The sequence below is a fragment of the Seriola aureovittata genome, chromosome 1, assembly GCF_021018895.1.
Source record: "Seriola aureovittata isolate HTS-2021-v1 ecotype China chromosome 1, ASM2101889v1, whole genome shotgun sequence".
NCBI classification, from domain to species: Eukaryota; Metazoa; Chordata; class Actinopteri; order Carangiformes; family Carangidae; genus Seriola; species Seriola aureovittata.
Window position 1 is genome coordinate 10,969,249 of NC_079364.1, and position 61,225 is coordinate 11,030,473.

At 39.3% G+C, this 61,225-nt stretch overlaps 2 protein-coding genes across 3 annotated transcripts; one reads left to right on the top strand and one right to left on the bottom strand.

The window, feature by feature from the left end:
• Positions 1 to 24,051: 24,051 nt before the first annotated feature.
• Positions 24,052 to 28,658, top strand: LOC130170550 (protocadherin-20). Its single transcript, XM_056377971.1, has 2 exons — positions 24,052 to 24,190; positions 24,582 to 28,658. The coding sequence occupies exons 1-2, from the start codon at positions 24,143 to 24,145 to the stop codon at positions 27,201 to 27,203; spliced, it is 2,670 nt and encodes an 889-aa protein (XP_056233946.1). The 5' UTR covers positions 24,052 to 24,142; the 3' UTR covers positions 27,204 to 28,658.
• Positions 28,659 to 48,195: 19,537 nt separating this feature from the next.
• Positions 48,196 to 60,246, bottom strand: tdrd3 (tudor domain containing 3). 2 transcript variants are annotated; one of them, XM_056381947.1, is made up of 14 exons: positions 60,050 to 60,246; positions 59,010 to 59,094; positions 58,009 to 58,074; positions 57,228 to 57,388; positions 55,954 to 56,095; positions 55,705 to 55,776; positions 53,665 to 53,814; positions 52,980 to 53,132; positions 52,209 to 52,383; positions 51,403 to 51,528; positions 49,893 to 50,845; positions 49,271 to 49,396; positions 48,934 to 49,073; positions 48,196 to 48,464 (listed from the first exon to the last, which is right to left on the bottom strand). In XM_056381947.1, the coding sequence occupies exons 1-13, from the start codon at positions 60,085 to 60,087 to the stop codon at positions 48,957 to 48,959; spliced, it is 2,364 nt and encodes a 787-aa protein (XP_056237922.1). In that variant the 5' UTR covers positions 60,088 to 60,246; the 3' UTR covers positions 48,196 to 48,464; positions 48,934 to 48,956. The 2 variants fall into 2 exon arrangements, with proteins under 2 accessions (XP_056237922.1, XP_056237930.1); XM_056381955.1 differs by lacking the exon at positions 48,196 to 48,464 and having other exon boundaries at positions 48,939 to 49,107.
• Between the last annotated feature and the right edge of the window lie 979 nt (positions 60,247 to 61,225).

Consider the following 61,225-nt stretch of genomic DNA (forward strand, 5'->3'; position numbering starts at 1 on the left):
CACCCACGCTCCTGCTGTTTTTCAGACTCTGGTCAATTATGTACCCCATGGCATGCTGAATAAGTTTGTCTTTGTTTATCTGGACGACATTCTCATCTTCTTTAAAACTAAGCAGGAGCAGACTCAGCATGTGCAAACTGTTCTCCAGAGGCTACTAGAGAAGCAACTCTTTTTAAAAGCTGAGAAGTGTGGGTTTCACACTGTGTCCTTTTTGGGGTTTGTCATCATCCCTGCAACCTGCGTCGAAGCAGTCACCTGGGGAATCGAGCAGCAGGTAATAGCCTTTCACACTAATTACCCTGTTTCCAGGCCGATAAATTAAAGACTATAGACTCCGGAGCTGTATCAGGGAGAAATGTCACAAATTAGCACATAAATGAAGGTAATTGTATATGAGAACTGTGCATTTATTAGGTCTATATGATAAATAAAGCTGTATTATTACTGCTACTACATAATGTCAAACCCTACAAAATGGAGCTAGAAGTGTGATTTGTCATGCTATCAAGTTACATCTGCAACTAGTTGCAAAGTGACAGAAATTATTTGTTCCTGCACTGCACTTCAGGGTTTAGAGCTGAGTGTAACAGGTGCATATTAGAACCTCCGTATTCAATTGTCCCATTGAAACTTAATAAACATATAACTAAAACATATATATACATATGTATATATATATATATATATATATATATATATATATCATAATCATAATGAGAAATAATGAAACAGAATCATTAAAGAAAATCTCAGCATTGAAGCAAGAATATAAAAATAGTCACAAGATCCGTTTTTTTTTTTTTTTTTACTTAATAAAGATTTGTTATTCTAAGCAGTAAAGATTTATTTATGAAGTTGGTGAACGTTTGACAGGTGGGGCAGCTGGAATGAGCTGGAACAAAATGAGAGGAACCTGCAGGAGAGGACATGAAGTGGAGAGATGATATGAGCAGTGAGCTTGAAGGTGTGGTGACAGTGGACTTGATGAAGGCAGCTGCCAGACTGAGAGACAGATACACAAAAATATAAAGAGAGAGAAGAGAAACTGCAAAGGAGGAGGAGGGAGAACACTTTAAATCCATCTGCTGTCTGCCAGCTTGTCATTTCTAACCAGCCAACCAGTACCATAGGTGGCTTACGGAGGAGTGTTACGTTTTAGCATTCACCAGGCAGCGTCCCTAACCATTACCCAGCACACACACACACACACACACACACACACACACACACACACACATACACAAACACGAACATGCATGCATACACAATAATTTAATCAGTATGTAACAACTTAAAAGCATTATTTCAATTAACTTTGCAATATGCCCTGATGCAAATTGCACCAGATGGAAAGTCGTTTCCTGGCATAATCATGCATTAGAAAGACAACTTCAAAAAAATCTGCAGGACAAAATGAAAAGATTTGCATCATATTTTGAAAACTGGCATGGCATAAATGTCTTGTGAAATAACCACTGTGTCATTGCAACAAATTACTCCATCTACTAGCCCCTCAAACATCTTCATTACACACAGATTTAAACAGAACATTAACATCTGTCATAAGTGGCCTCAAGTCCTTTGTAAACCTCATAAATATCAGGAGATACTCAGCAGTCATGTTGCTTATGGTTTCAGTATCTTGCTACTTGCCCTACTTGCATTGAATGCATGTGAAACACAGTGGCCATGTGAACAGTCTATTAACCAGATTCTCCTGGTCCCAAAATTTCACTTATGCCCACATGCCCAAGTCTCCTATATCTGTTGATATAATCTATTACCGTACAGTAAATATATCCAAGTCAGCACAATGGTGCCGGCCAGACATTAGTGGAAATTATAGCCTGTTTTATTTGTATGCTACTCATTACAAAAAAAAAAAAAAAAAGGCACATCTTGCACATCTAGAAGTTACAACGATGTCATCAATATCCAAACTGTGATGGCAAACCATTTATCTAGTGGCCGTTTTCACTGAAATCCCATGTTTTAGTAAGAAGTGGGAGAGAGAGAGCTTCCTGCCATGTCTCAGTAGGGGCGAAATAACCACCAATCATGTCCTCAATTATAACAGCAGAGTACACCAGAAAAATAAGAGGGAGGGATGCCAATGGTCTGGTGATGGTTTGAAGTCACTTCATTTGGAGCAGTCTGGAGACATGGTTAGCCCCTTGTGCCATCAGGACGTCAGAAAAATTAGAGCAAGATGTGGTCTGGCTGCATGGGTGCACCCGGGCCTGGTTGTGGATTGGTCCCCAAGCAAAAGATACACTGGATAAAATTTAGCTCCTTTCTCATCCTATCACTGAAAATACTAAATTAGGTTTGCTACTGTGTTGCTGAAGAGGGATGTGAACATGAACAAGATCCTCATATCCCTGTCTCCCTGGGATGATTATGCTTAGTACTCAGCTGTTTTGTGGCAACAGTTGCTAAGAACAGGTTGTAATAGTAGGGTAAAGCAGTATCTAAGGGAGTTCGCTGTCCAGCTATGTGCTAGGGCATCTGAACCTCCCTGGGGAAAACAAACATTTTATCATAGGTACTCAAAGCCATAGCAACGGTGATAGCAGCATTGTACTCATACTGCTTCCAGTGCCGGATAAGGAGAGGTGCCAGGAGTTCTCAACCTTATACCTCTTGGGAACTAGTAGGATTTAGCAAGGGTTAGGGGGGGTGGGGGGGGGGGGGGTATCAGCAAGCTGGGAATACCATAATTAACTCAATGCCAGCCACTAATTAAAGGTAGGCCTGTACTCTTAACATCGACTGAAATAGCTTCTTTCATGGTGTCGCTATTCTAAATTAAAACAAGGGAAACAATTTCATGTCAACAATTAAGCCCCTAAATGATGGCAGATTTAGTTCATTGATTGACACATAGGGAAAAGGACAAGTGACGTAAAGGTAAACATGGAGGAATATATGACTTTGAAAATGCAAACTCAGAGGTAAATAAAGCTGAATCTAATCAAGATTTAAAATGATGTAGTTGATTCAAGTTCAAAATTACTGGCAAAGCATAAAGACACCACAAAGGCATCTTGATTCAGCTGCATTAGTTAACACCTGTTAACAGGATATGACATTTGCAACATCATATTCATGGGTTCAGTTAGAGGAGGTTCGATGTGAAGATAAGTACTGGCCATCTGTGAGGGTGAAGAGGAGCATGTCCTCTAAAGTGTTCTGAGCTTAAGCTGTAAGATACAGGGAGGAGGTAGCAGGGTGATGTGAGCAGCAGAACCTTGGTGCCCTGACCAACTGGCCAACACAGCTTGAATGCCGGCTTGTCAAGGCCACAGACCTTCTCCATTTGACCTTTAAACTGGTGGCCTATGAGTTGAACGTCCATTATAAGAGTGATCTGAAACCAAAAACATTACAAATATGCCATAAACAATAACATATTAACAACAAAGGAAACCACATTGCGTACACAGGAAAAATGTGGATATTCAGATGGAGGTCGACATCCCAATACACAGTGTTTTTAGATCGTCTTTTACTAGTCCCTCAGCAGTGGTGGAAATTTGCAGTGTTACAGCAGCAAAGTGGACATTACAAAAGAAATGAAAATATCAAATACTAAAACTTTACCAAAGATAAATACTAGATAAATAATATAGTATAGCAATGTAGTATGTACAAAAAAATATGTCATAAATGTCAAAATGTTCATTTTGAATAATAGAGGCAACCTGTTACAAAGATATAATGGACAATTCGTCAAGGAGCCATCACCAAAAGATCCAAGAAGTAAATTAATCAAATTAATGTCTGTGTATGTGTTTATGTTGTGTCATGCAAAAGGTGACACACAGCCGCCGGTGATAATAATGTACACCACACTGAAACACAGCACATAAAAAAAAAAAAAACAAGCAAATTGCCTTTACTAGAGATGACCTACCTTCACATACCAGATTGTGACATTAAATAAAAGAATAAAATAGAGTGGAAAAAGAGACATGACGAGAAAGCACGGGGGCACAGTGATAATAGGCTGCATTAGCCACATCTGCTGGGAATAGGCCTGCAGAGAGGCTACTTGCTCAGTGAAGGGTAATCTTCAGTGGCCTGGCCCCTGTGACAGCCAGCATAGTGAGTGGTTTGGGTGCGGCCAGTGGGGCCTTACACAAAGCAATGAGTTTCACTATGGCAGGTAGGGGATACAAATAACACACATACAGCATAAACACAGGGGGAGGGCATCAGACCATGTAGGAGCCCAGCATGAAAGGTAGATCAGCGGTGATATAGAGAGAAAACTAGATGTTGGAAAGGGGACTGTGGGGAAATTGGCTGGAGGGCGTGAAGGGATGAGAGAGAGAAGATAGAAACTAGGCAGCGATGGTAAATAGAACAGAGCTGTAGATGTGGAGATGCAATGGGAGGAAAAGGGTGGATGGAATGATAAAGAGGATAACTATAGAATAAAGAGGGAGAGCTGAAAGGATAAAATAAGATACAAGGACAAAGAGGGGGTGTAAAAGGAATAGATAAAAACAGAGAGAAGCTGAAAAATGATCACATGCGCTCAAGGGGAATGCGTAGAGTAACCTGGTCGAGAAGTACCAAACGATACACTTGTAAATGGGTAAACCACAGACTTGTCTTTATGACAAGTGGTGCCTTTGTTGAACTTTTATTGACTTTTAGTGCCTGAAATGTATTTCATTCATCTCAGTGAGAAGAAATGAAAAAAAGTACATTCTTGTACGTATAAAGGAATTCTGGTATAATAAACGTAGCAGGGGTCAACAATCAGGTTCAACTCTTGGTCGTTTTTTTCAGTGTTGTTCATTGGAGGGCCAACTTAGTTTTAGTGGCACTGTGGAGATGGAGGCTGAGCAAATTCATCATCACATACATCAATCATGTGACCCTAATGTCCATTGAAGAGATGAAAAGGTGGCAGACAAAAACAGAGCTGCATGGAGTGATGAGGAGACTACATACTTCCTCATATTAAGACATGAACCCCACAGAAACGCCACAATTCCATCATAATTTCTTATTTTTTCACCATTTTGTCATCTTGTTGGTTTAATGGCACCGACTAGAAAATTGGCACCGCCAATTGTTTATCTTGATGAACCAACTTCTAATATTTGCATAACAGCAGTAGATGGAAACAAGCATTAATTAGTTTTTTTTTTTTCTCAGAATTTGGTTAAAATTTATGCTATTATTGGAAGGAACCCCACTTTCTGGTGGCAGATGTAATTTTCTCATCATTAATTTGACACATTATAAAGTTAAAGCTAAAATTAATCATTTGCAAAAAATTTGGCAAAAAAAAGTCTCATGCGTGGTGTGCAATGTAATTGACTTGTTATCCACATATGATAAATAGCAACTTGCTTCATTTATTTATTATTCATTTAACAACGTACTGTTGTTGTTGCTGTAAAAAAACAAACAATTTCTCACGCACAACCTATTTCTTTGAGACAAATCAGTGATAATTATTTGCTGTTATTGGGGCATATGTGTTGTGCTGTACATGGCCCTTGCATTTACAGAAGTTTTATGAAAAATCATGCAGTTGTTTTAAGTTTTAATTTTAGTTTTAATGCAAACTTGGGTGTCAAATATTTTTGTTGAAGGGTCTGATTTGGCCCACAGCCTGTTACCCGTCTATCACTGGTCTATGGTCGGCCTATATGGCTGTATAAAGGTGTTTGCCCCTTGACTTCAGGTATATTATAATGCAGAATTCTATCATAATGAGCACCTGCTTTATGAAACTTTATCTTAACACAGTGTCAGATTTGTTGATTTTTCAAATTTTTTTAAAAGATGTTGTATATTATACAATATACAATAGCTTACTGTATATTAGAGACACCTTTCAATAGGAACAATCACACCTCAAATCAAAATTATTTACCATAGGGCCATTATACTCTCTTCCTTTCCATTGCATTGTTTTTTTTTTTCCTGGAAACTCAGTGCACTTTCTTCTGAGGCTTCAACAATAATGGCCCTGAAAAGAAAATTGTCACCCTTTACCTGTGCGTACAAACACGCACACACACAAACCTGTAAGCACAAATGCACAATCAAATCACAAATATGCATGACCAACTGAGCCAACCATCCATCCATGCCCATTATGCCACCATGCATCTATTTTAGTTGATGGCAGTCATGGCTGAATCCACTTGACCAATTGGCTTCACCGTTGTATCGCTTGTCCTTCAGGTTGTGATTGGGCTGTTTACGAGTTGGAGGTACGACTTCATCCCCTCTGTTTCCACCCCCCTCCATCTTTACGGCCCTGTTGGTGCCTGACCTTTAAGAAAGTGTCTGGTGAACGAAACAGGGAGAGGAATAGAGGGAGACTCAGGAGATGTGCGTACCCCCCAGGGAGATGGACAGACTCGTAGACATGGGAAGTGGTGGCACTTGAAAGCAAATGGGAATCAGGATGGAAATAGAGGCACATCAGCAACTGTTGGCTGCAGGGTAGAGAGAAGTTGTTTGGTGTGCACCACTGAGGTGGAAATGTGTGGATGGCCTGGCATGGTGGGTGGGCAATAGCTTTTTTTAAAGGAAAAAATGAGAAGCATTTTATGGGTATGGAGATTTTTCTGCCATACCTTGACAGAACTGTCCGTTTTTCATTTCATTAGAAGCATGGTGTGATCAGGAAATGAAATAGTATGCAGTAATTAGCTCTGAAAAAGAGGCATGAGCTATATCTGAAGTGGGACTGTTTTTGCCCTGCATACACTATATGCTTATCTAATACTCATTTGTAGAATAGCAGAATGTTCAAATATTTTGATGGATGTCCTACCTGCCAGTCATAATTGTATTTAATCTAATTTGATTTAATTAATTTAAATGTCACTGGATGTCTGTGCGATTGTCATGTTTGTAAAACTCCTATCATATATGCTGCTGTGAAATGTCTTTCTCACATCAAATACTAATAACAATACTGCAAAATAAATGTAAGTTTAAAATGTGACTTTTCATTCAAGGGATGTGCTGTAATACCCAATTATATCAGTGTCAAACAGCACACCCGATATATTAAAGAATCGTGGGGCAGTGCACATCTAAAGAGTGGTTTCGTTTGGAAATTAGGTAATGTGCTCTCCCAAGCTTGTACAGCAATTTTCAGCCTTAACTGGAAAAGACATGGTTGTAAACATCTGATTAACACTGTTTGGCCCCCCACACAAACAACATTAGAGACATATTTGCAAACACAAACATATCACGTGAACAAGAAACAGTCCTTTACAAAGATGGCTGAGCACAAACAGTAACAATTGTACTAGGTAATAGAGTGTGCAGAGTGACAGCGGGAAAAAAGCCCTCTAAATATACACTAGGCCACATATCCAGCAGAGAGGTGTGTACATCCACATCAGCAAGTGACACACACATTAATAGAAACCTACATTCACTGTTTTTCACATTGTCATACAGTGTAGTGCAGTATATATTTCTACCCATCACAGAGGTATACACTTTTACAAGTACATAACAACAAAAGGTGATGACAGTGGACTTTGAGTAAATGGGACTTTTTTTTTTTCCTTGTTGAGTAAATTCGAAGTTGTCATTATTAAATTCTAATTTCAGCACCGTCTGTTTCCATCAGCAACATTACCCCTCGTCTCCAAAGGGGTTATTGATTTGGGTCCTAATCTACAAATAAATATATTGTCTGAGTTTATTTTTTCTATGCTGTCAGCAATGTTAAAAGGACACAGCTCATCTGGCTGATGGATGGGAGCAAATGTAGCCCAGGGCCTTAGGGTGGACTGCAAGAGAAATGTACCTTATAACACACACACAAACACACACACAAACATACACACATAAACATCCCCTCCAGATGGGTCCCCCCTTGTGAGCAGTGTGTAGGATCCAATTATGTCTGTGTGTGTGTGTGTGTGCACCCGCACGTGTGTGTGTGTGTGTGTGTGTGTGTGTGTGATGGGGGGTAGAACATAGAACAATGTGAATCTTAACACTTTGGAGTGCTGCCTTTTACAGCTTTTTTCCAATTGCTTTGTTCTAATTTTCACTATCATTGTAAAACAAAAACAAAAATAAATCTCTTCATGTAAAACTCGGTTGCCAGGTTTTTACCTTCAGACATAAACCACTTTAAATTGCAACTCAGCGTTGAGGATTGTAGCATCTCTATGCTTATTCAAATGTTTATGACAAGATGTACAGACTACAAATCACTTGTCAACCGGCATCACATAGACTATATGGCTTATTGTAACAGTATAGAGCAGCCAAAGCAAGTGTAGGTTGAGTAGAATAGTGTGTTCAGTGTGGGTCAAGGCTGTGGGTTATTGTTACCATAAAATAGCCTAATGTACAGTACAGTCTCGGCATACAACATTACGGCTATTTTATGTTGTAAATTGGTCTTGTAGTTTGCAGGTCTTACATGTAAACAAAAGCTTTCTGGTGAGGTGGATGAGGAGGAGAGAATGAGATGGTTGGCGCTGTAAATTAGTGCCATAAAGCACAATCACTGAATATGTCACCCCCTTTATCTGCAGAGCTTTTAGTGTCTTTCTCACATTACAGAGGACACTGCTGCATTCATGTGGCCTTGCTAATGTGAGCTGCTGGTTCGCACCGTTTTGCTGTGAACCATTTTAGCTTCTAAAGCAAAAGCTTGTAGTTCAGAAGCAATATCTTTGGTCTGTTTGGGTGTACGGAGCTGCGTGACCACAGAATCAGGAGAGTAGCAGGGCTTTTAGAGCCTTGGCTTTGTGTTTGAGAGTGCAGAGATGATTAATATCAACAAGAAACCAATTATTTTGAAAAATATACAGGATTTGAGCTTTAAATTAAATAAGTAAAGAGTCGATTCTTTAGCAAACATTCATAACTCATAATTGTATGCTAGAGCAGCTTCATTAAATTATGAAGAACTTTTGCTCTGACCATGTTGAGCCCTTTCACTGTCCCTCTTCCAGCCACCTGATAGCCAGGAAGCACAAAGAGGTCAAAGCTGAACAGAAGTCCCTGTGGGAGCTCTCTTGCCCTTCAACCTTTAGGTGCTCATCCCTGATGTTCATTCCCTAGAGGTGTCAGATGAAGACAAACCAAGAGGTGCTGTATGCAAAGGCGAGAAAGGAAGTGTGGGAAGAGAGGGACAAGAAACTTGAGAAGGTGAAAGAGGACAGAAAGTGCTTTGAATGAGTGTGGTAAAAGAGAGAGTCAAGGAGAAGAAGAGGGAGGGTGAGAAAGGAGGAAAGTAGAGAGCGTGGTTAGAAACAGGGTGTGTTAACACGATGGAAGGGGGGGAGTAATGCTTGAAGAAAGAATACAGTGAAGATGAGGCTGCATTAGCAGCAAGTCTTAGGCCAATTACTCTGCTGCTGTTACCCCTCTCTTCTATCTCTCCTCTGCTTCCCCCTCTCTGTGTCCTCTCACTTCCCTCTTCTCTCCCTCTCTCTCACTTTCTCTATCTCTGCTCCAACTATCCATGTGCTGTCAGCAGCAACAGATCCCTAAATGATACCGGTCTGCACTGGCAGGCTTTATCTTTCCGTGCTACAATAGCAAAGAAGGATCTGAGAAAAGATAAGATAGGACCAACCAACAGTGACAACAGCAAACACATAATGGCGAGGTGTATAGTTGGCACAGTGCTTCACTGCCATCTAGTGGCAAGCAGCCCAGCAGGCGCAGCGTCACTGAAGGATGCTGATCATCAGTTACAGGTGGTTGCATTACAATATGATCAAGAAGCTCATCTAAGAAGATGTTTCACAATGAAAAACTTAAGCTCCTGGAATATGATGTGCACCTGTGCACTGCAGGGGTTGTCGCACATTAGTGTGTGTTGTGTAGAAAGGCTTTGTGTGTTCAACCATACCTTTCTTAGCTTTTTGGGCAAAAACATCTTTTCATGGCTAAATGACTGCTGAGTGACACAAATTACGGTTTCTTAAGCAGCTTGATGTCCTCCTTATACTTACACCAAGGACAATATGTCGCACATTGTACCAGACTTTCTCAGACTTGCAGATTGATTCATGGGAGATTTCTAAGACTGTGATACTGAGAGTTTATGTGTTATACTGTATGTATTCGATCTATTATAAAATAAATCAAAAAAGTTTGAAAAAAAATGGCTTGAAATAAATCATTGATTTATATAATCTATTTGGGGGCTCCTGACATTTTCAACATACAAGTTGAAAGGATAATAATGATAATCAAATTACTGACATTATGAATAATTAAGTAATGAATACATTTTCTGCATCCTGTATAATTAAACTGAGCGTAGCAACAACACTCAGCTTTATTTAAGCAGAAGTTCAAACCTAGTGGTTTCCACCAGTTAAGAGTTTTTAAATGTTCTTACTGTGATTAATAAAACCAGGAAAAATATACTGAAGAGAAGTGAATCAGCACAATTAATGAATTGTAATGTAATTTAATGTATTTTAAAAAGGGTTACATTTCTTTTCACTGACAATGTATTGTAATATAGATACTGTAATATAAATTGTAGGTTAAAAAAAGCATGCCATGCTCAAACTGACAATGTTCTATTTTCTGGATTTATTGAAGCATTTTCTCAACTATCTCTTAGATTGTTGACTGAAGGCTGAGTGAATTACTCTCCAGTTGTGACGCTGATGCAGGGACTGTGGCCTGAAATCTCCCTACAAACATTTGTCAGTTACACAGTTGAACCAAGTTGTATATGAAGCAGCTTATTAGATTAAATACAACATAGACATAGTGTTATGTGAATGGACTTCCAAGCCATTTCAGAATGGTATAATCATTGCATAATCACTGGTATCACTGCTGTTGTATAACCCATATTATTGTGTGCAAGAAAGAAAGATGAACTATTAACTATAACTATTAACCGCAACCAGTTCAAAATGCTTCAGGCTCTGCAACAGCCTGTGGTCACTCAGGCTGATTTACTGTGCACTGCATGACAACAACAGGACCGTGCCATGGTTACTGTGTCAGGTTGTCATCTGTCTAATAGGGTGGGTGAAAGAGGGTATAATTGGTAGGCTCATTTACATTCTCCAAGACTAACACTGAAGTTTGTAAAAGAACATATGGGAAATTAAGTTGGTAAATACAGCATACACACTTTTTATTTGTTAACTTTTAATTAGGAGATGCTTTGATAACTCCTAAACATGGGGCTAATCTCACAGGATGTTGTGGTCACTGCTCGCATGCATACCTATGCTTGTGTCCAACAGTCCATTGTGGTATATGTGCTGTATGAGTGCTGTGTGTGTGTGTGTGTGTGTGTGTGTGTGTGTGTGTGTGTGTGTGTGTGTGTGTGTGTGTGTGTGTGTTGCAGCAGGGGTTAGTAAAGGTGCAAAGAGCTGGAAACAGATAAAAATAAAATCACAGGACCACTGCAGAAATAATGGGACATCTGGTCCAGACATCTGGAGCCAGAGGACTTTTAGGAGCTTCCCAGCATCCTCTCACCTTGCGGGTAAATTAGCAAAGTGAGAAAATATGGCGGGGGTAAACGATGCTGACAATCACACAGAGGGAGGACAGTCGAGACAGGTTACCAGGGAATTCATCATTTCGAAGTTCTTTTTTGTTTCACGTGAACAAAGGCTAATAAAGGAGAGAATGTGGGAGCTGTGTGTGTGTGTGTGTGAGAGAGAGAGAGAGAGAGAGAGAGAGAGAGAGAGAGAGAGATGTGTTTGAAAGCTGGTGGAGGCAGTAACCATCTCATTAGTCTTGAGGAGAACTGATCAATTTTCTTCACTGACCTAATTAAAATAAATCTGTTTCTAGATGAAGATTGCAATGCAGGGAAGATTTTCTTCATTAATATGGATAACTGTATTGAAATCAGTAATCACATTGATCATTTCATTCTGTAGTCTATGATGACCGCAGAGGTTTAACAGGTTCGGGATATTTATAGGTCAGGAAGATTTATCCTTTCAAATCCAAGCCTGAGACAGACAGTGTTTATTTCAGGTAGGCTGTACAATAGATGATTGACAGTTCTCTTCGTCATTCAGACATCAGTATAAATCTTTCCTACACTAGATGGGCAGAATGTGCCATTCACTGGTCTGTCACTGGCCTTTACCTACGATTTTTAAATGAAAAAAAAACAACAACAAGGCAGCTATTCCTGAAATGTCAAACTTGTCATAGATTAGTTTATGAAATTAGCTTTAGAATACATTTGCGAAATGGGTCATGCAGCAGTTACTACATCGTGGTTCATCTTATAGCTGTGACACATAGTTGAAATAGTTGTTCTTGAGGTTGTGGAGTTGAGAGAGGACGTGAGTCACATCATCAATTAAACACACCCCATACTTTGCTCTTCCAGGCTTAAATTTTGCAAAGAAACCTGAGCTTGCAAAATGCAGTATGGCTTTCCAAGTCCACATCATGGACTGATGGGTTGGCATGTGTCTTCTTGAGAGAGAGAGGGAGAGAGAGAGAGAGAGAGAGAGAGAGAGAGAGAGAGAGAGATGGTGTCAGATGTGATATTGATGACAAGCCAGTGTGCTTGTCTCTTGTTTCCCCTTGGCTTAATGTAAGGTCACAGTGGAAAGGTGGGACAACAAATGCCACCAAGTCACTCTGACAGCTTGACCCCTGGGAGAGAAAATACCCTTTTCATCAGATGCCCGTCCTCCCAAGTGCCCCATTCCTTCCCAACCTCCTCTCCACTTCCTGTCTGTCTTCTTTCTAGTTATCATGTCCAATTCATCTTTACTTAACCTTTGCTTTTTTCTGCACCGTCTCTAGTACCACCAACTGTTTTGCCCTCTATGTTCTCTTGTTCTCTTTCCCCTTTCACTTGCTTCACACACACACACACACACACACAAAGATACAAAAGCAAATGCACAGCCTTCTCATCCCTGGCAGTTTTCTTGGGTTCTCGATCTAATGTCACAAATAGGTAATAAAGATGCCATCAAAAGGACACCAGAGGATCCACATTCTGCCTTCGTTCCATCCTCTTCATAACTCTCCAGAGGGCAGAAGGACATACATCACCTGCAGAGCCTTCTGGCATAGAATTGTGTTGTTTAGTGCAGGTTGTTGCCATTCTGGTTCAAATCCATAACACGCACAGAAAAAAAAAGAACGCAAAGCATACTGTGCAAATGCAGCTGCCTCCGTACCACAGCACAAATGTTAGCCATTAAGTGCAGACCATTAAGCAATCTAACATATAAAGCAAAATGTATCTTAGAGGGCCATACTCAGCATGCTAACCACAGAGGAGAGGAAAGAAAAGATGCAGGCAGAGGGCAGGAAGCACATACTGTATTTATCCCACCCCCCCCCGCCTTCAGACAGTCGGATAGGCTCTACCACAATGTCTCGTCAGATTTGACCTTGAGCGAGTCCATTGTCTCCCAGGATCTTCACTCACACTGTCACATCAGGCTACTTCAGCGCTCTCAATAAAAAACAACCCAACAACAGCATCACAATGATGGATCGCTGCACATCATTTGCATTAGCAAACAGCTGGGGCAGGTTTGTCATTTCCAATTATTGGAGCTGTGCTGTACAGTGACTTCAAACGTCTTCCTGGTGAAATCTCTATAATTCAGCCTGTGTTGTTTTGTGTCTGCTTTTACTGGGAATTACATTATACAACAACTGTCTCTATAAAACATTCAACAAACAGGGGGAGAAAATCATGAAGACAATCCTAAGCTAGGTACATAACAATGCCTATACACGCATTATTAAATGGCAGCTTGCAGGCTTTTGTGCCAATTTATTTTGAGTAAGGACAGAGAGGCCCTGATTTGAACATTTGTATATAATCTTATTGCAAAACCAAATGCAGGAAATAAATGCATATGTATTATTTTTCATAATAAAATATATGTGCCGAATCAGAGTGCTGACCTTCTGCACAAGGATGTGCCGCGTTCAGTACGTTGCTTTTAACTGACGAATTTAGTGCTGCGCCCTCAGGAATGATCTCACCTCCATGGGTGCATTGCGGGCACGGTGGGGTGGGGCTGTGCTCCAGCTAAGTGGCACACTGTTAGTTCTCATCTGTGCCCTTTTGGTATTTTGGTGACTCACTCACAGTGAGTCACTTGACTGCACCTTTGTGTAAGCGGAGGCTAAGAAGAGGTGTGAACAACCTACCAGTTCAAATTATGACGATCAGAGTTGAGTAGTTTTTGAATGGGTGCAAAGCTCAGGAAAAGTTCTTCATACTGTGGTTTAGTAGCTGTTCCCTATGTAATGATGCCTATGAGGAACTTCAGCCACTGTTACTGGGCTTTTTCTGTTACAGCCACAACAAGAGACCTTGAGGTCACGTGCCAGTCTTGTGTGAGTTGTTACATTAATAGAAGTGCCAACATGTGAGCGTGCCAGGGTAAGATATCAAACCCCTGGCTTGTCTCCACAGTAACACCCCTCCGTCAGGGGGTGCATAAGTGATGTGTTTGAGAAATGCCTAGGCACAGATGTTATGACAACATTTTATTTTGCCTCCAATTTGAACTTTGCGTCTTTAGTGACCAAGTGACTGTGGCAAATAGTAACCTAAAATCCAAGCTTTAGGACATCGATTCAGAAACCCTTGCAAGGGCATAGTGGAGGGTAAATGCACCTAAATGCTGTTTTTTTCCTACCTTTGAAAATCTGGAATAGCATTTATGCAAATTCCCCCCCGGGTGCTTATGCATAGTTTACATGGGTTAGTACACTCTTTCAGAACTTTATCTCTTGTGATCTTTCATTTTATCCTTCTTTGGATATTTTCACATGAGCACATAGCAGCCATTAACCCACCATCCTCTCATGCTAGGTGGAGATCAAAAGCAGTAAACCCATCTCTGAACTGAAGCCGGCAGAAGTAGACTGGTGCCATGTGGCGAACGAGACAGACTTTCTCAAATTATTTGCATATAAAATATTTGCATTTAAAACACAAGCATTTTGTTTGAGTTAGAATAATAGAGAAATAAACACATAATAGCATCTGCACACTCTGCACTGATTACAAAGATACAAGGCAAACAGAGTGAAAGAGCACTTACAATGGGTTTATATATATATATATATATATATATATATGATGTGCAGTATGTTTAAAAGGTAAAAGAGTCCATTGTTCGACTCTTTTTCTTCCTACTGAGATTCAATCTATAATGTCAATGTTCCGGCTCAGAGTTCTTGTGAGGAGTACTTTACCACCGCACTATGTTAAGCACTGATAAACTCAGAAGAGCAGAGACAGGAAGAACTGGCAGACTGAGGGACATATCTGCAGAAAATTGATTTTAATGAATAATTTTAATAAAATAAATGCATTTATTTGACTAATTAATTCCAAACCATGCATACCACACACACACTACACCAGTGATTCAGCACCAGACATGTGTTTGCACTGGGAAAAAAAACAAAAATAGAGTGAAATAAGCCAGCCTGCCATCTTAAACAATGCAGATTATGTAGAGTCACATTTCATGTTAACGTTCACGTTTCTCATGAGAAATGTGATCGGGTATTTACTGCGTGATGCACAGCCTAGAAATAGTTCAGCTGCTCAGCAGTCAGACGCTGCCTTTAACACCCGTGCACACACACAAAATCTGAGTTATTCTTATGGTGAAGAATGTGTGAACATTTTGAACCCTCCACACAAATAAGTGGCTGACAAATCTGAACCACACCTACAAAAAATAATTTATACTGCTGACAATCCTCTATATGATGTGTATAAATGGTACATTTAAAATGTAAAACATTTTCCCCCTGAAATCAAAATATTTTTACAAGGCCACAGACACACAGTTTATTTTGAGGGTGAAATTTCTTTTGAATTTACACCGACCCCCAGCCTCTGCCAGGAGAGCAGTTATTTCATCTTGTTTTTCTCCGTCAGAGACCCAGGGGATCTGTTAGTGACATTTAAACCATTTTGCATTAATGATAACTGTTACATTTCAGTCGCACACGTTTTCATTTTAATTAGATTAACTAGAGCAGGTACATTTATTTCTTGTTTATTTCGTGTTAAAAGAAGTGCAACAAATACAAAGCAAACTGTTCACCATCTAATGCTTATCCAGCCTCTACTGTGTTTGACTGAGTTGTTTTTTCAGTGTCACCATCAGGGTTTGTGCCTTTCAGGGATGTCTCTCTGATAAATGCCACTATTCTGTCCATCTCCATGAAAGACACACAAGTGGTGCTGTGCCCTGTGCCTCTTTTCAACACTGCAATTTCTCATGTTTTCAAAGGTCTAACTTTTTCTTTAACCTCTGGCATGTTATTTTCTTGTTACGTAAGTTGAGCCTCACTTTGTATTACTGTAGCCTGATTCTTTATCTCGCTCAGTTACAGGCCAACACATAACACATAATACGCAAGCACATAATTCAAGACACTGCATTTTTTTTTTTTTTTTTTTTTTTTACCATGGTTTGACATGAAGGACATTTATTTCATTTCCTGTTTTAATTCTGTGGTTCTTCTGTTTTGCTCTGTTTTGAATTTTTGAAGATCCAGATTGGAGTCTTTTCCTCCAGATTCAATAAGGTGCTACAAAAATTCCTTAGAGTTCCTGGCTCTTGTTGACATGATAGCATCATGTAGTTGCAGCAGATTTGTCAGCTGTATACTCATGTGCTAATCTCTCATTCCACCAGATCCAAAAAGGTGTTCTATTGGATTGCGACCTGGTGACTGTGAGGGCTGTTGGAGTGCACTGAACTCATTGTCATGTTATTGGAATTGGCTTGAGATGGCGTATGCTTTGTGATTTGCTAACCTGCTGGAGGTAGCCATTAAATGATCGGTGGACTGTGGTCATGAAGGGATTTACACTGGTCAGAAAAAAAAAAAAAAAAACTCAGCTAGGCTATGGCATTTAAACGTCGCTCAGTTGGTATTAAATGGCCTGATGTGTGACCAAGAAATATATTCCCCACACCATTACATCACCGCTACCAGCCTGAAGCGTTGACACAGGAGAGGACTGCATGTATTTATGTTGTGAACACAAAAACTCTGACCCTACCAACCGCATGTCACAGGCGACATTGTTCTTATCTTTTACAGTCCACTTTTGGTGAGCCTCTGCTGACCTGAGGTTCATTCTCATAGCTGACAGGAATGGAACCCAGTGTGGTCAATGCTGCTCTAGCTCCACTTCAATTTTCGACATGTTGTGCGTTCCAAGATGCTCCTTCGCAGGGCACTGTTGTAACGTATGGTTATTTGAGTTACTTTTTCCTTCCTGTCAGCTTGAACCAGTCTGCTCACTCCCCTCTGACCTCTCGTTAACAAGGTGTTCTTGCCTCCAGAACTGCTGCTCACTTGATGTTGTTTTTCACACCATTGTCTAAAAACTCACACACGGTGTTGTGCATGAAAATCCCAGGAATTCAGCAGTTTCAGAGACACCAGCTCGTCTTGCACCAACAAACACGCCACGCTCGAAATTGCTCAGAACACATTTCTTCCCCACTCAAGTGTTTGATGTGAATACCACCTGACCATGTCTTGTCTGTCTTTATGCAGTGAGTTGCCGCCACGTGATTGGCCGATAAGATATTTGCATCAACGAGCAGTGGAACAGGTGTTCCTAATAAAGTGGCCACTGAGGCTTTGTTTTGTATTGAAGTGCACCAAAAACAAGAGAGTTATATCTTCTTATGTGACTCTGGAGGCAGTTTCTTTAACTGCAGCATGTTCATCAATCAGCACCACATTTATTCTAACATTTATTTATACAGTTAAATCAGTTAAATCAATCATCAGTGACAAAATGGCTTTTTTTTTTTTTGCTTTTTTACCATTGCTCATCACTTTTGTGTACTGTAAGGTGTAAGGTCAGAATTCCATGTTAAGTGCAACAAGGTTATATATAGTGTGTATGCACATATTACCCACATGAATAGAATTCTATTAAGAACCCATCATTGTTGATGACCAAGGCTATAACTGAGCAGTTCCCAGTAGATGTCTCCTGTTAAGGTGAAATGAAATTTCCCCCTTGTCTGAGAAAATAGTTCCCCTGACACAGATGGCCGACAATGACCTCACACCTTGTGCTTCTTTTGATTTGTAGGCTCTCCAACTGTTCAGTATAAAGCTGTATTTATGTCAGCTTTTTTTTTCTTCTTTTTTTTGAACCAGGCACTATTTTTTTACATAAACCTCAGATTTACACAGAACAGGTAACTTACAAATCTATACATTGACTTTTTGTCTATAAAATCCTCCCATTCATCTTGTGCAAATCGGAAAACTAAATTTAAATAATTGATTCAACAGAACAGATTTTAGCCTTTTTCCTTCAGCTGGTTACCCATGTCCTTCTAATTTTCTATAGACACTCAGTAATCCTGCTGCCTGGTCATAGGGGAAATTAATGGAATTACTGCACACAAATTAATATTTGATATGAAAATACACACTGAGGTTTATTCATTCAAATCTGTAGTGTGTTTGTGTTTGTGTGTGTGTGTTTTTGGCACCATTGTGATAGGTAGGAAACATACACAATTTTTCCTGTTGGAGAAAACACTTGACTTGAGTTTTATGAAAATCTATAGGAATATACTTGAAAATTGCAATTTACATGATGTGTTTAAATATTATGATGGATGAAACTGCTGTTTAAATGTTAAATGTTTTTACTACATTTAAATAATTGTGTCAGGAGTTGAAAGTAGTGGGTCTCAAATTATGTGTGTGTCTTCACAGGTAGGTGTTCTCACATCTACAGAACAGAAACAGAAACAGAAACAGAGAGAAAAAAAAACAGCAGTGAACACGAAATGTTGCTTGTGAATGATTCCAGAGTAAAAGAAAAAAGGAAAAAAAAAGATTTTTTTCTAACATTAAATAAGCAAAAATTGATTTTGAGTTATGGAAATATATGAAGTTGCTATATGATTATTTTCCATCAGTAGATTGTACCCCTTGTTGAAATTTTATACCTTAATTGATGTACTCAAAAACCTCAAATTGAAGCTTTGAAATAGTCACACTTTTAGCAGGCAGAAACAAGAACCTGTGGTGGGTCAATCGATAGAAACTTCATTACTTGGAAGCCTGGCTAGTAATCTCCTTGGCTGCAGCTGTGAGGGGCATACATTCTACCACAGCACCTGTTCTCAGTGATATGTCCAACCTGCACCTGCAGAGGCACAAAGGCACACTCACACCACACCAAGGTTTATCACTCTCGTACTATCTTACCATCGCTCTCTCTGTCTGTCTGTCTGTCTGTCTGCCTGCCTGCCTGTCTGTCTGTCTGTCTGCCTGCCTGTCTGTCTGTCTGTCTGTCTGTCTGTCTGTCTGTCTGTGTGCCTATCAAACACAAGCTCACAAGGTTTTCATGTTATTTTACACTCTCTGCCTGTTTCTGCCTCACCCCTCCAGATGAGCTTTCTCACATTTGTGCCAGGATGCATCTTTAGCAGTTGACAAGAGCAGAAAGAGAGAAAACCGATGGGAGGAAAACAGTGGAGGAGAGGAGCAGCAGGGGATGTGTGTGTGTGTGTGTGTGTGTGGGTGGGGGGGGGGGTGAGTATTTTTTTCATTTAATAGAAATAGACCTTTGGGGTTCAGAAATTGTGTAGTATAATATCATGTTAGACCAACTCCATTTTACACCAAGATTGGTTCCGTGATGGCAAGCCGCAGAGACAGTTTAAGCATTTTTCTTTTGTACTATTCACAGATTTGTCAATGAGAAAATTGGGTCTCCACAGGAAGAAAATGACAAATCATTTACTTGAGTAAGTACTCTTACAAGTTTGCAGCCCTTCGACTCAACTATCACATTTGTACAAATCTAATTCTGCTGTAGGACAAGGGCTAGTGAAAATACAACTATAGATTTTGCCCCAAATTGCATTTTGCGCCCAACTAGAAACAGGCCAGCAAAGCCTTATGGATTTGAGCTAGTAATATGACACACAGATACTGCACTATACTGCACTGTGTATGTGTGAGTGAAACATTACTTATTTTTTTCTTTTATATCAGTTCAACCAGTAGGTGGCAGTGACAGAGCAAGAACAGCTATGGCTGACTTTACACATTAGTATAAAGGAAATCAGTGCACGCTTTGCACAAAGAAAAGTTCATTGCATCTCTACAAAGGCGCAGAAAATAGTTGTCCCAGTTATTTACACTCCATCCCATTTTCCAAAAAGCTGAACTAATCGAAAGTCTACTTTTCTCTGCCCCTGTTTGGTGATGGCCACTCGTTCAGTGGGGAATACTGAGGTCTGTCCCCTTGAGAGTGAGGGATGCAGCTGCAGTGTGGCTGATGCACACACCACACAAGTGCACTGAACTGGAAAATGTTGCTCCATGATAGATAGATAGATAGATAGATAGATAGATAGATAGATAGATAGATAGATAGATAGATAGATAGATAGATAGATAGATAGATAGATAGATAGATAGATAGATAGATAGATAGATAGATAGATAGATAGATAGATAGATGTCTTCTAGCCACCTGTTTGTGCACATCTTGGCAATAAAAGTCAATAGTGGGACATTGTCGAGAGAGAATATCTATATGCTAATACTGCCCATTATGCATCGAGGTATTTCAAAGTAAAGCAGAACCATGAGGACGGTCTCCCATGACCCACTCTCAACTCTGACTGACAAAATATGAGTGGATTTCTGGCTTGTTGAATATGGCTTACTGAACAGTGCTTTGTGTAGTATTCTATTAAACTGAAATCTTCTCTCAGTTTTGCAGCAATTATTGTTTTGTGATAAACACGGGAAATGCCGGTTTGATTAATTAGATGGTATAAAACAAGTATTTCTGAGGGTGTCATATTGATTTGCCAAGAGGCAATTCTACAGATATTTCATTATAACTAACAACACACAGCTGTGATGCATATTTCTGGAACTGTATAGTGCTATAGAAGCAGCGATTCCAGCTGGATCAACAACTAACTAAATGTAATGGCTTCTGGTTTTTGACGTTTTCAAAATTACAGTAATTAGTCAAAAGAGAGTGCAACAGTTTTTGACCAACAATTAGTTTGTATTGCATTAATGTCACATACAATATATCACACATCAGACTTCAAACTTTGGAAATAGTTCAGCTCCCCAGTGTTCTCAAGCATCTACACAATTATACTGATGACTTACTGACTTAGACAATGTGAGACTTATTACACAGTATGACCCTAAAGGAAACTTCATTGAGAAATAAGTATCACATGTCTTTTTTATTTATTATTAATCTTTTTCTTTATAAGTATATTTGTTCAGATGCATGCAAGATGTTATTTTTGGGACACTGCTCCTCCTGACACAGCCCCCCAAATGATTCTACACAGGCTCCAAAAAGAGGTTTTCAAGTTACTGTATCTCCTGATGTGATACTTTTGTGTGGTCATGTTCAACTGACTTAACAGCCATGGAGCTGTCTTGTAGCTATCAAGATAGCTTAGCGGTCCTTTGATTAAAAGGAAAGACCAAGGTTAACAGGACATCTGTTTGGAAATCTGGGCAGAGATTACGCTGCTTCATCTCACACAGACTCAGAGCAGCAAATGATGTAATTAAGACCAAAGTAATACTGCCTCTTGGCCTCATTCAACCTTTGTAGTAGTAGATTTTTTAGTTTTTTTGTCTGGCCAACACATTTTAAATGTTGACTGTTAACTTTGAGAATCCACACAAAAAAAGCTAAAAAAAAAAAAAACCAAGACAAGTTGTTGAGTTGGTCATTAGAAATTTAAAGAGAAAATAATTACAAATATTGCAGAGGATATAAAATCAAAAAAGTTATTTAATAACCACTTAGATTTTTCAGATTCAAATATTTTTAGGATGTTTTTTTCTAAAATAAAAGGAGAGTGAAATAGAGATTAAACTAAAGAAATCAGTGTGATACAGCAAAGATCACAGGCCAGATTAGAAACCAGGGTATTGCTGTCTTAATCCAATCAAGTCAAACTGGCTGGGCTTGAATCAGTAGAGTATACAAATACATATACAAATACAAGATACAGTAACACAAATTAATATTAATATGTCAAGATGGTTTGAAATTGATGCATTCCACAGCATTTTTTTCATTCAACTCAGTGATGCAATAAAGATACTGCTTACATCACACATGGTGGCAGCATCACAAATGACTGTGGTTCATACTTTGTAGATACATCTGTGAGTCATACAGGGCTTCCCAATGCTCTTGCATGAGCCACAAGAATGGTGTTTGTTTTGACAGGTTGCATGTGTCAAAATTAGCAGGAGTGGAGATGATCTCATATCGCAGATCACAACTTCTATGTTGCAAATTTGGTGAAATGGGGCCCTGGATCATAAAACAGCTTGTGCATGTGTGAGACAACGTTTTAAATGTGTCAGGCGTTGCAGGCTATGGTTGGCTTTACATTATTTACTCTGTGGCAGTTGCATGACAAAGAGCTGTAACACAAAGGCCAGTGATTCTATATGTCAGTTAACCTGATACGGTGACCTCTGTGCCTGTTGGTCCCCACTTGTCACCTGTCATCTGTGAGCTCTCAGCTCGTCTCAGTATCATAGCAACAGGCTGAGGGACAGGGAAAATGTGGAATGGAAATTAGTTCAAATAAAAAATAATTACAGCTTAAATGTGATTATTGTATTGCAAATACATGAACCATCTTGGTCGTGCACAATATAGGTTCATGCAAAAAATATTTCAATTAGCTGCTTTTTTTCTTTTAAAAACAATGTGAGCACATAAAGCGAATGAATTGACCTTAATTAGCTAAATACTTATAACTATGCTTCTACTGTGCCATCTAATGTAACTGCTCTTTTCTAGACTGACTCTTCACTGATGATCAACAGCTGAACACCTCACACCGTCTGCACTCTGCAGGCAGCTCTCAAATGACTCTCATTTCCCTGATCTGTTGCTGCCTCCCAGTCTACTGAGCCTACAGTCTGTGTTTACAGAAATATTTCAGAGCTTAGTGCATGGACTAAAACAACTCAGGATGCTGGATGCAAGATGGAAATGGAAATGATCCATATCAATATACTGTCTGGCTATGTCACTGAAATGCATTGTATATCATGCAAAATACCTCATCGAACTACAAGAAATTTGATCTATTTCTATATAACACTTCTCACCGAATAAGAAACCAACTGCAAGAACTGTATTATAAAGTTTAGGCCTCAGTATTGTCCATCCACTAGACTTTTATGATGAGGCATGACAGCAAAGGTCTAATGCAATATTTGACAAAATGAGTGTGTGTGACTGTCTCCATCCACCAGAGAACTTCAATCACTCAATTTCTCTGAGCAGTATGCTTCCAATCCCAGCAAACAGCTGGCCCGGCATTTAGAACACATGGGGATTAGGGGGTTGATTTAGTTAAAGGCTCAATCCAGAATCAGACCACATCACCACTTATGATGGCAAGATCACCTCTCTGCTGTCTTTGTTTATGATATTTTCATGATTTCTGTATTGATAAATTGATATACAGTATAGGCTATATACGATCTATCTATCTATCTATCTATCTATCTATCTAACTATTAATTCAGAAAATCAATGTTCAGCTGTGATCAGAAACACAATAGCCTACAGCATCATTACATCATTATACATTTGCATTTTTCTGTAGTGTTTTTTAACCAATGCAGGATTAAACTAATCTCTGGGCAGTGGCTATTTTACATGTTGCTTAGTCTACCATGTTATTATAAGCCCAGTTGTTAATCATGTGCTTTCACTCTACCACAGCAATACAAGGTATGCTGCTTGTGACAACATGGGTGTGTATAAAAAAGTGCAGGTGTGTGTGTGTGTGTGTGTGTGTGTGTGTGTGTGTGTCAGTCAATGTGCTTTGATAGCATGTGTGAAAATAAAATCTGTGAAGTAGATTTTCCAGTGCACATGGGCTCTCATTGGTTCGCACAAGGGACTGATTTGCATATGGTGGGAGTGTCCTGAGCCAGCACTTGGATGAATGACTTGTTCAAGTCAGATAGCAATAAGCCATAGCACTCAGCAGAGGTCTGCACTGCTCAACGCTCAAAATGCCTGGGTTACTTAAACTGCCACTCTCACTGCTTTAAGTGGAAAGTGTTGGACTAGGACATAAACATGTTCAACAGCAGACACCCCAGCCTTAGCAAAAGAGGAGGAATATGGGTAAGTTTACAGACAAACTTCACTTTAACAGAACTGCAATTACCTTTTATGATACTGCAAATACAACGTTATATGACTTAGGCAGAGACATGAATACCCCCCACCCCCCACCTCTACACTATACTGTTTTAATTATCATGTCTTTTTTATGCTTAAATAAACTTTAATGTCCTAACAAATCTAATTTCATGGATTGATTGGGTACAGTGATCATCATAATGAGCATTACAGTAGTTGCAATGATTACAGTTCAATTCATGGTTGCCACTGCCAGAGCTCTGCATCAGCTATAATAAAATAATAATGTTCAATGTTCATAATCAGTAATACCTCATTCTATTCTGCAACTTTCTCATTAAACTGTATTATCTTTAATTATCTTGTATTACAGGGATTGTGCATCCTCTTGCTTTACACCAGCCCTCTTTCCTGTTTTGCAAATTTCAGCCAAGCAAAAGAGCTCGTCTATAAGATAAAGGAGGGATTACCCAGGGGGACCTTCATAGGGGCCATTGGAGTAGACTTAAATTTGGATTTCACAGTTGAGCCCCCCTTTTTATTCAGTCTCTCGCAAAAGAAGGTCAGTGAACAGTATGTGAATCTAAATAATACGACGGGGGAGCTTCACACATCTGCTACAGAGATTGACAGAGAGACCCTCTGTCCTGATAACGCAGAGGGACAGGGATGTGTCCTCTCGCTGGATGTGTTTGTGTTGCCTCAGCAGTACTTTCAGCTCATAAAAGTTAAGATTTTAATTGAGGATGTGAACGACAACAGGCCAAAGTTCCCCGTGGATGAGATCTGTATGTCTGTCCCTGAAAACACGCCCGTCAACGCTCGTTATGCAGTGGAGCAGTCTGCAGTTGACCCGGACCTGGGTGTTCACGGAGTGCAGACCTACTGGCTGGTTAACGACTTTGGTGTGTTCACACTGGATGTTGAGGAGAATGAGGGAGGAGAGCTCACACCCTTCCTCATTGTGACAGAGGCCTTGGACAGAGAGACACAGTCTGAATACATTACAGATATCATTGCAGAGGATGGAGGGACCCCTCCTCTACTCGGCGCAGCTACTTTAAAAATTGTCATCACAGATGTGAACGATAACTGCCCCCAATTCACAGAGTCACAAATTAATGTCACTCTGCATGGGAATGCTACCAAAGGGGCACATTTGGCACGTTTGCATGCTTTTGACCCTGACCTTGGTGCTAATGCTCAGATCAGCTACGCTTACAGTGAACGTGTGCCAAGGGACACCAGGAGCTTGTTCCATTTGGACAGAATCACTGGGGTGATCAAGCTAGCAGGGAAAATAAACACTGTCACAGCCACATTTTACAAACTCACCGCTCTGGCTAACGGACCTGGTTGTATCCCTGCTGTCGCCACTGTTACTTTCCATATCATCAAAGTTGTCACTGGACCCCCTGCTGTCATACCTCGGTACATTGCACCAGAAAAAGATGGGGTAGTCACAATAAAGGAGTCTGAGCCAGCCTTTTCTCCAATTGCTTTTTTTACTGTTAAAAACATTGATATGAACCAAAGGGTGGACTGTTATTTGGAAGGGACTGGTCCCTTCAGGCTTGGTCCCTATCAGCTGTTCAAAAATGAATACCTGCTGGAGACTACAGAGCCCTTGGACTATGAAAAGATAAAGGAATATGAGCTAATTGTGGTTGCTAAGAATACTCAAGGACTTGTCATCAAGACATTCCTGAAGGTGCAGGTGTTGGATGAGAATGATAACGCACCAGTGTTTCAGCAGTCTCTGTTGGAAATATCTGTTGAGGAAAACAATCCACCAAACACTTTTCTAACCCAGCTCCAAGCCTCGGACCAGGACAGCGAAAGCCGAGGGGAAGTCATCTACCTCCTTGGAGGTGACGCCCCCGGGATCTTTGTTGTGGATCGTGTGACAGGTGTCCTGACTGTGGCTACATCACTGGACCGTGAGGAGAAAGAGACATACCGGTTCATAGTGAGAGCAGTGGATCAGGGGACACCCAGGAGGGAGTCAATTGCAACTGTGGTGGTGAGCGTGCAAGACCGCAATGACAACAGTCCCCGCTTCATCAATAAGGACTTTACTTTCTTCGTGCCAGAGAACTTCCCAGGGTACGGTGAGATCGGTGTCCTCTCTGTGACGGATGCTGATGCTGGGGAAAATGGCTGGGTGGCCCTTTCCATCCTCAACGGCAGCGACATCTTCATGATTGACACAGGGCGGGGGGCGCTGAGGGCCAAGACATCACTGGACCGGGAGCAACAAGGGACATACCAGCTGTGGATTGAGGCCGTCGATGGTGGGGAGCCCACGCTTTCCTGTGTTACCATGGTGACCGTGCTGTTGTTGGATGTAAATGACAACCCGCCTATTGTCCTCTTCCCTCAGTCCAATCAGTCCTACATGCTAGTGCTACCCAATACGTTACCAGGAACATCAATCACAGAGGTGTACGCTGTGGATAAAGATACAGGCATGAATGCTGTGATCGCCTATAGTATCATTAAGAGGAAAGGTGGCGAGCCAGGGTCATTTGCCATAGACCCAGAAACAGGAAATATCACATTAAAGAGGGAACTCAGCAACCGGGGCCTCTACAGCCTTCTGGTGAAGGTCAGTGATCATGGTCAGCCTGAGCCACTTTACTCAACTGTCATGGTTAACTTCTTTGTCAATGAAACAGTGAGCAATGAGAGTTACATCCAGAGCCTGCTGACCAGAGAGGCTGACATAGAGATAGAGGAGAGGCCCTGGTACACTGGCCAAATGACAGAGGGGCCGGAGAGGTATGAGCTCTTCCCCTGTCAGCCTGTCCTCATTGCTCTTTCAGTGACATGTCTGGGGCTTTTTTTCTTGGTTGTTACACTGACATCTTACATATGCTGTAAGAGGTTTAAAAAGCACAGAAAGAAAAGATCAGAAGTGGAAATACCTTTAAAAATGAAGGATGACTCAATGCAGGTTGTGAACCGAAAGCTCAGGCAGATCTCCAACATCTAATATTCAGCTGTCCACGCCTCCAAAAACCACCACTGTTTACATGAATGTTTACAAAGCTCACTGTAAGAAGTGTAGTTCTTACATGAGGTTGCTCTTTTTGCTTTTGTCATATGAATGTTATTACTTGCAATATATTATGATTTGACCCACATGCCCATGAGTTTCTGTCATTAATAAGGGCACACAGTACCGTCCTCTGTTCCACTTTTTATCATTTCTATGATCCATGACACTTACGCATATGTAAAGTATCAGAAAACCAAAGTAATTAATGAATTAATATTGGTGTGAAAGTACTAACAGCTTTATAACAAAGTCATGAGAGCAACTTAATCTAAGGTCCTATGTAAATATTGTACAAAAAACTTTATATAAAACTTTTGCATTGGTATGAAAAAGACAAAACACATTTCAAGACACAGCAAATGTTTCTTTCTTCATCTCTTTACACCAACTGTAACAATTACAAACATCATAAAGAAGTGATTACTCTTGGAAGTTGGATACATCTTGAATAAAGTAACCAAACACATTTCAAATTTGGTAGAAACAAGAATCAAAATGTATTACTTTATTTAAAGCAGGGTCATCCTTTTATATTTGGAGAGCTCACTCTGTCAATATACATTGAATTCTATGCACACTATGCACAAATGCCGTCAAAGCATTCGGCATAACAAACATGGCAATTCATTTCGGAATCTGAAAACAGTCGTCAAATTTCTGTGTGACGTCTTAGAGCCATGGTTGGTAACCACATGCCCTACTTCCTGTGAAAGCCGACCGATGGTGTACTGTATATAAAACCTTCAAATTCCATCTCAGCATGGCAAAGAGTCCCATATTTTCACACTAAATAATTTGTTTCTTCATTGTCATACATCTGCTTTGAGATACATATGTCATCCTCCTCTATACAATCATGCAATTTTCAATGTGTCTGTGAAAACATGCTAAGTATCTGTGAAAGAAAATCAAAGTAACTATTAAAGATGCTTTATTTTTTATAATACTTTGGATTTTTTTTCTGTATTGATATCACCTGCATGAATTTTCAGAAGTGTGTGTATAAGATCTCATATACACAAATGTGACATTTAGTAAGGTTTGAAGGTGCAATCTATTTTAGCATCCACTCTCAGATTGGTTGTCAGGTTGTTTCATGAACACAAATATCACCAAACAACAGCTAAATCTAGTTTACACATCTTCTGATGCTGCTTAAATTGTATTTATATGGATTCTCTTTGAAAGCAGAGCAAGAAAACGGGCCTATACTTCGGATTATTATAAACTGACAAACACACAAAATTCAGAATTTTCTATTTGTGATTCAAACTCTGCTATTCTGTATGTGAATATCCCTCAAATGTGTGGTATGTGGTCTATTCAGTGAGAAAATCTTTCAGTAGTGTATGAATCATTACGTGTAGTAAGTATATTGATACAAATATTAATTACATTGTCAGACTGGGTCAAATTTATGTTGCATCTTCTTCAGACAAGATTAAATCTGGTGTAGAAATTATCAACCAGACTGTACCTCAGATAAAGATGAAACAGTTAAAGATGAAAAGCCAGAGAGCCTGTGTTGTTGTCATCACCTACAAAGGTCAGAGCTGGTGAGTTAACACCCAGAGTCACACTTAAAACGAAAAACATGGCACTGACTTGTAGCTACAGCTGCTCCTGTCTGAAACACTGGAAGTCAAATCAGTTTAGTCTGAGAAATATTTCTCACCTTTGTTGAGTGGTATTGGTCATTACTGTACTCGTAGTGCAACCATAACCTTGTGAAATATCACCCAAGAAATTGTGAAAGTGGTCTTGATGCTTTTTCTTCCACCACATGAACCCCTAGTGCCTTCTGCCTTACAAAGCTGCTGTTTTTGTTTTTTTTCTGCCCTATGCCTGCTTATGTGTTTGCTATGAAAGGTGTGTAGACAGAAAGGCTTTAACTCTCTTTGTGTTCCTGTTAACTATGCACACTCCCAAGTGAGGAACTCCCTTGTATCATATGTCCTTTAAAACCTGTTCGGCTTTGGCTCTTACAAAACAAGAAGCATGCAAACAAACCAGTGCTGAGAAATCTTTTCACACATGCAGCTTCTCAAGTTATAATCAGCATTTCAGGATTGAGACACGTCATGTAAGCACAGAGCACGTCAGGAGCTAGAAACAGCTCAGTATAATCCACAGTAATCACCTCTGGCCAAACTGGGCTTTACACAGATAGGCTGAAAGATGATAATCATTCATGTATATGCGCACAGTAATGTCTTTCAAGACAGGTAATAATATAGGTTTTGTAATGACACCAAAATAACTCAACATATGAAGGAAATGAGCTCCATTTGCATTATGTGATAGAATAAGTGTACTGTAACTGACGTGTGTTATCAATTTACAAGCAACACACATTTCTTGGAAGAGCAGTTGGACTTGCAATATGGTCAACATCTTGAATAGGTTGAGAAGTTGTCTGTCAGGCTGTTTGAGATCAAGAGAACAAACCGTGTAAGCATGTTCATGCCTGCAATGTGTTTGTGTATGTGTGTGCATGAGAGAGCGAGAGAGAGAGAGGGCGAGAGAGAAGAAAGAAAGAAATACTTAAGTTTAGTTTATTGATAATTTCACCTTTTTTAAAACAATAAACAATAAAATAAGCACTGTAGTTGCTGACAAAACGGCTCTGAAGGTTTGCCCTCATAATCATTTCAGATTAAATTTTATCTGAAGATCAAGGCATATTTGTGAATACTCTTGCAATGCCTTCCCTGCCTAGGAAAGTATCCAGAAAACTCTATGAAAAAAAATATGGATTTATATTATATTCTGTATTTTTTCCTTCTGTGGGAACAGACTAAAAAGCTGTACCCTTGGCAAGCCAGGTGCTGCAGTATGTCATGATCAAAGCTCCCCATTTGTCAAGCAGAATCAATACTCAATCAATACATTGTGGTGCATTCCATATCTGCCTACAATAAATAAGTCAGCTGCCCAGGCAATGGTTGCTTGCAGCCAAGTGACACAGAATTTAAGATGGTGTCTGTACAATTTTACATTTTTTTTTCATTTTGAGCAAACAATTACAGCATATGATTAATTGCAGAAATAACAATGGGGATTTTATTTCACTGTATCAGTTTTCTTTTTCACCCATTCCAACTCAGTTAGTCATTTTCCCTCGGCCTGTTGAAACAGGAAACACACAACAGTCAGACAAGCTCTTAAGGCCTATTAGGGCTTAAACCCAGCTGTTATAATGATGGAGTATGCTCCTGTGTGCAATAATAAACAATAGTTCTAGTTAATAAATGGTGAGGTTTGATCATGACATTTACATTTCTTCCACACAGGTTGCAGAGACTTTCACATTAACAAGGCATTAATAAGAAATTCATCAATGAAATAGTACACTATTTCTGCTTTATTAATAATTTAGGCCCCTTTTCTCTATTTTGTTGGTTAGAAATTTAAGTACCAGCAATTGTGGTTATATTTTTTAACAGTTTGTGCATTTTGATACAGATACAAAACAGCAGAAATACCTTCTGTTCCTAGACACCTTCTGTTTTTTGCAGTGTTCTGTAGTGGTGTGGTCTACAGCAACAACATAAACTGCAAACAGGCTCATAATGACAGTGCTAACATGTTGACTGTTGACTCGCAACATTTGCTTACTAGCACAAAAGATAGAAGTACAGCTGAGCATGATGGGAATGTTTTTGCAAGTATTTGTTCTTTAGCCAAAGTGAAATCTGGACCATATAATGGCACCAGGAAGAAAATCAGGGGATCAGCAACGCGATTACAATTTGCACTGAAGGGAACATGAATGTGTATGATAAATTTTAATGGCAACCAAGCCAGTAGTTGTTAATATTTTACTTAAAACCACAAATGTCAACCTCATGGTGGCATTAGCTAAACATTCAGGATATCACCAAAATCATTAGTTTATAACATCTGGGAACCATGAAATAGTGAGTTTTTTAAGCTTAGAATGATAATGAAACACACCTTGTTTTATTTCTTAGTTCAGCTGTATCCACATCTTAGTGGTAAATGCTGCAAAATTCAGATTTGACTGCTGAGTACAAAAATCTGTTGCGTGTGTTGGTTGTCCTTGCAATTTGTCCTGCAGTCAGTGAGTCAACTGTCTATTGTACAGTATCAAATAGCAATTTTATCTCTACATCCTTTTATCCAACATAATCCTCACCATGACCTTTGACCTCAACGTTAATTGTTTTTAACCTTCAAGAGTGTCATTTAGATACATCTCACTTTCACATATAGCAGCTAGAAACAGCTGGGAAAGGGTCACCCAGACAGAGACACTCCACAGCTTTTCTACATGACTGATCACCTCCTGTTGCATTAATCCCACTGACAGCCAGTCCACCATCTTCAGACTAGGGCAGAATGGTCAGAGGAAGGGTGAATTGGCTTAAATCTGGTTTTTCAACTCTTTGTGACCCTGGGGATTAGTCTTACATATTTCATATTATCTGTAGTTTATTAAAAATACATCATTCTCGAGCAGAGGAGGTGTTAAGACTATAAGACGTCATACATGGGGGGGGGTCATGCACTTCCTGGCAACTCAAGCTGGTTTCCAAACATGTTTTCTTTGTCTTGTAGATGTTTTTCTTCTTAAACCCATACAGATCCTTTATAAGATACAGTTTACTTTATTAATACATTCACAAATGTCTGCTAAACAAATATTGTTGAAGGTTAAGGATAATGCCATTTAAAAAAATACAATTAAATTAAATTAAAATAAAATAAATGAATAGATACAGAAAACAAGAAAATTGCAAAACCAGTAAACAGGTGTTTACTAGGAGTGTGTGTGCTTGTGCGTCTTCTATGTATAACAGGCTATGTCAAGATAATTATTTGTCACATTCAGTGTTGTTTTAAAATGTGCCCTCTAGTGTGTGACATGCAGTCACTGTGCAGTTAAATATGCGGCATGTTTCTCTCCTAGTAGAATCTGCTACTTTTCACTGTCATCTGGCTCTGTGAAGTTCAGTGACCACAGACTCTCTCAAGTCATTTTATTTTTCAGTTCACATGCTTTTATTGGCATGATCAAAAACATGCTGTTGCCAGGCAGCTTACTCTCTCTCTCTCTCTCTCTCTCTCTCTCTCTCTGTCCAGGAAAGCAGGAAATTCTATCTGAAATTACATTAAATTCTTAATGGTGTAGACAGCAAGTAATTACCATCAGCCACAGCCTGATCCCATTTCTAGATTGGCTTTATTGTAATGTCCCTGCCTTGAAATCAAACAAATAAAGACACAATGAGAGGCCAAGGTTGGGTTACACAGGTCTGCTGAATAGGAGAGGCTACATTTCCAAAGTTATGACATCAAATACGACCCCCACAACCTCCCGACACACATACACACACACACACACACACACACACACACTTTGTTCGCCATTTTCAATAATGCATCTCCATATTCTCCCACTGAAAATCACTGCCTTTGATCTAAAACATCTTTCATTTGCTGTGATGCAACAAAATATAATACAATCACACTCTTTTGATCCTGCTGTGGATTACGTTACTAATTTCCTTTTTTCCTCCGTCCCTATTCTTCTCTCAGTTTCATCCAGTTTCATCCCAGCAAAACACGGAGGGGCTTCCAGAGAATTAGCTGCAGCAATGTATTTCCGAGCAACTTATTTTTTCCCCACAACTGCGAACAGTTAATACCATCCCGACCTGCCATTGTATTTGTCTCCGATTCCAGCCCTAAGGCAGTTCATTTGGACGATGTTGTTCCTGTTCCCATGGCCTAAAAAAAAACAACTATTTTGCTCAAAGATTAGTGTTTTTGATGCAAATGTATACTTGAAAAATAAGATTTTCTAATTACCTATTTCAACGGTGTCACCAAATTATATTGTGATTATGGTACCAATGGGATAAACTAGAAAAGGGTCACTATTCTAAGTAATAACAGCACTAGCCAACTCTTCTGCTTTTGATAAGAAATATGTTTTCATGTGTTTATTACACAGTGAGACATTACCCAGACTGTACTAATGTACTAGCCTGTGTGCAGAGACCACTGCGTCAGTGTACAACAGTTTCCTGGTAAACAGCCAATTCATTCCAAGGCCATCATCATTAAACATCTTGAGGGAGTCTGTTCCGACAGTGACACTAAGCATGACCCACTTATTAACAATTTAACATTGTTCAACTTTTTCTTTCATCCATATTAGACCAGGTTCTGTGACATGCGGTTACTCAGAGCTGGTAATTAGGACTTTGTCTACTTTTTTATGTATTCTTTAAAGCAAGATGGTCATTAAGTATTTCAATCATTTATAGTATATCCAACGCTTTGCTTCCATTCCATTCTACATTTCTTTGGATTAACTTATGTTGATTTCTATGTGTCATTTCTTTCCTCAACAAAATACAATTGTCTGCTTTCAAATACAATTATCTTTTGGAAAATATCTACAAAAACTGAATGCAAAACAGAATTTATTTAGCCATTTTCACAAATATAATGCATGTTATTGCGAGTAGCCAACCATCCAGTCAAGACAGTTGTATCTTTCATTTTTCTACAATGTCTTCTTGTAAGCAATATCATCAGTAACTGTTGAACACTTCCTTGTTTTGAACAGGCATAGACATAGCATCCTGCAAATGTGGAACGCTGCTCTTCCCTTGGCGACACCTTTGGTGGATAATTGACAGGTCATGGGCCTAATTAGGGAGTCAGGATTGAAAATGATCATTTGTTGATGTTTGTGCAGTGCTGAACAATAGAAGAACTATTCCAGGACAAACCTGTATTGGCTGCACATTTCATTGTAAAAATTCTTTGCACTTTTAACAAGTCAGGAAGAAAATGAAAATGCAGCACAGTTTTTAACCAGGTCTCAATACAACAACAATTGGTTCAACAACTTGAGCCAATGGTACAATGTGATGTTGCACCTACATTGTTGGTGTTAATGGGTAGTCAGCAACAGGTGAGTTTTTAACAAATTCATCTTTAAATGAACAGTGATACTATAATACATGCACACATCTTACATCTGGACCGCTAAATAGTTTGTTGGCATCACTTGAATTAATACATCTCTCTATCTTTAGGCTTCAAACACTCACACCATCGTAGAAAGACCTTGTCTTGTCATTCAGTCTAAATCAGTTTGGCACAAGTGACACATAAACTGGTTTCATTCCTCAAGTGTACTGATACAGTTAACATCAAGCATGAACCAGTCACTTTCAGTTGGCAGGTCTGCTATGTAGTAATTTCTTCCATTACTTTCACTGATGTACAGTTCACATATTGTAGTGAACCATTGATTTGGCCAATTCACACTGCTGAGACCTCATAAATGTATAGTTCCAGCTAAATTTTAGCTTGTATTTTTGCACAGAGCTGGGATTTTTCCCTTATTTCTTACAGTGGAGTTGTTGGTTATATGAGAACGGAGATGTTGGTTATGTGAGTAAGGCATTACTTCACAGTCAGTATGGAGTGGAGCAATGATTACAACGACCAATTACTGTCAACATACACAAACTTTGGACTTGTCATTTAAGTTTAGAGAGGTTTTCAAAGGAATTCATGTCATGTCAGATTTCCAGAATCACATCAACCTGTATGTTTAGCCTATATTTTCAAAGACTGTGTTTAGTATTAGGTTTAAATCTTGGATCTGCTGAAATTTAACAATATTCTTGAATTTCTTTCATCGGCAGTGGTAAGGATTTTTTGTCTGAGTAACACAGTTGCATCATTTGCATAAAGTGATAATTTATTATTTTCTTTTCCAATTATGTGCTTCCTTTTTTAACCATTATTTATTATGGGTAAGTTCACAAGAGGCAACCTGTGCTTCCCTTTTATTTTTACATTACATTTAAGTTAAAAGTCCCCTTTAATCTAATACTTGGTGTTTGGTTGTGGGTTGATGATCTCTCAGTTGTGCATGCATAATGTGCCAAAGTCAGCAGAAAGTCAAGCCACTTACCTTCGGGGCATGTCTCTCCACACCCACACCACCAATACATCCCCAAAAAAACCTGACTGAAATGTGAGCAGCCATTCGGTAAAGCAATGACGTTCATTCACGCCAACTGCTGAACTGGTTTGCTTCCAAAATCATGTATTTATGCCTGGTGGATGCTTGTGTTTAAATAATAGATAGCGAACAGATTTCTAAAAGGGAACTAACTAACAAGTAGAGAATTTTTAATGAAATTATTTTCTCTGGTAGTTCACTACAAAGCAAAGTATTTGTGTTTTCGAAGACTGCTAGGGTTTACAGACCACTATTTCTTAGGCCATGTCAGATGGCCTGAACTCACAGAGGGTTTTAAGGACTTGTTATGTTTTCCAGTTAACCAACATATTGGGGAATACATGAGGCACTTGCTGTTACTAATCTCAAGTACTTGTAAATGTAAAAGTCAGAGCTCATCAAATGGTTTTTATCAGGAGGGGAGGAGGCAAAACTGACCAAAATTTTAATTCTATTTTAATGTAAATTGTTTTGTTTTTTCATATGCACCTCAGATGTTCAGAATAACCAGTGCACAGAATACAAGCGGCAGCTCTATTGTGTTCAGGGACTCCTGTGGGATTATCAACGCAACTCTATTTACTCAGTTATTCATTGTGTACTCCTCCCTGACTGTCAAGATGGGAAACTGTGTATGTTGATTGATTTAGTTATTATGTGTGCTGTGTCAATAAGCTTTAAGAGACTTGATATAGTGAAAAGGTTCAAATATCCTAAAATATCCCTGTCAGACTGTGCTTGCTATTCCTGTATAAGAAATCTGAACATTTCTCCTAGATTTTATCATCTTCATTATGTAAAAGTCACGCTGTAAATGTCAGCATGATTCACACAGAGAAAAGCAAGTATTTAAGGAGACTATGAAGCCCTTTTCCATTCACTGTAAAATGTACCTTCTTTCACTTCTAGAAAAGAAGTGTAAAAGGCTTTAAAGGGAGTTGCCCTATATGGTCTGACTGCTTGGCTGTCTGCTGTAGCATCAGGCTGAGTTAATGGAGTGCCAGATGAGTGCCCCTTGTTAATATCAGCCACTCATGCATTTCAGGAAGCCGTCTCTTCTGTCAAGGGGAACTAAGTCTGTTAACCTGATTTGGTGAAGAAGATGTGCAACAGTTTTTCAGGGGAAAATAAATGTGTATCATCATCTCTCTCATTTGCCCCCTTTGATTGATGCTGATCACTGATCTGCTACATTGTGTTTGAAAAGGCAAGCCATGTTTGGAGGTGGGTGTAGAGCAGAGGGAGGGTTCTGCATTCACACATAACACAAACACATACACTGAGATATACACCGGCAATGAACTAACTTGACATACTTAAAATCTCATGCTAATTTCATTATAGGCAATACGAGTTGCTGCTAAGACAAAATTCACCTGAGAGGAGAGTGCTAACACACACTATGGCTTGAATGGTAATGATAGGGCAATGGAACACATCCCTCTGCAGTCTGCTAGTCATTTCTAACCTGACAGCCGCAGGCAAGGAAACTGAGGGCTTACAGACGGAGACAAAAAGACCTGCAGAGAGGAAAATTGGGCAGGTGAACAGGTGGGAAGAGAGATAAGTGTTTGTGACGTGGTGCGTTTGGTCTCAGGTTTTCCTTTTAGTAGCCAGTGCTCATCTGCCATATGGCACCAGTTCAGCTGATACTATGTTCCCTCATGGAACCTACCATGTTGTACATAAGGGTTTGTTTCATCTTTGTTTCTCATTTAAACACATTTAACTGTTTTGAGTCTTTTTTTTTTTTTTTTTGAAGTGGTTCTTCATCAAATCCCCCACTTTAGAGTCCAATCATTCTGCTCTTGTCTGCGCAGACTCTTTGATTCAATGTTTTGTGTGCATGCATGCACAAAACTGGGGCAATTAGTCACTGTTTGGACTCCCAGGGCTGGCAACTAAAATCTGGGTGCAGAAAATTTAACTCATATTCTTTTCTCCTCAACAACAACAAACTGGTTATTAGTTAGAACAGTAACAGCGTACTAACTGTGCATTGATGTCACATGCTTTGTATGTCAATCCATCCACCCTAAACTCCTCCCTAACAGTTTTTGTGGCATTATATAACAAGCTGATGTTACTTGATCTTTGGCTGAGAGAGACAACAATCATTAAGCACGCTCGTTTTATTCGAGGTTTCGAAAATAAAACGATCAACACCGTTATTTCTCTTTTTGATTAACATTATCTTCAAAGTACTCATATGCAACTATCATTTACACTACATTCAAGCGTAATGGTGGCATGTGAATGTTAATCCACAATGATGATTGTTGATCTGTATCGCTCTCAACCACGGACACGGGGAAAATGAATGCAAATCCTGTGGAACAGTATTATGGCATTGCAATACATTATTGTAATTTGAATGGATATAATTTTTATCCTTTGCCTCCTAAGAAACCTGATTATCAACCAAAAAGCACTGAGGATCATTCTAATCATTATGGTTTCACAGGGACAAGATCCTTTTGTACTCAGTGCAGCCTATTTAAGGTTAGAGCAGTTAAAGTGACATAAGATGATCTTTTACATACATGCTTAAATTTACTACCTGTCACCTGCTCCTGCTAGCATCAAAAAGGATGCCAAGAAAAAAGTAATTATACTTGTCCACGTTTAATATGGATATATATATATATATATATAAATGTTTACAATTTATTTTGATAGTCCACCTAGAGAGTTTGCAGAGTACTTGTAAAATGTCACTCAACCAACATTCAGTTAACTGTGTAATAGTCGGGCTTATGGTTAGTTAAACAGTTCAATTGTTGAATCTCAATTAATCATTTTTGACCTTTTGAATTGTTAAAAATACTATTTAAACTCTCTATAAGCAGACCATCCAAAAAAGTGTTTTCGCAGAAAATAAAGAAAAGCATAATAAGTCCACTTTAATTTCACAAGTACTACATTTCATATAAATGTCTTATTTTACCCCTGAAGCTGGAACACAGTAAGCAGACAGACAACTCAACATGACTGATTAATTCCTGTTGCAGATCATCTGTTGCTAAAACATTCATGTCAACTTTCAAACGTTCAAAGGATCATGACTTTTTTGTTTTTACCAGTAGCTAAGGGCAATAACTAAGTGTGTATGTGGAATTGTACTCATTTCCACCTTCTGTCTCTGTGTTGGCAATTTTACACATCTCTGACTAGCAACGAGTGCCAAGTTATGCCTGAGAAGCCAGAAGTATGAACTAAGTATAAACTCGTGCAAGAGGTCTGAAGGTGACCAAACAGTTATCAGCTTTTTCTTTTGTTTTCACAATTGGATGCTGTGTCAGATTGAAAGAGATACTACAACAGCAAATCTACTCACTCCTGCTAAAAGAAGAATACCACTAAATATGAAAGAAAAATAAATTTGTTAAATAGCTTATGAAGCCATTTGGAAAGCAGTAATCAAGCTTTTTAAATGTATAAATGTTGCTCTGGGTAATTTAGCTAAATGATGTCAGGATTTATTCATGACAAGATGTTAAATCAGTCATCATCAAAAAGTTATTTGACGCCTTCAAAAACATTTATACCTCTAGACTTATTGTGTAGGATACCACCAAAAAAAATGTTGGTGAACGGTATTAATATTTACAGATGGACCTGGTTTCTATTTACATTATGTGACTGTTATCTCTAAATAAGTGCTTTACTTTTTCATTACAAATACTGTAGCTCTCCTGTTTTTGTTTTTGCCCTCCAGCAAAACCTTTGACCTTTGCCACATGCTCACAATTGTACTGTAAAATCCACATAACCAGACACAGGAAGAATTAAATAACCCTCCATTATAAATAAGCCTCTTAGGGGAAAAGAAGCCTTATGGCACTCATCATCTCTGTTGATCATGGGTTTGTAGCTGGAATGCAAATCTCTGTTGTCCACAGGTTAATCCTGGGATTTAAGGGATTTTAGATACTTCATCAGACAAATTTATCTGCGATGAGCACAGATGACACATTGGACCCTAATTTGGTGGTTGTGCATGGTGGAGCTCGTGAGGTTGTATTTACAGAGATTTTTTTATACCTGCAAAAATTAGGCTGTTTAGGTGACTCACTTTGAATTACACCATAGTAGGAACTTCTGTGCACCATCCACCTGCTGGAACTAAGTGAGGTTTTGTTCTATTTTCATTTCTCACAAACTTCATAACATTATAAAAGTCACTTAAATGAATGTCATGCTCATCAGTTTTATTTTTGCTATAACCTTAGTGACCAGAAAATCAAAATACTGTAATGCTAATGAAATATTTGAAACTGGGGATGATGAGGAATACCATGCACCAACTCTGTTAGCTTTGCAGCTGAGAGTTAGCAGTTGTAGAGGAGTCACAGCATTTATAAAGGCAGAGAATCCCCATTTCTACTTAGTCAGTTGTGCATGCCACCTCATGCACATAGCTGCTGAAAAGGCATCGAGGACCAACTTATCACAAAATACTGCTACCTTGAAAAGAGCAGCAAGAGGAGAAATGTGCTGCGTGACATCCAAATTCTGTGCAACACTGATGTTCAAAAGATTCTGAAGTTGAGCATACAAGATGGAAATCTCGTGGACTGTTTTTTGCAAAAGAGACAGCAGGGAAGAAAATGAAGCCACTGCCTCAACTGGTCCCACTGTGAAGACCAAGCCCCAATCTGGCCCCGCACACCTTCTGTGTGTAAACTAGCTGACCTGAAGACCAAAATGTTATCCTCCAGCTTTTTTTTTTTTTTAGACCAGAATCTCCAATCCCATAATACAAACCAGCAGCGAGTCAGTAGATGGAAACAGGCTCTCACCATCCAACCCCATACAGCTCAAGTTGGCATCCATCCCCACACAGTTCCAGTCAGCAGATGTACACAAGCCCTCACCATCCAACACCCCACACAACTAGAATCAGCTGGAGAAACCAGACCCTCTTCCAAACAGCCGTAAAGTATGTGATCTGAATGCATTTGTCTTTCAGGAAACAGAAGTGGGTAAAAAAAAAACTGAAGAAATTCTCTCAAAGAGAAGGCAGAGAAAAAAGGGAAGTGGAGAGAGAACAGGATGACAAAATCAGAGAAGGTTTACAAGGTCTTGATTGATCCACAGACAAAGCTGCATGCTCTCTTTTTGAAATGGGCCATTCTCAAGTTTTAAACTGCAAACCAAACGCTCTTTAGAAGGAGGAAGCTTGCATCCACACGTCTGACGTTAGAATTGCAGCTTCAAAATAAAAAAAATTCTGCTTGCCTTCTGCAAAGGTGAACATGTTGTCAAGATGATGGATGATGTTAAGAGAGAATGCAAGGCTATTCTTTACAGAAATAGAGAATAACAGATGACTGACATGGAGTTATCCACTGCCTATAAGACATATGTATTCATTTAGAGCCAGGGTTACCTTCAGCAGGGAGGAATCTTCAGTAATGTGAGAAACTAATTCACAACAGCAGCAGATTACATGGTCTCTCAGTTCCCCCATGGGGATGAACGACTGCAGCATGCCGCAGTGACAGACATGAATAGACACCAAACTGCCACAGGTTCGCTTGTCTGTTGCCGAAGGAGGTGACAAAGGGTGATGCTAAATAGGATATTCTAGCTACATAAATCCACAAGCCTGGATGATAGCATCCTTTCCAAGAGGGCTGGTGAGGCTTGGAGAGAATTGGGTCTGACAGCAAGAGAAGAACAAAAGCTTTTTTGCAAACCTTCCTACTGTCATGCTGGATGTCCTTGTCATTTTACACAGTGAGGCAGGCTGTGAAAGAGTCTCCAGTTAGTTGACCAAAAACAAAATTCAGTGCCACCCTCAGCAAAGGCTCTGACAACCTCCTAGTATGATTCTGTAAAAGCTCTTTTGAAACAGCATCATAAAATAAAAAGAAGGATAATTTTAGATAAAAAAAAAAAATCCATGTTCCCCTGTTAAAAACAAAGAGCACTATTCATTTTTCAGAAAGGAGCCAACGGGCCAAACAGGGCCAAAAGGAGATCTGTGCTTCACAGTCCAGTACCTCCACAACATACAGTAATTAGGGAAGTCATGGGACCTAAAAACATAACACAAGCCAAAGTCACTGTTTTGTCATTTAGCCAGCCTGACCGACTGGACAGTCACCTTTTTCTGTTTCTGTTTGAAGTCCAATGTCAAGGGCAACAGAGTAACACTGTGGTAACATTAATCCATAACGACCTTATCTTTGAATAAATATAATTAAGTTTTGATATGCTCTAGAGCTAAGTTTTTGTTTCGTGGAAAGACAAAGATTTTTCATTCTTTTGCATTGCAGCTGACTGAATCATACAGCTGTGTAGCAGACTTCTAACTCTGCCCATGTCTGTTCATGTACTTCTGTCTCTTTCTTGATCACAATGTTAATGAAGTAAGATTTAGGCTGATTGATCTGTCTTCTTCTTTGATGGAAGTTGAATTGATATTTTTAATGTTCATCTGTTTTAACAGTTAAACTGGACGGAGATGAAAAAATAACGTTTCTAATTGTAGTAATTCATTTTTGTGTCTTGTTATGGAATAGCAAAAGAATTTAACAATTTGGCTTAGTTTTACAAAAAATCCATACTAATACAATATTCATTGATAAATTAAATCTTCCTATATTACCTACAGCATTTGCAAATGCACGACTAAATACTTCAGAACAGATGGGTAACACATTGATTCCAACACTGCACCACCCAAATGAAGAAAACGTGCTCCCTCAACCTCTGACACAAAACATAAAAACTTTCTTACTGCTATGAAAAGAATGTTGCCCAGATTTTCAGATGCCTTTGATCAGCTAATTCAGTCAGTGTCCAGTCTTGTCTGATGTCAGCACTCTGCTTACCAGGAGCAACCAGATGCTCAGACTGGCAGCTCTGCTCTTTAAAAGAGTGCGTATGTCTTTTCTGGGGAATTGGACTCAGGACAACCGACAGCGCAACCAACTCTATCAGCCACAGATGTGTATGACCCCAAAAGAAGCCCATGTGTGGATAGATGCACCACTGCAGTATTTTGTGCCTGCAGACACAGTTTTGTCAGTTACTGGCTTCACAGCCAACATCAGAGAAAACACCTACAACATCTTCATGACCACACTATGAGTAGTTTTGTTTTGGAAGCGCTTAGGCTCAGATGACATAACAAAAATAACACAGGTCTTGTATGTAAGTGGCAATTGAAAACAACAAAAACAAAAGCAGCTACACAAGCTGGACTCAATAGTTCTTTCTCATGTGGCGTGTAGCCATTAGGTGGAACTGGACAGGGTCCATAAAAGTGACTGAGAGGTGCTTTACTCCATGTTTGCTTTGGTGCATAGACCCATATGTGGTAATGGTAAAGATCAATAAACAGCTGCTGATTCATCATTCACCCTTAGACCACGTTGTCTGTGGTCAAACTAACTGGTCCCGTTTGACCATTATATTGTCATGTGTTATGAGTAACACAAAGGGGTGCTTGGCAACAAATGTTGGCAGGATGTTTGAGGAATGACCCATGTAGGCCATGGTCTGCTGCACACTGAAAACAGCCATTACCTCTGACAAGCAGCACCTATCTTGCTCATTAAGTGTTGAGCCTCTCAGCTGCAGTCCAAGTAATAACACTGAATTTTGAGATTTGGCCAAACGTTCTTTTTAGTAAGCATCGTTGCACGAATTTTTGAGTTATTTGAGCAATTGATCCTGGCGATAGGATTAAATATACTGCAATCATATTAAATGATATATGACACAAGATGTAAGATAATTCATGAATAGTGTTTTTAATTAACTATCTGACAGCACAGTTCAGTCTTCCTATAATACCTTTAAGGGTTGTGAGTTCAGACGTCAATTATCTGGTTTAAGACAGGCACATGAGGACACCGTGGGAAAGGTGAAAAGAATGGTGAAAAGTAAGTGCGATAAATAAGTGTGAATCTCAGTTTGTGTTCTATATATTTTAGCACGTTATAAAATGGGCACTCTGCATTTGAACCATAGGGAGAATCAGTTCCCTGAATTAGAAATAATGCCTGTAAGCATTGCTGGAAACTAAAGCAGCGTCAGAGTGCGGTCCTTGCTCATTTGACTGCTCAAACAACCACAGCTATTTGTTTATCTATCACCCACAACAACAACAGTGATTTCATGGGCCTTCCTCAGTGAAGCGCACACCATTTGGGGTTAGCTCCAGATCACAAAACTGGTAGAATAAGTTTTGTTGGAAAGACAGCACCTTTCTTCTCTCTGCTTTTTGTGCGTTAGTCTCACCACACCTGGAGAAACACTCAGACAGGCAGATGACAGAGGCTTCCACTAACCACAACGCGTTTCCCAATGATGAAAGCTGGTGTAATGACATGTAATGAAGCATCATTTCATATTGGGATTTGAGTTGTATAATCAAAATGGAGTCAGAAGTCATGCTGCTTGTTCCATAGAGGTCTGAGCATACACAGTACATGCAATTTTCATGAGCACTTAGAAATGCAGATGCTTAAGTCTAAATAGAACTAAAGTATAGTCTAGAACTGTAGTCCCATCATGTACCATGACTTTTACCTACATAAAACAATTACGTTTAATTTAACTAAAAATCCAGTTTTCCATACCTAAAACACAAAGTCTATCAAGCTCAAAACCAAATTCAAATCCAATATACTACCTCGCTCTGTGTCCAGCAGCAGGGTGTTAGATCGTATGCAAAGGCTGGATGTGTCCTCTCCAACACTATGGCTGTTATAATTTCACCCATGTGAGTAAGTTCTAGGCTTTGCAAAACAAATGTGATTTTCCTAGAGATCGAACAAAGCATACACATGACGGCACTTGTTTTGCATGTTAGTTGTCTCGCCATCTACCAGATGGTGGTTTGACTTTATATTCTTTAGCCCACATGCAAACAACAACCCTAAGCCTTCCACAACTAAGAATAAAATGAGAAAGAATGGTCCTTTAGCCCCCTTCGATATCCCTTCAATATCCTGTGTTGACGATTTCCTGAGATTTTAATCTTTTTAAGAGTAGTTAAAGCAGCCATTTCCTCCTTTAGTGTTGTCTTTGTACGGCAACCAAGCACTGGAATCAAGAGAGTTTTGGTTTCAAATCTGACTTTTTGAGAAGAAATGGTCTGATGTTATTAAAGTGCTAAAATGTAGATATGTAGAGACCTATTTCATGGATCATATTCTCTTCGTTCAGTGCATATTTTCTTTTAACACAGAAACAATCATTCCTCCAGTCCAGGTGTAATAAAAGTGCTACACTGAAGTACAACAGGGCCAGAATACATGTGCATACATTTTTCCACGTGCAGAGTCTTTGAAGTAACTTGTAATTTAACCAGCTTAAATGACTGAATGATGGGTGGAGCTGATGCATCCGAGACAAAAGTCCTTTCTCAAAAAGGTATCACACTAAATTTCATTCCAGCTGCTCCCGTTCTCTGTTTCACCAGGTACTAAATATGCCTTTATGTCACTTTAATGTAACGTTCTCGCTGGTCTCCCTTTTCTCATCCACAAGAAGGAGAGAAAGGACCGGGTTGTTGAGGCCGATGTAGAAATTATGTTTGAAAGGACGTATTTAACAGGATCACAGGGTTCAGATGTCACTGCCACAAAGGTACCATGGTGGAGAGAAGGAGGACGAGGGGTCAGGTAAGCAGAGAGACAATGGTCAACAGCTGTGAATGGGGATACGAGCAGAGGCAGGTATGTGGGAAACGAAAAGGGCAGAGCAAAGGGGATGTTAATGTGGGAAAGAAAGTTGTTCCCCCTTCTCGAGGAGAGAAAAGCATTCCTCCTGTAGCTGAAGGTTATCAGGTTGCAGATTGAGAGAGGCCTGGAGAAAGCAACTGTTACAAGCCCGGCTCTTAGCCTGCACAAAAAGATGGGAGACACAGGGGTATACTAAATAACCAACTAATTTATTTACAACAAAATGATCAAAATAAACACATAAAGTAGATGAGAGGACTCTGTAAGGTCATGTAGGGTGTGGGTGAGTGAAAATGTGCTGCATGGATGTTGTGCTGTAAAAACAAAGGGAAAAAAAACAAAGAAACCCCACACTGCAGAGGTAGGTGTGTGTGTGTGTGTGTGTGTGTGTGTGTGTGTGTGTGTGTGTGTGTGTGTGTGTGGTGAGGAGACTGCTTATATGCATGGGACACACCGGGCCCAGGTGTGTCCCATGCATGCTGATTAAGGCCTTCAATTGGTCTGCAGCCCAGAAGACAAGTGCAGTCACAGCAGGAAACCAAGCAGAGGGCCCGTAACGCTACGAAGAAACAAGCAACCAGCTTCAGCTCTGTCTGTCGTTTGGTGCACCACTTTGCTCTAGTCAACATCTCCTGTATAGATTGCCTAAACGTTTTAAAGAGAAGTTCATGGTCCCCAGAGGATGAATCCTAATGACTTTGGTGATGCCCTGACTTTTCCTCTAGTTACTCCATGAGATTCAGATTTGTGTTGTTGAGTCCAAAACATCAACAATTAATGGATGGATTGCCTTGAAATTTGATAGACATTTGTGTCCCCCTCAAAATAATTGTAATCACATCGGTGATTACAGCTACGTACTTGCAAAACTAATGTCATTCCCAGACTCAGTTGTACTTTGTGTTCAGTGCTAATAACCTAATGTTAGCATGCTAACACACTTAACTAAGATGGTCAATTTGGTAAACGGTATCCACCTAATATCAGCATGGGAAAATTGTCATTGTGAGCATGTTAGCATGCTGATTTTAGAATTGACAACAATTTACTTTCACAGCAGAAGCACATTAACAATGAATAAACAGATATGTTCCACCAAATAAGCCTGTGTATGTTACCCTGTTGGTCGTGGCACAGGAATGAATGCAGAGGCAGAAAAGAAGATGTTCAAAAGCTTTTGATTTCCACAGCATAAGCACCTCCTGGTTGACTTCTCAAAGAAGAGGAGCACAACTGAACAGTCTTGTATTCCAGTAACCCTGGATATTTTCCTGTTTAACATATGGTACATCCGAGTTAAACGAACCAAGTGGAAATTAATATAAACCCACTACGAAATTATATAATTTGTGTTGGGATGAACACTATATCGCAGCCTGATTGCTATTTCTTTAGTGATCATGACGTTAAGGTGTTTTGTGGGGTACACTCTGGACAGATCTGATGTCTATCACATGGGTGGTTACATACAGGACACACACTCACTTTTACACCTAAAGGCAATTTTACAGTCACCAGTTCCCTGTAGGAAGAACATGTTTGTCAATTTGAACACAAAACCTTTTTTCTGTGAGGTGGCAGCTATAACCACAGATCAATCTTGCCACCCTCTCATAATCCAATATAAATAGAATATACTACAATCTACTATAATACAATCAGACTGGCTGTATTCAAACCTATCAAGCCCAAACATTAAAAAGTGAGTTGCTGCCCCAACACTCCCACTGTAAATCCTTTCATGCACAATCCAGTCATAAGATTGTTTGTAGTATGCTGGATAAATGAGCGCAAACCAAGGGTGTATCTGTCACAGAAAATCATACACAGCATTTGAAGCTTTAGATTTACTCTGATCACAGCATCAACAAGATTGCATCAACTGTGCAGTTACATAAACATGTACAACAAGATGCAATCTAATCTGTTCTACAAGCTTTCATCTTTTCTTCTCTTCTTTTCATGTTACACTTTCTTAATAAGGAATAAGATGCCATGCAACGCTAACATTACACTTACATTGGCTCATCCATTCAGCGTTAATTGTGGCTTCATAAATATCATGGCCACTCACACCCTGAAAACTGATTTCTTTAAAACCCCACTGAAAAAGCATTTTGACAAAGAGAATATACAATAAACATATATTGATAATTTACCAAAAGAAAAAAAGTGTTCCAAGCACCCTGTTTAATTCCTGAGTTTCTCTGTTACTTTCATAGGAGTTTCTATTTGATAAGAATCAGTTTACACTTTAGACCCTATAACCCACAGCATCACGATTTCCACACATAACACTACAATTTCTGGGTCTAATGATTAAGGGACCACAGGGCTTCTGCCCAATATTTGCTGCATGTGACATTTCACAGGGACATGGCACAAATATTCAATATGAAATGGGCCTAATTCCTCCTACCGAAATATCACTGTTTATCTGATTGAAAATCAATCCTTTTTAAATATCTGGCCGGTGTGTACCCAGTACCCAGGAAGGCTTCCAAGAGCTTCACTTTCAGTTCCTCCCTAAAGGATAGGTTTCCATATTACCAGCTGTTAATTATTCATCTATGCTCACTTGGCGCCTCAGTTGGAAAATAAAGCACATCCTTTGGACCAGTGATACAGAATAGCACAGCGACCTCTCTGCTGAACCTTGGTGCATTGTCCATTGGTCTCCTACTGTTGGTAAGAGTGAAATTGGAGCTGAGGTAGAGATTATTTCTTGATGTGTAAAACTTCTCTCTCGTGCAACACAGGTCCATAAACAGCCAGCACATTGGTGTGTGTGGGTGCAGTGCTTGAAGAGCTGGGTAGAGTCCCTTTTGTATTGTGCAAAATGATATCTCTGTAATGTAACCATCTCTATTACAGGGGGGAAGAGATTGTCTTACCCTTCGGATTTGCTTCAGGGAGCACAACAAATGAGCTTCAGCTGCTTGCTATGGAGTCATCCTGCCTGTCTGTTCACGAGAGGAGAAATTACAGATCTAAAATACAATAGATTTAGCTAATTTGGTAAATGAGTTGTTATCAGTCAAAACAAACTCAAATTAATTAAGTGATAAACTAACACTAACTGACAAGTGTAACTACTGTCAAGAGATTAAAAATAAAACTAAAGACCCTGGAGAGGTTTCTTTTTCTGCTCTCCATTAGTTTATTCATCATTTGAATTAAAAATAAAACACATTAAAACAACAAATCAGCTACATACTATAGTAACTGTTTATTTTAATGCATCCATTTAACAAATCTTCACAACATATACAGTAGATATGTCTTTAACAAAAACAACAAGTGCTCATGTCAGTTTTTCTTTCATTTTTGCATGAGGTCCAAGCCCTTTGAAAAGTTCTGTATGTCCTGACAGTGTGCACACTTAAAAGTTTCTGGAAGCACTCTGGATTGTTGCAGAAAGTCAAATAATCTCTGTCGTGGAAGGAGGTGGGACAAGCACACTGACGGATGGAGCTAAAAGGAAAAAAAAAAAAAAAAAAGAGAAAATTATTAAATCAATGCACAAAATTAACCACGTTTGGAATTTGACAGCATCTTGTAAGAACTTTTGAAACAATGCTTGGTACCAGGAGAAGCTGTGAAAGTTGAAATTCTTATACAAAATCAATTTCTACATAAAATGAGCATGAGCTTTTTCTTTTTTTTTTTTTTTTTAGCTGTGGTTGGCAACTGTTTCTATTGCATATTATATACAGGTAATAATGCAAGAAACTAGGTTACAGAAATGCCTCCAAATATTTCTAGTCTATACTTTCACGTTTACTAAATAATTCACAACTCCAACCACGAAGAAAACAAGAATGTTATGAATACAAATCTTCTACATAAAAATAGGAACACTGTTCAAACTGATGTTTGATTATTAATGAAAAAAAAAAAAAAAAAAAAAAAACACAAAAAAACCCCACAATTTCACATTTACCTGCCAGTGTAAACGCAGACACATCAATCTCGTGCCCTGGGTGGCTGGTAATACTGTTGTGTGGGCCTCGTGCGTCTAGGCTGTCCATCTCCCCCACGACGAAACTCTAGTGAACTGTCGTAGTAACCATCATCTTCCTCCTGCCATTGTACATTTGATATGGTTGTGATGTTACTGTGGGTAATCAGATTACATGTCAATCATATTTCCTCACCTTTCCTCAACCCACTTGAATATAGTTTAATTAGTTGCTTTCTTTTAATATTAACCAACACATTCTGATCTTTAAAATGATGAATAATAAATTCTGTGATTGATAGGTTTTCTTTCTCCTTACCAGTACATCAGCAGCAACAGGTTTGATGTTATGCAGCAGGACCTCTTCGCAATTTCCATAATCACTAAATACAACCACAGCTGTGGAGCCTGATGGATGCACAGCATCTATTCTGGCATGGTAGAACTTCACACGCACACACAACCACAGACAGAAACAGAAACCTTATTATTTTAATACAAATATTATCACATGTCAAGACAAGACAAATTTACATCAATTAATTATAACATGCCAAAATCTGTCAACACTGACTGAGAGATAAATGAGTCACAATAGCACTAATTATTTTTTGATGCCATTTAACATGCTAACTGTCAAACAAGTGTCAGACAAAGAAAAGGACATCTGACATTTCTAGAATTCCACAATGAATGTCAGTGAATTGTCCCTGTAGCAGATTTAGTTGTTAATTATTTCAATGTTGTCACAAATTTGTTGTCCAATTTGTAGCAGTTACTGCAGACAGTTTACATCTCACATTATGAGCTCCTTTGTGCATGTATATAATTTTCTTTTTATTTCAGCAAAGTTTCTCTAACTAAGCATACATTAAGTTGAATGCAAACATATTTCAAAAACTACCACCTATTGCTATGTTACCAATTCAGGAATGACATACCTTGCTATCTTCCCAGTACTGTGCCAGACACTGGTCTCCAGGTTTCCAAGAGTGTTCCACAATATGACTTTTCTCTTGACCTCGTGGACCTTGACCTCTGCCTTGTCCTGACCTTCTTTTAGGTCCTGAGTTGTTAGAAGTGGTTTTCTTTGGGGGCGGCTCCCTGTTGGGGGGACAAGTTGAGTTTGATGGCTTGATTGGCCCAGTTCTTTTGTGCTCCATATCTCCATTTTGGAAATGAGAAGGATCCCCTGTCATCACTCGAGATTCGCGTGATCCCCCCACTTCTTGGGACGGCCCTGAGCTTCCTCCCCTCAAGTTAAAGTTTGGAGGCCCACTATCCCTTTGTCGGTCAAAGTGTTCCGAGTTTGGCCGGTCATTCTTCCCCTTCCTCCTGCTGTTGGGTTCTTCAGTTCTCTCTGTACGCCTATTATTTCCTCTTCCATCCACCTCACTGCCTGCAGAATTAGTCAGTTTAGATGTGGGTACATTGTCTTTTACCCCTCTCCTGTGAGACAGTCCGGCCATGTTCCCACCACCACCATCTCCGTTTCTGGATCGCTGGTGGTGAGAGCCACTAAACTCCATCTGCTGCTGAGGTTCTTTTGAACGTGTGAAAGTAGTTGGGAAGGAAGGAGGAAAAATCTGCTCATCTCGTGTCTCTCTCCTGTCATTCTGCGATCTGTCTGATGTGCCTCGTGACCATCGCTCCTGGCCCTTCCACTGCTGGGCTTGAGCTGATGTATGGGAGGTTGTACAGTTAGAGAGAGGCTCCTGGCCAGGTTTCGGAAAATCAGTGTCCCTATGGAAGCGAGGGGGTTTGTCATTCCTTTGTTGCCTGTGGTCATAATGCGAGGAGAACTTGGACTGAGATGTGTCTTTGGAGTAATAGTCTGAGTTGGAGAAATTAGCTTTACTCTCATGATGTCTCTGAGGTGCCTGGCTCTTTGACTCTGAGAAAACACACCAAAACAGGGAATTGTAATAAAACATTATGGCAAAACAATATTAGAATAAATAATATTGAAAAGACCATATTACTATATACCACACACCCATATTCAATGATGATTAAAGATCACTAAAAAGATCAACAAAAACATGAAGGGAGCAGTAGTAAATAAAAGATGAGAATATCGTCAATGGAATCACCAAACCATATGAACTTTGGTCAAACACAACCAAATATTTAAATATACAGTATATAAAAATGTGTTCATGCCCACTTTCAATTACAGCCCAGTGCTGCATTGGTCTTCTACACTAGCGCTGATTTCAGAGACAGAGAATAATTCCCCTCAGCTCACTATAGCCAGATAGACAGATGTCTGTCCATGTTAACGTACTGTTGAGAACTGGCTTGAAAAAGTACACCAACATCACCCATATTTAATATCATGAAATGTGCCTCTTCCTGAAACACGTCAAGTAGAAACTTAAAGCTTGATGGTTGTAGGCCAGACAGAGGTACCAAGGCAGTTTAGAATGAAATCCAGACCAGTTCACTCACCATCAATGGAGAAAACTCCCATCTTGGATTCCAGAAAGTCAAACAGAGTGCTTGGTCCAGATGGCCTTCCCCCTCCTCCCTCCTCCTCGTCTTCATTTCTGGATCGGCCTCTCCCCTTTCCTCTGGCTGAGAAGAGTCCAAAAATAAACTTATATAGACCCGGTAACAAACAGTTTGATCAATGAAACAGGATGATTGTACACTGTGATTATCCATATCGAAGGTGTCTGTGACAAAGATGCCTGTGTCCATAGGTTTGTTTGCATGTGTATTAATTTTAAACCTGAACACCACTGATACTGATTAATTACTTTTGCTCAGTGTGAAGAGTAATATAGCAACACATATACACTTAAAGATTACATGAATGGCTCACTCTGAGGATCCATGTCTACAGCAACAATAAAAGCTTTGAAAACAGTCCTTCCTCACAGTTTTTGTACCGCATGATAAAAAACAAATCTTGTCAGTTGTTAGGTTCAGTAAGGTGCTGCTGCAGGTTGATTGTCAGCACTGAAACAAATACAAAACAATGACTGCTGGTAAAGTAGAATATCCATCTGAAACCTTATAGTGGGCTTGGGAAAACAATTGCGGTAAATGGACTAAAACAAGCAAAACCGCCACTGTGTAACTTTAACTGGGCTGTAGGTGATTTTCACTGCATTAAGAGGACCTCCATATCGCTCCCCAAAACCTCACTGTTACTTGGTAGAAACCTTTTCAGGCTATGGGCAATTTTTCAAGCAAAGCACACAGTGGGCAGGTGTGTATGTATCTATCTATGTATGTATCTACATACGTACCTCTGGGTTGGGGCTTGTTTTCAGCTACCACAGGGCCAGGTCTGCTACCAGAAGATCCAGTCAGTAGGCTGTTTAGTGCCACCTCAAGGTTGTTGTTATTATCCATCAGAGCCTGTCGAGCAGCCTCTCTGTTAAAGCCCATCTCCATGATGTCTCTCAGAGCACGTTCATCCACCTACACACAGAACGTAATGTAATATTAGACACAGGAGCAAGATTGAATTGAACAGAGGAAGATGGATTGAGTGGATAGCGGAGAAAAACAAACCATGGCAAAATAATATTTGAATAAATATTTAAAAAATCTTTAGTGGCCCAGACACGGGTGTCACTGTGTAAGTTTTGTTTTAGGTTGGAATAATATGCATTCAAGTTTCACACCATCATTAATGCATTCCAAAGCCAAACACTATAGCATCCTCTTCCATCCTATTTATGTATTTAGCCCAAAGCTGGCTGAGTTTAGCCACCAAACTGGAAGGTCACTACACAAAGCTAGACAAATGGACTGCCGCTTGATTAGAAAACCTGACCAGAGCTCCAGTTGGTTTAGATTTCCACAATATCATAATCAATGTCTCACCCAGTCTATGAGCCATGAAATAAAACTTCAGTCCAGACCAAAGAACCCAAACACAGAACAAGTTCCAGCAATTAAATTGCTTTGTCACAGTAATTGGAGGCTTTAGTAATGTGAGGGCTAGGGTAAAACCATAATTTCAACACAGGTTTAAATTGTTCTACAGGTCTGGACCACGTTTGTCTTCTCACCAGCTCTCTGTAGTTTCCATCTTGTCTGCTCTCAGTTCTTTCAACCCTGTCTTCTCGTCTCCTCTGCTGGTATGAATCTCTGCCACGGAAGGAGGAAGCAGCGCTGGTTAAATTACTGCCTGCATTTCCTCCACCTCCAAACGTGCGGGGACCCTAGCCAGGAAAAAGAACATTAGGATGAACAGAGCTAAACAAAGAGGAAAAAACAAAGAAAGGCCAACACAAGAGGCAGAACTTTGTAGCTGACAATGTAATTATGACTTTCTTTAATTTGATGAGTTACTTTAATGTCAAAGGCAAATAGGGTTAAGGTGAATGCCAATAACGAGCATGTATTATTATTTATTTATTTATTTATTTATTTATATAAATGGGGGCCAAATCAAATGGCTTGTGCAAAAATTGCAATTGCTAAAGAGAAACAGCAAAATCTGTTAACGTGGCAAAAAGAGTGCTCCTGAAAATCAAATGTCCAACATTAAAGGCTGGAAATTATAGACTATCTGAAGAAATTACAATTTGTTGCGCAAGACAATGATAGTATAGTTTAACAGTATAATAGATTGAATCTATAATACACAATGTATTGTGAGTCTAAGCAAGTAATTACCAGTAACCTGTAGTCAACACAACCATTTCCATAAGACATAATAAAGCCTCCGATCCTTGGTACGGGTTTACGTACCTCTTTGGTCTTGGCCACTTCAGCAATAGCTGCTGTCCGCTGCTTTTCAAACTCATCATTCTCGTCAGTAGTTTTGACCACATTGTGAGTCTGCAGGGTCTTCCTCTGGTCTAGTTCTCTGCTGTCTACTTCATCCTTCCTTGCACATTTCTATAGGGAGCAAACAGAGAGAGTAAGAACATGTTTTCAAAGATCCTCCTAAATCATGTATAGTCCCTTAAGTAATGAATCAATGTGCTTAACAATTTCCAAATTTTGCTGAATTACATTAGAGTTACGCTGAAGTTACCTGCGGTGTTTAAATTATACACTAATTTTACCTCCCAAATCCCAGAGCTCCCAGCTCATGGTTAATGTTTTGAAACTGAACTGTACTGAGTTTCAAAAAATATCAACAGTGACTTGGGAGGAATGAGATGGAAATTGAACACTTTCTGTAGCCGTTTCATGACTGTAGAGAGTGATGATTCAGTCAGAGAAGTCAGCAACTGACTGGAGCAAAGACCTTCGCTTATGAGCAGGTTCACCATCTTTCTGCTGCGTTGGCAGTCCCAGCAAGGTAAAGTGATAGGCGGCAAGATTAAAAAGCCAGAGGTGACTTATCTGAAGAGAAGGAGAGTGGGCTGCTGATTAAAAAAATGCCAAATGTATTAGATGTCAAGAGGATAGTTCACCTCAATTACAACCAAAAAGACATTATCACAATTGCTTCTGGTGGTAGCTAGGTATGCAGATAATTTGGATTTTATTTGCTCAGGTTTTCAGATCAGCACCACTGAGATTATTTACTGCCAATTCATAAACTTACAGTTACAAAAGATGACTGTCTGTGAGCTATGTAGATTATCCAAGCTAAGTGATAGTTGATGTAAATATTGGTGACTAAAACTTGAACGCTACTTTCTTTCAGTGCTCTCAAGCATACCAAACACTGGTGAAAATCAACTAAGCAAATAATTATATTGTCTGATGAGATGGCACTTAATTTAACTATTCAGGAGAAACAAAATGTCCCGTGAAAACCAGCCAACTCTTCTCACTTTTAGAAATTACTGCTGTGAAGCATGAAGGTGGCAGCTTCATACTGGGAGAATGCAGGAACTGAGAGAAGTGAAACTTATTGACTGATATAACATGGAGCCAAGGAAAATCAGAGTGACCCAGCATTATAAATATAGCTACACTGAGACTCTCGAGAATGTTGAATGACAATTCCCAAATTTTCCTCCTCCAGCTTTACAAAGCTTGAGCAAAGAGTGGGTGAAAATCTCAAAATCCAAGTGTCAAGCTGATCTGGATGTATCCCTCTCTGAAATTGTGATCCTTGCCAAGGGAGTATTGACTCAGGCTGAGTATTTTCTATATGGACTATATTTAATTTTCTGTAAATAGCCTGATGTCAAAATGTGGAAAAAATTAAGGTGGTTTAACACTTCCTGAAAGCACTTATGATTATTTTCAAATTAAATACTTCGTATAGATACCAAATGTTTGACAATGTGATGATGTGATGGAAGTGTTAATTTGGAGCATATTATTTATCTTTGATGATGCACTTTGGGTGCCTGCTCATCATTTAATCTTTTCTCAGATTTTCAACCAATTACCTCAGCATTTTATTTTAATACAAATGCAACACTTGCACAGCAGATATTGTAGGAGGGGCAAACACTGCCATTGAACTGTTTATAGGGTGCGTGGTAGGACAACAAAGCAAAATTAAAATTCAGTCATGCATTTTAAAGATTCATGAAGACTCTAACAATTACCTCAGAAAGATCAGAGGGAACATTGCCAAGAAAAGGGACATCAAGGCCAACTCCTGGAGCCGGGCCTGGGTTTGGCTACTTGCATATATTTGAGAGCTGTTATTGTTATTCAGCAGTACCCCTGACTTCTTTCAAATCACAGCTCAAATCTCATTTTCAGAAACTACTCCCAATTCTGGTACGTTGTTTTTCTTCCAGTATTTATATCAAGCAAGCACTTTGCATTTTTTGCTTTGACAAGCGCTCTATTATAAATATAATCTTTCCTCACCTGACCAAATGGCACAAATGGAGGTGGTCCACCTTCTGCTCCAATGTTACTCCTGCTGTGTTTGGCCAGACTCTGCAGGTTGAATGGCAAAGTGAGATCATTCTTAAAATTGAAGAAAAAGTATACTGCTAGCAAGACTAATGACAGACCGGGGGTGGCCTCTAGCGTAGATTTAAAATGATTACCAACACATGAATTCCATATTTTTAGTAAAAGTAGATGAGCCATCATGACAAAATTGACCCTCACCCTTTGTAGCTCCCATTTCTCCACCATGTGATCAACTTCTCCTCCAAGGACAGAGATTTTTGAGTCATCGAGTAGCACAAGACCATTTTTAACCTGGACTATACCAAGCAGCTTCACCTTTGTTCCAGGGGGGGTGTTAAGACTGAAAAACAAAGAAAAGACAGTAAAAATTCATTCACACAAGGATGCTTCATATGTTTATGTCCAATCAACTATCAAATATTTAACAGATTCAAGGTCTTAAGACGTGATGACTGCATATACTGAGCCCAACACCCTATTGCTTTTCCCATACCACTTTATAAATGACATGGAGCAGTGCCAGGGAGTGGGTGGTGAGGCTAGGAGAGACTATTAATAATCCCAGCTGCTCACCCATCCTCACGGTAAATTAAAAGCCCCTCTATCTCATCAGGCCTGATAAGGCCTCTGCCTCTGTCATTAGGAAAGCACAGGGACTTAGAGGGATTTCCAGCTACTGATGCCGGATGCCAAAGCAACAATTAGGGATTTCACTCCAAACCTCTGGGATGGATGCTAGTGGCCTCACGACAGTGGCCAATGCAGAAGTGAGGCACTCTCTATCCTCGATTCAATCATGTACAAGCACATACATTCAATCCAACAAACACACTATTCACCCTTTGATCAATGTTGCTACTTAATGCTTAATTGTCATTCCTCTATACCAGTATCCCTCACTGAAAAGTCCTGTAATCCATCTCATCCTTCTTTGCCACTCACTTATGGCCTCATGCACACCAAAGCGAACACTTTCAATAGAAACACTAACCACCGCTGTTGGTAGCCAGTGTGTGTGTGCCGCTCATAAAGAGGGGATTTGTTCTGTTCTTTCCTCTCTTCCCATCAGGAAGTCAAGGCCCACATTCTGGCCACTCCACCTGTACAGACTGGCTAGTCACCATGGCAGCAGTCACCAAGGCCACCGTTGCTGGGATGGAGATGTAATTAAGGCTGAGAATTGTTAGATCAGCTGCCACCACGTGGAAATTGCAGATAAAGGGAAAATTGAGGCATGTGGTGGGGTGAGTGTTGACAGGAGGTGAAGGGTGTGTGTGCAGAATTTTACACATTTGCTTTTAATATATGAGGAACTGGCTAAAAGACACCCTGCTTTACATCTCTGTAGCTCCTATACATTTATCTATTTTAGTAATACTTTATATTAAATAATAAGCATCAGATTACAAGGATCTTAATAAAAACAAGCCTAATATATTCAACCAAATTCATACAACAAAACTGTAAAATACCTGATCTTAGACAGGTGTTTAAACTCCAAGCCAACACAGGTGGTGTGCCCATCTGTCATTTGCAGGCGCAGCATTCGTGGCGCGCCCTGGGACTCCTCATGGTCTTTAGGAGCTGAGATGTTCCTGACCTTCTGCACCTGGAGAACACATGGACCCTCCAACTGGCCATGTGCAGGAGACAACAAAAGAGTTATGGCTTGGACGGCAATTCAGCAGCACGTGGGGGAGGATTGCAAAAGCGAAATACGCACAAAAACTAACGCATTTATAAAAACAACTCTTTCATTTAGCATACCTGTGTCAGCATTGGTTTATGGATTTCTCTGAACTGCCTCATGGCTTAGCTTTAATTTCACAGTGATCATGTTATGAAAAAAAAAGCAATTGTAGTAGTGTATATAGTAGTGTAATGTAATTTCAGGATCTCAAATAGCACTTATACTTTCAGACATACTATGAGTGTCCACCTTTTTCCAAGCCAGAAGGGAGCCATGGTTAAGCTCACAAAAGAAAATATATGTTGTAATTACATGTTTTATTTAGACAATTTTTCTTAACAGTTGCTCAGCTCCAGTTTCTCAGGTGAAGAAGCAGTTCTTTGAACTATATTTGTCAGTGTATTGGGGCCATCTAGTGGCACTAATAAGAACTGCATTTCAACTGTCAATTTGAGCCTGCATTGCAGTGACTTTCAGCTGTAAAAGAAAAACAGCACATCATTTCCCACCAAGTTTCATAAATGAAACTGAAACGGCCATATAAGATTTTCTTCACCACTCACCTTCTCAGTTCTTCCACTATTGATATCAGCTGGTAGGAATTTTCTCCCAGTAGTCCTAAGATCACTCTGCAAAGGACATACTGCTTAGTTTTAAAATGAATAACAAATAATCTGCAGGGCATAATGAAATGAAATAATGTAATAGAGTTTACCTTACATACATTCCAACACTGGAATGTGCCTCACAATAAAAAAAATCTGCCTAATGCTATTCATTGCCATGTTAGCGAGGAGCCCTTTCATTTATACTCTCAGAAATGGACATCATGAAGCCAGTTTGAAGCAGGCAAGTTAACATGCCCATGCACTAGAGGCAAATTTGCAGTACTATACAGTCTATTGTAGGGTGGAACATATGTGGTGTAATATTTATTTATATGGATTACTGTGTTCAATCATAATCATAAATCATTGCTAATATTTAACACAGTTACTTACAACCAATAGGATTGTATATGTCCTTGTAACCAAAACAATGACCAATGCTTGTAATGTTTCTCCATACTGCAAACACCTTTCAGATTTCTGTTGGCTGGAACAGGGAACCAATGCCAAATGTCACCCATCCTTTTTACAATCCTGCTTTACTGCAGCTGACAATATCTCTAAACGTAGCTTGTTCATTTCTCCAATGAACCTAAAAAAGGAATTCCACTTTTTCTTCATTGATGTCTCAATAGAATTTCTCTTAATACAAATACAATGCAATTATTTCAATATGCTGCATCAAGACTTTCAACAGGGTAGAAGAAATGGGACTTCATTATCATGTATGATAGGTGTATACATAAGTATACAACAGTTCTTTCTCTTACTCTTAATTTTTATTCATACGGTAGCAAATCACAACAGAAGTTATCTCAAGGCACTTTTCAAATAGACTAGTCTGTACTCAATAACAATAATAATATTTATTAGAGATCCAACAATTCTCACAGTGCAAACCCACTGTTGAATAGAGTATCTTCATTACAAAACTTTAAAACAAGATTAAAACTTACGTGGAGAGCAATACGAATAATGTCACTGTGTGTTATTTTCTCAGCAGAGCCTTTCAGTTCTGCTATGCCTTCATCACTGAGGTACCTGTAAGATGACAAATATGATGAAGTTTCAAGCAGTACATGAACATGTTAAACCACAATAATGTTAAAACATTTAAAAGTTTCTACAAAAGCATATACACACTGCAATTAAATCATAATTTAATTTATATTGATTGATAATTCTTCTGTCTCAAACAAAATTCAATCAACCATGAAACATGGCGTTTAAACAAGAACGTTCGAATTTAATGGGTTTTTTAAAAAATAAAATAAACTAGTTTCACCACGTGATAAGACACAATCATATATTATTAAGACTTTCTTTTACGGCGGGTTGACCAATGATACAGAGCGCCCTCAACATTTTTGTACAGAGTATATCATGTTCCAAAAAATGAACAACCTGGGAAACAATATTAAATGTCCCTGAATTTAGTCGCAACTGTATAATAGAACATCACTAACTGGATTTTTTTTATCCTTTGAGAAATGCTAGAAGGGGTATATAGTTACATTTGGATGTTTTGTAGACGAAGGTGGGCTACAGTCCGCGCTATTATATATATTGTACAGTAATGTGTGCTGCTAACGAGTTCTGACTTTCAAAAGCATTACATTTGTTTGAGATCGGCGCTGGAATGAGTGTCTCCACTAGTATCTTTGACCACCGCTGCATGTAACGTTATTACTGCTCAACAGTTAACACAAACTGCAGTCCCAACTGTTTGCATGACGTTAGTGGCATGCTAAGTGTGTGTTAGCTGGCTAACGTTGTTTATCTCGCTAGCTACTTAGTTAGTGAGCCTTAGTTTCGCTTTAGGTAAACCAATAAACTTGCCACAATCCGCACATTTTAAAGTGGTCGTATGTACTTTGAAAACATTGCGAAACCCTCGTGTAAAGATATAAGATTTAGTATTATTAGCCAAAACCAATCTCAGTAAGCACCCCTGTAAGTTAGCTAGCTCACTGACGTTAGCTACCATGCTACTTACCAGCCCTCTTTCGCCAGGGATTCTGTCAAATCAGTCATTTTCGTGCAAACCGTAGATGTGTAAATAACAACACCAGTGGGTTTACAATGAGCACATGTGGATTACGACTATCTGCCTCTGAAATGCATATTTTCTCTTGACAACGATAAGGCTCGCTAAAGTGAGTACCCAACGACCCTACGTTACATACGTCACCGATTGAGACGCGTTCTATAAGTATGGAGTGCCGAGAGGGTCAAAACACTATTTAAATTTCTGTTTCGTTTTTGTTCGGTTTTTTAAAACAAATTTTTCTTTTATGAGATTTAGTCAGATTAGACAAAGATATCTCAATGGTCCGAAAGGGTGGTAGGTAAGATAAAGGACAAACTCTTCTTACTGGAAGACTTTCTGAATTCATGAATAAGTTGGTTGGCTTTTTAGACTGAATTGCATCTGAGGACATTTCACTCATGCTACCTCTCAGTTTTCACCCCTAGTTGTTAGGCTTAGTTGGGACAATCCCAGTCCAAATCAGGCCAACAAAGCTAATTGGCCCCAGAAGGGATTGAAATAATTTCCTTTTAAGAATAGCCTACATTTAAACACACACACACATTTAAACACATTTTTCAGAAGTGAACTGATTCCCATTAGATTCACAAATCTTGCCCTATACATGAGTTTATATCCCACAATGAGGAGTGTTGTGAGCAAACCCGACATTGCCTTCTGCATCATGAGTAGTTCTGTTATATACTGTCAATGTGCACGACCACCGTATAATTCTGTATCACAGGTAAATTGTATAGGGCCTACATATGAATTGGGGAAAAACAGACAGTTGAAAATGCATGTGGGACATAGCTCACTGTACTGTACTTTAAATTAATGTAGAACTGCACTAACTAATACTTTGGCACAACGAGAAGGAAAAGGGATTATGTTTGTGCACTTTTCATAATCTATATCTCATAATACCCTGTGTTACATTGTTCATGGTTCAATTTTGGCTGGATGGAAGAGTCAAATGTGGAAGAAATTTAATAACTATTTGCTTAGATTGTAGGTATGTCCCAGCAAAGTTCAATGTGTCCATCTCTACTGATTCTTGGCCCAAACTTTGGGCCATACAATTTTTTACAATCAGTCCAAGTGGGCCATCAATATGATTGGTCACAAGGGCCCACCTGCAAC

What these genes read in the sequence shown, in the direction of transcription:
- LOC130170550 (XM_056377971.1), top strand. Translation starts at nt 24,143, where the DNA reads ATGTTCAACAGCAGACACCCCAGCCTTAGCAAAAGAGGAGGAATATGG. An exon ending in GCAAAAGAGGAGGAATATGG is followed by an intron (nt 24,191 to 24,581) that starts GTAAGTTTACAG and finishes CTTGTATTACAG; the next exon opens with GGATTGTGCATCCTCTTGCT.
- tdrd3 (XM_056381947.1), bottom strand. Translation starts at nt 60,087, where the DNA reads ATGACTGATTTGACAGAATCCCTGGCGAAAGAGGGCTG. An exon ending in AGAAATGGGAGCTACAAAGG is followed by an intron (nt 55,777 to 55,953) that starts GTGAGGGTCAAT and finishes TTCAACCTGCAG; the next exon opens with AGTCTGGCCAAACACAGCAG. An exon ending in AAGTGGCCAAGACCAAAGAG is followed by an intron (nt 53,133 to 53,664) that starts GTACGTAAACCC and finishes TTTCCTGGCTAG; the next exon opens with GGTCCCCGCACGTTTGGAGG.